Here is a 72089-nt window from a genome sequence, read left to right on the forward strand (position 1 = left end):
ATTACAATAACCTCAGCACAGGAAAGATAATTCGCACACGCTTGTTACAAGCCAAGATAGAAATATTTAAACATGGTTTAATACACTAACATAACAGTGTAATTGTCAGTCAAAGTATGGATTTACATTTGATTTAAGTAACTGTTCATGGTATACTCTTTATAGAGGCTGAAAGAAGGTAAGTAAGGATATAAAATTAAAGAAACAATAGTGGTTGTTGATATAAATGTCGCCTATCACAGTACTCTGCCTAGGGTCAGAAGGTACAACAAATGTGAACATTGAAGTTTCTAATTTACTGTCTTGCATTTTAATATATTAGACATCCTGCATATCCTAGGCCTTTAGTAAAATCAATGTGATAAAGAATTTAGCGGCTTATACAAATTTAATTTCACATGAGCCGCGTCAAACAAAAAGGGACATTATAGTATTTTGATGACATTTGTACATTATTGCATACATGATAAGTACATGAATGTCTTTACATAAAATAGAAATTTCAGATTTCAACTGAAATCATGTAGAACGAGATCTTAATGTAGCAGATTGCATCGATACTACGATAGATCGCGATATCTTAAGGTATATAGAATCTGGATGACGCTTTGATCGTTATTTGTTCCGTGACATAAACATGGAGAAGCAAGCATTTTGAAGGAGTGTTCAAAAGCTTTTGAAAAGATTAGAGAAGATATAGATTTAAAAAAACGTAGAACGAAGTTAACTTGTCTGAAATGAGGCATCACATTCGCTCAAATTTAAAAAGGCACATCGCCATGTTAAAACGTCCAAGTGACGTCATATAACTCTGACGTCATTTACACAAAACAACATCATTTACATTAGGGACCTTTCTAGCTTGACGCAGCTCATATAATTTAATTTTTGTATGTTAATTTAATACAGTAGATAAATTTTATTTGAGGTCAGTAATTGTACACTTAAATCATTGCAATCGGTCTTTAGGTAGTAGGGATTGTAATTGTGTTCAGGCAGTAATTTTGTCAGGAGTTATTAAGCCAGTTCTCTTAATTGATAAATATTAAGCATGAAACTTGGTTCTAATGTTTCTTTTGTAGATAGTTTAGAGCTACAGTGCATATAATATTATGACTGCCAAGTTGGATGGCACGGTTTTAAGAAGTAGCTGTCCAGATCAATTTTTATATTTATAAATAAAAGCAGGAACAAGCCGAAATATTTTGCACAGTTGAGTTTGAAAAGGCTTTCCTATTGTTTGTCATGTTACAAATTAGCTTAATATAACTGCAATTCATATAAACAGGATAACAGAGTATTAACAAATCTGCATGCTTACTAAGGAACTAAACTCTTCATGACCGCATATAAAACACTGAAAATGGATTGCACTTGATTGGATGGAAAAATGGGATAACATTAATTATGGTTGCATATATTTCAGCAGAAATACTTTTTTTTAAAGTTTCAAAAATATTTTCAATTTGTCTTTTATGCTATGAGTCCATAATTTTTTATTTTTAATATTTCTTTTTATCTTAGTAAGTAAGTGCTAGTTTTCATCAGAAATAAAAAGAGTTCTGTCCATTCTTTCCATATAGTATATTGGCAGTACCATAAACTTGCCTTAAGGAATACGTTTAATCTTGCTTGAAATGAAGTTTCAGATTATTCATCCAACGTACCATTTTCCAGGCAACAATTAGACATATTCTTAGACTAATGACACAGCAAAAAACAAACAAGAAAATAAAAGCGATGACAGTGAAAAACAGAAATATGTCCACATATAGGAAGTAAACGAATTACAAATTTCGTGCTGGTGATTTCATATGGTTAGCTCTAGCGTGGTGCATCTCGTCTTCACTCCAAAAGGCAGCCTTGTCGGCAGGTGTTTGAATATCGTCTCGAACAAGATTATCAAGTTCTTTAGCTTTGAGAGTGTATCTTGTCCAGCAATACTGACAAATCTCGTCAGACGGTCGGTCCAGTGATATATTTAGGATAAGTCCATACCCTTGACGTTCGGCACGTCTTGCATTAGCTAGTGAGTCAATACTAAAACAAGGAAGAATAAAAATTGAAACACAGTGATAGATCGCCTCTTGTGTGCTCAATATGCCCTTGTGAGATATGAAAAGTGCTGTCTTACGATGTCCCAAAATATCTTGTTGAAGGCATCAGATACACGTCTTGATATTTGATTGTTCAGGTTGGAAGGTAGATGTTTTTAACAGAAATCTGTATTTCAGCCAATCAAATGAGCGCATTTGAGAAGCGTATATAATATTTTATGTTTCATAGCACGTGTAAGATTACATTGATTGGTTTTACTTCTTTCCTTTAGAAATACATGCCACGTTAAATTGCTAACAGAATGATATAATTTTGTACAGACAGGTTACACCCATCTGTCAAATTTTTTATCGCTAAAATACTGAAGAAATTACAATTTTACATTTAAGGCCATACCAAATTGATTAATAAATCTTCGGAAAATTTTCAAAAAAAAATGGAGCGGGCGAGCGAAATTTTTATTTTTTTTTCTCAATTTTGATTTTTTCAGAGGCGGGTAGATTTTACATGGAGCGAGCGGGTTTTTTTTATTTTCTTTCCCAGCTTGGACCCTTGAGGAGGCGGTTATGATTATACATGAAGTTAACATTTCTTTAGAAATAACACAGAAATCAAACATTTACAGTGTGGGTAACACAGTATATAGCTTTTCTATTATGTTTTAAAGACTACATGAATGATTTTGCAAATAAATTCTTGCCAAACCTCACTGAATCACTTTCAAATTGTTTTTTTTTAGTTATAATTTCTAAGGGATGAGTGTCTTATTTTTAATTTTGATTTTTCTACATTAATCTGAAGGCCTGCCTATTTAACGGCACAGTATGAGGAATATTTAAGACAAAACAGGCACATGTGTGGAATAACATTTCTTCTGAAGCACAGTTAGATGGCTTCGGCACATGAACAACTTTGTGCCCCTAGTGGAACTCCAACCCATAGAGGTGAAGGGAAGTAACAAACCACTTGACCAGTGAGACCAAACAGAGTTGGTCATACAGATGCTTCGACATTGCTCGAATCCCTTTAGAATAATTTCTTAACAGATCAGGCTAGCTTATGCTTTTGTGGTGGAGATTCATTTCAGGCAAAAATGCTATGTTTCCTAGAAGGCGGTGGCTTAGGGCCAAGGGGTTGGGTAGAGTAAAAAACCCTTAACCCCCTTTTTGTTTTTTCTGCTTCAACTGGTATATGAACAAATTGAAAAATACCTCCAGTATACACTACAGTATCCCAACATGTTTTTGGCTGGATATCCGCTCTGTTTCATGTTCCCTTGTTGGACCCGGGGGGGTGGGGCTGCGAGTGACGAATTTGAAACTTTTTAATATGGAAACCAAAAAAAAAAAGCCGTCCGAAACAGATTCACGCAGGGAAGGGTGAGAATCCTCCCCGACCATACACTTCCAAAGGGCATTACCGCGATTTTCTTTTGAAGTCAACAGCGAAACATTAAAAATTTTCAAGCCCGCCATTTAAAATTAAAAAAAACCATGAAGGCTTTGCGGGTGTCCGAAATAGTCAAAAAACTGCGAACTGGTGACTCTGTTGAAGTTGAAAACCTCAAATTCCCGAAATTTACTTTCGTAACTTCTTTTTAAAACCCGGCCATGTAAGGCATTGCACACCGTATTTTTGAACACCTAAAGGGGGTCATTCGTTGCCCGCCCTTTGCGGGGGTTTTCGGAGAGGAGATTGTGAAAGGGCCCTTTTCAATCAACATTCATGCTCTAGCGTATAAAAATAAAGCGATTAGGAAAAGAAATTCACACAAATAAAAATTTTCTTACTTTGGCACTCCGTTTTTTCCCTTCATTCGAAAAAGTTGGATACCCTCACAAAAGTTACAAAATTTTTTCCCTAATCCTTTTCAATGCTTTATTGCTAAAAGTTTGGGCACAATAAAAAACGAAAAGGGCATTACATTTGCCCAAAATGGGGACAGGATGGCCATTCCATGACCACACATTTTGTATCGCCCATTGGTTTGTAATGAACGAGCCCATCACCAAGTCTCGTGATTGCAAGACATGGAAAATCAAAAAAGGGGGTTCTTCTGTCAAATTCACACGGGGCATTGGCCAAAAAAACAAATTTGCCAAGCCAAATTTACATTCCAAACTCGTACAAACTTTTTCATCATAACAAATTTTCTGTTCTAGAAAATAAAACACAGTGCATTGATGCCTTACTCAACAGTTTTCAGTAAATGCTCAAAAAAATCCAACTCAAACTTCGTACCAACTGAAAAGCCAAAAGTACCAGAAAAACCCTTGAGGCATCTAAATTCAAAGGCAGCTCAAAACCAACACGCCCCAGCTAACAAAAGTTCCTAAGTTTTCAGGTCCCTCGTCACGAAAAACTTTCTCAAACACTAACAACGTGGGGTGAGTCAAACCCCCAAAAAAAAAATTTGATTTGAGAATGAGGGGGTTTGGAAAGGATCAAATGACCCCATACAAACCCAAAACCCGGGTTCCCCATGATAAAACCCGGGTTAACAGGGAAAGGGGAGGGGAGACCGCCATTTCGCCCCGCCCGTTTAACCGCACAAAAAGGGAAAATAAAAATTTTTCCCCCCTGATCAATCAAACAATAATTTAATTTTCCATGGTTTAGTTTTTATTTCCCATTGTAAGGGAAAGAAAAATTATCCAGGGTTTTGCCGTGGACTTAAGAAAAATTATAAAAAAATTCTCTTCCTTATCAAAATTAATCCTTAAATTTATGTGCCTTAGTGAAACATTTTAAAGGAAACGGAAAAAAATAGCTTTCAAAAATTATTCAGTGTATAACTTCATAAACACTAACACGATAGGGCGTCTGTGGTCATCTTTTATTAAAAATAATGCACCGAAAACAAATTGTTCTAAATACAGTATCCAATCATTTTGCAAAAAACTTAACATTCATCGACCAAATACTATCTGTTCGATTTACTCCCTCCCAATTAAAACAAAATCTTGAAGAACTTGATGATTTTAAAAAACAATTACCAAAACCCGTTTTGTTTATGGGAGATTTTAATGGTCATCATAATTCTGGGCTGTTCTGACAGCAACACAAGGTCAAATTATTAAAACTTTTATTGAAAAATCCCCTCTGTTTTTAAAATGAAAATAAAAAAAGTATCTTCATCCTGCAACAGGAACTTTTCTTCGCTTAAATTGAAAATTTTTCAACCGAGCTCTTTCTTGTTTTTTAAATGGAAAGTACTGGATGATTTGCATGGTAGTGACCTTTTTCCCAATTATTTTTCAAAACTTCTAATCGCCATCAGCCCCCCTTCATATTTAAAATTTTAAAAAAGCTTTTGGGAAAAAAATTTAAAGCTATTAAAAAGATTTGATTTGGGAGATTTTACAAATTTTTTATACCCTATTATGGGTTTTCCCAGTTCTTTCCAAATTGCTGACAATCCTTTCCTAAAATTAAAGAAAGGGTAAACAAAAAAAATAACCTTGGTAAATATGTTTTAAAGATGCTGTTCGAAACGTGAGGGGCCTTTAAAAAGTTCAATATACGGCCGACGAAAGAAAACTTAAAAATCGTTAGGATTCTGAGAGAAAAAGCTCGCAGAACTATAAAAAAAGCAAAGAAAAAATCATGGCATCAACGTTTCAAAATTTAAATTCTAGCAGGGTTAAAAAAATCTGGAAATGATTCGCAAAAAAAGGGGAAAAAGGAAAATCTTAAAATTTTTCCCCATCTTCAAAACAGCCCCATCTATTGCTTGCAAGGAGGAATTTCCCAATCCCTTGGAAAAACTTTTTAAAAAAACTCTTCATCAAAAATTTAGATAAAAGGTTTCAAAACATAAAATCGATAAAGAAAGAAAACCCTTTTAAATTTTTGATTCAAATAATGAGAAGATTTTAAAAATTTTTTCACTCACAGAATTCTTGACCTTTAGATAAATTCACGATACCGCAGCGGGCCCGGGCCCAAATTCATTATCAACTTTTAAAAAATTTACCACAAAAATCATTAACCTCCTACTTGAAATTTATAATATTTCATGGAAAACGGCTTTTTTTTAGACCTGGAGAGAAGCTATAGTTATTCAAAACCAAAACCCGGGAAAAATAGCACAACCCCCTAAAATAGACCGTTTCCTTACCAGTTGTTTATTAAAACGCTAGAACGTATGATCAACTCTAAAAGTTTGGTATCTTGAATCCAAAACCCAATTACAAACTTTCAAAACGGTTTTCCAAGGGGGCGCAGCACAATGACATCTTTTCGACTGGAAAATTTTATTTGTGATGCATTTTAAAAAAAAGCATTTAGTGCTGATTTTTCGATTTAGAAAAAACCTATACACTACATGGAAATATGGGATTTTGAATATCTTTAACGACTTAGGTTTAAAAGGTCGTCTTCCAAAATTTTTTATCGCAATTTTTACAGATCGCAATTTTAAAGACGTGTTTGGGTTTTACCCTTTCTGACTCTTTTGACAAGAACGGGAGTTCCACAGGTTCTATTTTATCTGTCACACTTTTTAGCCAAAATTAATAATATTGTGAAATGTTTGTCACCAGGATAGATTGTTATTTATGTTGAGACTTTCTATATGTTATCGTTCAAAAAAATGCGTACGATTGAACGCCCAAATTTCGCATGTTTGAACAAAGTTCAAACTTGGGGATGGGGAAAAGGTTTTAAATTTTCCAATCAAAAACCAGTGTTCCCCTTTTGTCAATTTCGGAAAACAAAAAAAAGTACCCTGATTTCTAAATGGTACAAAAATACCCCTTGTTTTACGAAACAAAATTTCTTTGGGGTTATTTTTGTAAAAAAATTTTTTTTATACCCCACATAAAATCCTGAAAGCCCAAAGTTTAAATCGTTGAATCTTTTAAAGGGAATTTTAAATACTGATTGGGGCAGATCGCAAGGTTTTGTTAAGACGTATAGGCTTTGATTCGATCCAAGCAGATTCGGTTGTGTTGTTTAGGTTCACCCGAAATCGTATTTACAGATGCTGGATACTATTCATAATCAAGGTTTCGTATTGCTCTTGGGGCATTTAGAACATCGCCCGTTGAAACTTGTATGTTGAAGCAAACGAACCCTCCCTTTATACGAGAGTGAAAAACTGTCATTGCAATAGCTCTGGGGTAGCTGCCAACAAATCCAACCTGCTCAAAATCATATTTAAACCCCAAACCACGATCGTATTTACGAAAACCCAAAAAAAATTTTAAACCCTTTTTGGGTTTTGCATTGATTAATTCTTGAAAGGAAACAGATTTTGAATTCATGATGTAAAGATAAATTTTGTTCTGAAAACCCCCATGGGTTCTAATTCTCCCAAAAGTTCTCTTTGATATAAAAAAATGCTTGAAAAAAGGGTAAACAAACCCCCGAAATATTCAAGTCCAAATTAACGAAATCAAAACACTTACAAAATATTTTCCTATTTATACAGATGGTTCAAAAGATGATTCAAAGGTGGATGTGCCGCCGTTAGCATCTGCATCAATCAAAATTGTTTCCAAATAACGCACAATTTTTTTAGCGAACAAAAGCAATTGTTGGCCCTTTAATTTTTTTTCAGAATATAATGAAGAAAATTTTTTCATCTTTTCCCACTCCTTTCTGTATTTCAACAATAACAACCGTAATAAGAAAAACCCTCATTCAAAACATCTTCTCAGGGTTCATAATATCTTTTAAAAGTCCACAATTCTGTTTGGGTTCCCAGTCATGTTGGTAAATTTATGGAAATGAAATGCTGATCGCAGCAAAAAATCACTTTTTATAAAACAATCTAAATTTAAATTACCAAACTGTTTTAGGGCAAATATCAACAAAAACATTTTAACTAAAGGCGTCCTCGTGGGAAAAATGCTTCGTTTTAATAAACTTCGTGAAATTAAAACCCACTTTAGGGAATGGCACCAAAAATGATCGTTCGCGGGGGAAATTGTTCTTTCTCGTTGTGATGGTCATACCGGTTTCTCATTTGTATTGCTGAACAATGAAGATCAACCTGAATTATACATGCAAACACCCCTTACTATTTAAACAATTTTTAAACGACTGATGACTTCGATCCACAGCGCAACCCAAATACCATTTGAATCTCAAAAGGCTGTCGAGCAAATTTCAGCCGACAAAATTTTTGCATTTTTTAAAGAAAAAGGTATATATCATAAAATCTGACCTTATTTGATTATTAATCACCGCTTTTATACTTTTTTAAATTTTTTATTTTATTTTTTCACTATTTTGTATTTACGCTTTTCTTCAATGGTTTTATTTTTGCTTTTAATTAACGTAATCCCCTTTAACATTTTCTCGGGGATATATACCTTTTGGGCGGTTCGCCGAAAACCCAACTCTTCATTTATTCATTCAGGCAAAAATGATATCAAGATGAAAAGAAAGATCCCCAAATGGGCCCCCCTTAAAGTGTTTATGGGGCCCCCCTTTAAAGTGTTGTTTGTTTTGCTTTGACGAACAGAAAGTTTGAGTTGGGGAGGTTTGTTTTTTTTTCCGTTTTTTTTTTTTTGTTCTATCAAATTACCCCAAGTAATAGACAACAGGCAAAAATGGGGTTACAAAAAAAAGATTTATATCACATACTTATTTGAAAAACAAAAATTTTTTAAAATTGACTAAATGCTTTGATAGAATACTGATGCGTACAAAGAAGTTACGATCAAAAAGATTTTTTCCCAACAATGTGAAGGTCGGTCAGGATCTGTGAAAAAAAAAATTTTTTTAAAATAGTGTCGGCCCAGCTTTGGGCCTAGATAAAACATACTGAAAATAAACAAAGATAAAAAATGGGTTTTAAAAAAATATATCTGAACAATATTTTTTAAATATTTTTTTAAATGACCCCGTGCCGTTTACAAGTCGTGCTTTTTCCCCTTTTACTGTATTGAACAAAAGTAAATCCTACTTCATTACCTCCCACACATCAAAGGCCATGTGTGGCACTAGCACAGACACCCAGATTTCAAAAAAATGAGAACAACACATAAATTCGACTTTTTAGTTTGGGCATCAGTAACATGTATTTTGGGTGCATGAAAACCCCATCAATATCATTTGAGCATTAAAAAAGCGATTTAAAACCCGCTTTGGGGCCCTTATTATTCCGGCCGCGTAATCGGGAAAACAATTTTTTTTCGGAGATTTTTATGTACGTGCGGGCGGGTGATTTTTATTTTTTTTTTCTCGGAATGAAATTATTGATGCGGTAGTTCCGACGAACGACATATTAATTTGGTATGGCCTAAATGATAATTACATTTCATAGTATCAATATTCAGTGCGATAACGAACAGGTTCTTGAACAGGGCAAACATATCACTAAATGCACAAAGTGATTCCAAAAGGTTCGAGCCCTCAAAAAGCAACAAGTTCAGTAAGGTTTGTTATTTAGTTTAATATCGTTTGTTTGGTTACAAACAATAATGTCTGTTTTGTTGCACACATGTATTTTAGGTTGTTTGAATAAGACTGCTTGTAGACTTGTTTATACCTAGGTTTACCAGAGTTATCTATTTGATGTATATTTTTTTTATATTTTATATTTTTGGCTTTAGTTTTTACACTGCAGGCACTGTACCACCGCGGCCTTCACGATATGCACACGTATATTCATGGCACTGTAACAATTGTAACGAAGCGAGTGACAGTCAAATATGAAAAACAACTTTTTTAATGTTGCCATGGCGTTTAAGGTGCCTGAAGCCTAAAAGTCTACGCATTTATTGAGATATGTAAAGTTATAAGTTAACCGTTGGAGCAGTGCTGTTGACATCTATCTGTTACAGTAGACTAAATCAACGCAGCTACCTGCTTCTTACCTATCCTGCTAACAGCTATAAATGGTATTTATCCAGGAGTCAATAATATAAAGGTAAAGGTAAAGGTCTTGTTTATTATAGCGTCACCCCTATTGAAAGGGCCAGCCAATTTGGCTTATGAGACACCTTTTATTGTGCGTACTAATTACCTCCCAACTTCTACCACTATGCCAGGCGCCAGGCGGATAGAAGTCGGTAACCATTCATTTAACTAGCTCGCGGCTCACGAACCGGCCATTTCGGAATGAGTCCCATGACAAACATCCCCCGGACGAACGCTCCCCATGGGGCTCGAACCTTCGACCTCCCGATTCCGAGGATCAAGTGCGATTGTCGAGGAGTCAAGGTATATGTTACCATTTTACCTTCTGTAACAATATATCTACTGTATGTACTTTTAACATTACCCTGCATATTCAAGTAAGGCAACGAAACATTCTAATTGCTTTTACATAATTACGCTACGTGGATGCATTATATGTTGGAAGCAGAATTATTTGAATTGTATCACTTATCTCGACCAATGTGCTAATTGAATAATATTATAACCCTGGAAACACTAAGTGAACCAGAGATACAGACATCGAAAACATAAAGCTGTAACGGATGCTCCAAAACGAACACACTTTGCTTAATTAAGGACACTTTTTTGACATTCTGAGTTTTATACCTGTCTTATAATGATTTTGTGTTAAAGCTTACTTGAAAGGTTGACAAGAGACATGTCTAGGATTTTGCATTAATGGTTTTCGCATTGAGACGATACATTGTATGTGCTATACTTTTTCGGTGACGCCGTCTAAATTCGTTTTCGTTACCTATGTCACGTGACTTCAGTTTGCAAATCAAACTACTTGATAACGCATTATAGATAATTTATCAAAATGGAAGATTTATGCAACACTCTGCCTGATCGGATGAGAGTGTCAATTTCTTTTACTCTGTTGATTGTGCTACGCTGAGTGAAATGTAGACAAAGCGTTTATCCTAAACGACGCTGTTCACAGTTTTAAAGCTAACTTTGGCTCAGTATATTTAGCAAGAATATTGATATATCTCAAAATGATAAGTGAGTTTAATAAATATGATAAAACCTGTTTAAATCCCAACATATATCAAATTAAAGAAAGAGCTGAATACGGTCTGCGTATCACATGAATAAGGGTGTGATAAGGGTCTTTTATGTAGAGAAGTGCTTTTTAAAAGATTTTCCTTGTTACAATTGTCGTCTGTATATGAAAAGGTTTCTTGCTTTTGTGACTTATTCAGATTGCTTATTAAAATGAGTACTTGTTTGCTTTGATATATTTGTTATAAATTATTTAACTGATTTATTATATATGAATATTTTTCTTTAGTATGGTATGCAAATATTGAACTCAGTTGAAATCTGTTTTATTATATATATGCTATATAATGACTGAATCTCATTACACTGAATTGAAGGTACGCTGCATACAGTTTATCTATATGTGAAATGACTACGTTCAAACTTTGCTTATGAAACAGAAATATTTAAATAATTACAATTGTATGTTTTGCTTGACCTTCACTTTTTTATAGGTGTGACGTCATTGTCCAAAGATTCATGAATAGCGAATATGCTATTTGTTAAAGCGGGATCAGTTGGCCTATTTTAGAAATAAATAAAAATAATAAATAAAAAAATCCTTTGATATTTTCTCATGTATTCTAAGCAAACTTGATTTGTAGCATCTTTATTAGGCCCGCAGCCAACTTAGTTCAGCTGGGACATTTGACCCCTTTTAGAGGCTGCTAGAGATAAAACTAGAAATGCCTTATTCAGCGTCTCATGAACAGCTTGGTGGATCTTTGTCATACTTGGTCTGGAGCATCATTATAAGGTCCTCTTCCAAATTTATTCATATAGGAACTTGGGCCCTATTAGGGACCACTACAGCTAAAGTAGATATGCCTTTCTTCGCATTAACCACTAAAATGTAATGGATTTTTTTTCAAACTCGAGTGTAAAATATCGTAGGTTCTGCTATTTTGTTTTCAAATGGGGATTTGGGACCATTTTAGCTAAAATAAAACACGTTTAATGACCTCTTCCCCATGAACCCCTTCTTTAATCTTCATCAAACTGCTGCTGTATTTTTCGTCTAAGGATAAACGAAACAAAATTGCAACCTACGAAACCTTTTCGAAAAATTAAAAAAGAACCCTTTAAATTGTTAAAGTGCGGTGTTTAGTTTTGCAATTTGAAAAATGTTAGATGAAAGATGAATGTTAGATGAAAAATTCATAAACTTCTTTCCTTATTACAATTCGCCGACCATCATTTTTAAAGATATTTCTTGTTCATCATACTACAGTATCAGAGGTTTGACTGCAATTTCGATGCAGAAGCATGTGGTTATATATATGAAGGGCTCGGTGGAAAAGATAAGATGAGACGTTCAGGAAAAATGATCAGTCAGAAATCAGTTTTATTTTTCAAAGTGTTGATTTTGTTTTATTTTGATCTGCCTTGTGTAGTTAAAAAAGTATGAATGCAGTAAAATGAGGTTTCAAGTTTTCACGTCTCATGCTTTATTTACCAACGACCCTTGCTTGATCTAATTATATGTATCTCCGAGATGTGATAGACCACACTTGTCTACCAAGTACACTTAATAAACAAAGGCAAGACCAGCTTGAGTGAACTTGTTCACTCACACTGGTGAATGGCATTGTCTCTTCATATTTCATTAGGACAGCGTACTTAGCATACAAGCTTGCAAAGTATTAACTACGGACAGACAGAACGGGCTATAAGACTCATGATACAGACAAACCAACACTAAACCTTCATCTCGGAGACTGCCATTACTTTTTATATTGAAATACAACAAACACAACAAGCAATAGTGTGCCTCTTTTACGGGCAAATTTCATTATACACACAATACATGCAAATATGAAATACATCAGAGTCCATTATTTTGAATGGTAAAAATTCCATCGCTTGTTTCATCAAAAAGCACCCATCACTTTGAACTCTGTCATTTGCATCTGGTCTCTGCTGTAGCTGCCTGTAATAGAAATTAATATCTTTAATAGACTGAAATGCATTATGAAAGTAACTGGTTTAAGATCACAAAATGCAAGCTATAAGACTTTAGTGAAAACATTAAATTAACATTGTGTTATACTTGTTGAAATTTATTCTAGCTGTGTATATTGTTGAATGTGAATAGACCTACCTGGTTATCTTTCCATAACTCTGCTGTAAGAAATTTTGTCACACACCACTGCTGTAACATCTTTGACAAATCACCACTTCACAATAATGCTCTGAAATAAAAAATGAAATAGAACATCAGTCAATCAATGTTCAATGTGAAATGACACTGAAATGCTTCAGCCTTACAGAATTTATGACAAAAATGTTCATGTATCAAGCATCAAGCTGGAATGGCATTGTACTGAAATTTGAATCTATCTCAGTATCTGCTGAGTATTTGTGAAATGCATACCTTATTTTGTCTCCAAAATTTTGCTGTTGAAAATCTGTCACACACCACTTCAATATGCTTGTAAAACTTTTAACATCTTGGCCTGTACAAATCACATCACAGTGCTGACAAAATAAAGCAAAGCATTAGAAAATCAGTGCTTCTTGATAACTCATTCTGCAAAAGTGCCTATGCATTTTTACTCACAATGAATGATACAAAATTTGGTCTAGAAATGTTTCCATTATGTATACCTAAACATCTCAGGCTAGTTCACATATCTACAAACAGTGATGGCTGAAACATGCATTCATTGCCTCTAAAATGCTGAAATAATTCCTATTCAATCAGTCAAATGCTTATTTATTCTTCTAGACCACAAAACACTGAACATAGGGTCTAGAAATTCCACCTTGTGGCATGCCATAACGTACTTCTGACGCTATCAATTTATCCAGCTTGGCTTGCCGCCATTTTTAATTTTAGTACAACTTGAAGACAAACCGATCTGCATGCAGATTTCGGCTCCTATATATGCCATCCGAGTCAGTCCTTGGTAGTTTTCAATTGCAGACATTCTGCGACGTATTTTGTCATAAAGATTTTTCTGCTCCCTCCATCTGCAAACACAAGAAAACGATTTTATTCCACAGAAATACTTCGGCGCGCAGAAAGCCATTACTCTCGCTCCTTGCTGAACCTAGTTTGACGTGACCCAGGTCACCGCCCAGATTTTCGGAAAATACGGTCTAATTTTAGAATTGGGATTCCAGAAAAAATGAGACATGGTGAATGACAGGGCAATTTCAAATCAATGTTTTGAAGTTATTTCTGATCGCAGAAAGCTGAACTGGTCTTATTGAAAAACCAAGACATTTGTCTTAGTGGTGTCAAATTGTCAGTTTCACATCTTGCTTACTTTCTGTAAAATTATCGCCCAAACATGCACCTTTGTTGTAACGGAGCGGCTATTTTGTTGTTTACCGTGGTGTGTCATTTCTGAGCTAAAAATCATACATTTCCACACTTTTGTAAATTATGACAAATTAACACCAAAACAAGAAAGAGTTTAGCTGTCGAATGAGACCAAGAACACGAATTTACATTCAGGAATGAAAATGATATTTGCATTTCAAAATGGCCCATTTTTGTGCCTATTTTAACGAATTCCGTCACTTTTTTCAAAGTCAAAAATCTGCTAAACCAAATGTTTTGGAACAGAAGCTTTGCATGTATTTATAAGGCTGGGTAACTGGCTTTCTGATTCTAAAGCAGATATTTTTTCCATTCATGCTAAAGAAAACTACGAGGGTTGAAACTTGCAATTTTGCAAATGGCGCATTACTGTTATGTTGATAATACGGTCTGTCACTTCTGAGCAAAAATCATATATTTCCACATTTTTGTAAATTCTGACATTTTAACATTAAAACAAGAAAGGGTTTGTCTGTCGAATTAGACCAGAAACATGAATTTTCATTGAAGATTGAGTAAGATATTTACGTTTGAAAATCACTCATTTTCGCGAGCATTTCGCATGAATTTCAACAATTTTTCATGGTAAAAAATATGCTAAATCACATGTTCCAGAATGTAATTTTTGCATGCATTCATTAAGCTAGCAAACTGGCTTTCTTGTCCTAAAAGAGATATTTTTTACATCCATGCAATAGAAAACTACGAGGGTTGAAACTTGCAACTTTGCAAATGGCGCATTACTGTTATGTTGACAATATGGTCTGTCACTTCTGAGCAAAAAATCATATATTTCCACACTTTTGTAAATTCTGACAAATTGACATCGAAACAAGAAAGGGTTTAGCTGTCGAATGAGATCAAGAACATTAATTTACATTCAGGATTGAATAAGATTTTTGCATTTCAAAATCACACATTTTCGCAAGCATTTCACACCAATTTGAACCATTTTTCATAGTAAAAAATATACATATAACCAAGTGTTCCAGAATAAAATCTTTGTATGCATTCATTACGCTAGTGAACTGGCTTTCTTGTCCTAAAAAGAGATATTTTTTTCATCCATGCGTTAGCAAGATACGAGGTCTCAAAGTTTGACAGAAATTGCATCATTCTGCACAAAAGTCGTTGCGTGAAAAAAGTAAAAAAATAAACTGTTTATTTCTAAGACAAACGTACCAAACTTAAATTAATGGTATTCACTACCACAAAATACACTCACCTTTGCATATTGATAGTTCCAAATCCTTTAAATTATTCCATAATGCTCCAAAAACCGAGAGAACTTTTTACCTGTTTACTTTCATTTTGTTCAATGCAGTTATGACTGTGACGCACTGTTTTTATCAGTTGTTTATGCACACTGTAAAATGATTCTTAACGTCATAGTTGTTTGCAGACTTCTCTGTTTTACTGTTTTTATGGTGTTTATTGCCTTGCATACACTAAATCATCGAAACCTTGAGTATTTTACAGGAATTTGAACATGTACAGTGTTTCAAATAAGCTGATTTGCATCACAAATGTGCACAACGCTTTTAGATCATGATACAGCAGTGTTTGGCTGCAAAAATGCTTGTTTCGGAAAATAGTCTGTTTTATCGATTGTAAAGTGTTACAAGTACATTGTTTATGCCTTGTACATACCAAATCAAAGATATATCATGCAGTTGATAGGGCTTTGAAGCTGTACATTCATTGAACTGGGATAGTTTGGAGGCAAAAATGTGCACAGTGTGGAATATCTTTGTAGCTCTAGAATTTGCTTGTTGATCATATTAGAAGAAGCAGTTCTGGTATTACATTCTGTGTTACAAATACAGATCCAACATTTCTCTATCTGAATTAGATGTTCAAAACATAATGAGCCATTGAGGCAAAGGAAGATCCCCTGTTCATACATTGCACAGTTGTGCATCGAAACTGGCACCGCTGCCACTGTGTATGAGAACTTATAACCAGAAACAAACATTCAGTTTTCCTGGTTATTGCGCAGATCTAAATACCAAATACATGTCTTCTATCTTGTACGTTGTAATTGTTCATTGAAATAAAAAACAAAACAATGTTGAAAGTACAGTATGAGACTTTATTTACTGTACTGTGTTACATGTTTCATAGCTAAGTCATTTAGCAAACACATTTATTCTATCTCCAATTGCTTACAACGTGGTGGTCTAATAATAATGTTTAAATGTTTATGCAGACCTTGTCTGCTCCATCCATCATTTTTGGTTCCTTCCTGACGTTACACGTACAATACGAATTTGCTTCCAAACTGTGTTCACACCACTCGTGTTCTATATCAGAATGGTAAGTACTCATGTATTTTCGGAGCATGTACATCCATGTGGGGAAATTCATATCCAAGTCTGTCCTTATTTTTGTTAGGTCCTTGTATTGAACGTAGAGATAATTCTTTGCTGTCAGAAAATCACGCAATGCACACTCCACATCAATCAAATATACACTGTCTGGTATGTTCCCTTTGTTGTTACTATAAATAGCTTATATTGTAACTTTTTCATTACTGGTCATAGGGAAAAATCAAGACCACTTTTCTGTAGTACAACATGCATGTTACATCCAATTTGGACCTATGTCTACTGGTAGGAATTTTTGTGTGGACTTATTTTTTTAACGTTTACTTCCCTTTGTTTTACTACAAATAACTTATAATGTAACTTTTTGCAATCTTTCTTTTATTTGGCATAAATTTGCCTCAATGAGACAGAGTGTCGTGTGCAACTCCCAGTCATTTTCACAACTGACGGGCTCGACATGTTGCCCGTGGGCATCTAGTTTTTTTCATACTTTCACTGTCTCAATTTTAGCCTCATTTCTACAAATAACATATATTGTAACTTTTGCAATCTTTCTTTTATTTGGCATAAATTTGCCTCAATGAGACAGAGTGTCGTGTGCAACTCCCAGTCATTTTGGCAGCTGACGGGCTCGACATGTTGCCCATGGGCATCTAGTTTTTTTCATACTTTCACTGTCTCAATTTTAGCCTCATCACGCTCTCATGAGATAGCATAATCACAAGCTTACCTCCTTGTACCATGTTCTTGTTGTTGTCATGTGAATCAATATCAGTGACAAATGAGCCCCCATTTTAAGGGGTTAGGGGGGTCTTTTTCCAGTTATTTTCTCCTCTTTTCCCGCACATTTTGGTTCATGTATTGTTTTTTTTTATTTTCGAAGTTTTTGTCTAAACATGACATCAAACTTCTCACGCATTTACACTATGCCGTGTTAAGCATCGATTCAAAACACCTTTTATTGCTTTCATATTGTTTAAAGTGTGACATGACTGAAGATCAGCTTCAGTATCAATTGCGTTTATGTACATTAAAATGTTAGCATAGTCGTACAGTTAGAATATATATTTCTGCATCAGACTGTGCATCATATAGACTACGATCAAAGGTATAAATTTGTATTAAAAGGTATGTATATTGATATTCTTTCATATTTAAACTACTTAAATACGAACGTTGTTTGATTCTATTTTCTGTTTACAAAGGATTGATAACGATACTAGACTAAGTATTTTTGAACCGGAAAACGGCATTTGGTCCTGCAATGATTCTGCAGCAATTACTGTTAAAACTTATCATATTTGCCAAAGATACAGCAGATCGACAAATTAAGTGACGACGTGAGGAATCTGACTGAGGTATTTTGTACTACATTTGCTTCGAGAAGCCGCTCAAAGGATTTCGAAATCCTATCATTAATGTAAAAACGGTCATTATTGTTCTCCTTTCAAAGTTAGTTTATTCTTAGAAAGTAGTTGCACTAAGCAATTTATTCAGTCGAAATATATACAGGGGAATATTGATGAATTAACCCTTACAATGCTAAATTGCTATCATACACTTGTCATCTTTCAATTTAGACAATAACATTAACTGTAAAAAGAGGTGCTTACCAAAAAGATGCCGTCTGAATAGCGAACAGAGCAGATCATGACCTACACTGGTCGCAAAGGCAGATCCATTCGTGTCCAGCATGGAAATGGTTAAAGGCCCCCATTTTGTCAACGGACCAAGGAATTTCTGACTTTACAGTATGGTTCAAATATACAAGTCAATAAATTAATAGGGCGGTAAACTGGTATGGAATTGCATCTTTGACGAACCTTTTATATATGTGATACCTTACCACACTAAGGAAGCACTGTTTTATTTGAAGTAGTTCTGCAGTTTTAAAACATGTATTGTTCTAAAAGATAGAACTTTATTAAGTCATATTCTGTTCTGTATACAAAGAAATGTTAGCCAAAACAATGATAGGTGGATGTGTTAGATGTTTTGTTAGACCAATTTGGTCTTTTTATTAATTTTCACAATGGATTTTTAAGGGAGAAGCGCACTTAATGTTGGTGACATTTTTCAGTATGTTAAAAGTTCCACAAAGAAAATTTAAATGGAATTACTCACAGTTATAGATTTTCCCACTTTTAAATATATTTCCTTATAAAATGTACAAGTCATCATCCTTACACATTTGGTCAAATATCAATTTAAATCCTTCCATTGCAATTCAATTAATGTTATTATTTTATTTTTTTACCATCAAAACCTATCTATTGTAAAAATTAGTCTTAGGAAAGATAGTTTTACACTTAATACACGGGATATGATTGATTCCCAGCTACAGTTGTACTAAGCGTGTAACGGCTACCTGACATTATTTTAAGACGTTACACAGTCATTTCCATATTATTTCATATTATTAGTCAAACGTGCAAAATTACATTACATACCGGTACGCTACAAGAATCCAAAGAATAAAGATGACAAGGTTTTTTAACCTTCTATTATATTGTATCAATATAAAATGTATGTGCAATTTATGAAGCCTAACATAATTTATTGCAGAATAATGTTAAGAGCAGGGGAAAAATCTGCACCACACGTAAGAAAACTGTAAATGAAAGGTATCTGAAAATATACATTTATAATTATATAGCATTTCTCGAATAAAATCTTTTCACCTCAACGACATATTTACAACTGACAATTTAATTTAATCTATTTACAATTTAAATTCAATAAACAGTACTTACTTGTATATAATTAAGGGTAAGTCTCATTTGATTTGGTTGTTGAGAATGTATCTTATCATCATACCGGTATGTAATATGTGCAAAAATAGTTGTCGAAACTTAAATGCATTAAATGCATGCATTGCATTTTATGACGCTCTATATCGGTGGTTAATGATTTTTTTTTCTGATAAGGGATTTGCTGAACAAATCATCATTTACATCAACTAGCGTTAATTGATTGCTCTATATAATTATGTAAGAATTTCATAATTTCATTTGAAGCACTTCAAAATTTGGTTTTCCTGTCCTGGTTACCCAACCAAAATATTTTTAGCATATATATATATATATATATATATATATATATATATATATATATATATATATATATATAAATGCAATAAACAAACGTCTAAGAAATCGTGAATTTAAGAATTATTGTATTATATTTCTCAAGTATTTACACAGACAAATATTTATTTAGCCGAAATATATTAGAAATGCAAGTGTGTAAGTATAGTATTATCTCCCTTTATCTATCATAGTTGCGCAACCAGGATAGACTTGAAATATACTAATTCTGTTTTCATGGCTCATCTGAAGACGGCAAAGACCAGTCCTTTTGAGCATTTTTTTGTATTTCCGTTTAACAGTCTTCAGTACTTTGTCCCTAAAAACTTTCCACTTGTCTACGGTCACCCTTTCACAGCTACTGTCTGTTGTCAACGCCTCGCTGTGACTCATAAATGTATATCTAGCTCTGATCTGATCTGAGTTGTGATACATTTTAAAACTTTTCTTGTGTTTCTTTGCTCCTCGGTTAACATTTGAGGCATCCACAGAGCGCAGACCCTTCTTTAACCAAGAGCTTGATGAAATAATTATAAGTTCTCTCCGTTTACGTGCCAAGGAAAATAGTGTACCTGGCGTCTGCATCAATCAGACGTCTTTCAGCAGCAATGTTTATTGACGTCACTACTGTTTTGTGCCTCTTAGGACTGGCCCTGTCTTTAAGGACTGTCTAGCAATTTTAGAATTCATTTACCCACCTGTTACTAGTACAGTTTTCTCTGATACTTCAGACTTCCCATATGAAGTATGCAGTTCACTGAGTATCTTTCTTGTTACTTATATTATATCATTAGAGATAGTAATCAGACAATGTTGGTCTCAGGCTGCTTTTATGAAATGCTGAATTACTTGTCAGTATTTCATAACGTGGACAAACTGAATGAAATGAAAACGGCAAGGAATGAATGAAACATTCATCCATAAATAGTACAAGTGCTATTTTTCACCAATCTACAGATAACACGTTCCGTTTACAGTTGACAGTTTCCATACTGTCAAGTTGTGGCATAAACTAGCCCAATTGGGAATCAAATACGTTTTGTCATGAAATTTTGAATTAGTATTTTCTTTACCTGTGACATCATTCTGAGGATATATCAATTTCTCACCAGTCTGTTACAATGGGAATGAAGTATTGCGAGTTTGTTCATGAAAAGGGGACTGGTGCTATTCCATAATTATACAAAACGAATCTTGCAGGTCAACAAGTTCTGTGTCAGCTAGCGAAATTTCTTTAAGCATATCGGACATTTTGGTGTATCGAGTTTGAGATAAGATTATGAAAATAAAATAGTGGAACCTTTGGAATGAAATTGTTATAGCGGAATTCCGCTAAGGCGTAGACTTCTGCTTATACATCACTTGACTTGGAAGCAGACGAAACAGTTTATTTGACTCGATAGCGTAATTCCGCTAACGAGCATTTAACATAGATTATATGAGTTAACGGAATTTTCTAAGACAATGCTAAGCTGGTCAAACATTATAAAAATAGAAGTTAAGGTTTACTGTTTCAATGTAAATACTACTCTTTCACTCGTTTATACTACATAATTTTATTACACGTATTTGTATTGTAGACAGATAACGTAGCGATAGCATACTGAAAAACATTACGAATACCTGTATCTACCCCGCATTACGCTCAGGTGTGGAGCAAATCAAACTTAATGAAACGTTACGAATCAATTAAATGAACTGGATATTATTTTCGGCTATCTAAAAAGTAGACATTTGAAATTTTGATAAGCTGACATTTTTATGAAAACGTTCAGTACCAGGAACTATTATGTTCTTTTCTTTAGATTAACATGTGTAACTATAAAAAGTCAGGATAATAAATGCAAAAATACTTCTAAATAAATTGCTATCAACAAAGAATCTACAATGTCTTTTATTTCTAGTAACTGTTGTGATTTAAAAAAAATCGGATGAGAAATCAAAAAAGTAAAGTTATAGATGACATAGAAGAAACATTTGAATACCAGAACATCATAACTACCCTTATGTCGGCGAAAATGTCATAAATTTGGCTCACCTCATTTGTGACTTTGGCTTTAGAATTGCATGCATTTTTTCCGAAATTGACTCCTTTTACCGAATATTGTGTAATGACATGCCTGTGCTTATTTTACTGGGTTTAACGTCGCACCGACACAATTATAGATAATGTGGCGACTTTCCAGCTTTGATGGTAGATGAAGACACAAGGTGCCCCTTCGTGCATTATTTCTTTACGAGCGGGCACCTAGGTAGAAACACTGACCTTCCGTAAGCCAGCTGTATGGCTTCCTCACATGAAGAATTCAACGCCCCGAGTGAGGCTCGAACCCACATCGATGAGGAGCAAATAATTTTGAAGTCAGCGACCTTAACCACTCGGTCGTTCGGCACTGTCGGTATAGTTAGATTTTATCAATATGTATTATGATTCATTATTTCAATTAGTTTTATTGTATTTACGTTCTATATAAAAAGAGTTTTGATAATGTGTTCAGTCCTACACAGTATCAAAGGTAAAGATGAGTAGATTTATTTATTCTTTTCATTGAATTTAAGAACATAAATTTATAAACTCAAATTAACTCCGTATCCGTGTTTGAACTGTTCATAGATATTGATATCATATTACATCAAAATTCTGATATACTCTAAAATGTTCATATATGACGTTAAGAAAGCATGAAATACCTAGAAGATATTTGTTTGTTTTGAGTGAATATATCTCACTGAGAAAGTTTATAAGACATACAATATAAAGGCTTTTTTGCCCTTTGACATCAAAGTGCAACACTGAATTTTGACCCAAGTACCTGTGCTGTGTGTGATTTGTTTTGGGTTTAACAATTCTTTGTCGTATTGTGATGGAGTATGTTCTTCTGATAATATGTAAGTCAGTTTGATCATTTGACTGAAATGGCATATTTCTAAGTATACTGATAAAAAAGCTAACTAGAAATCCTGATTCATACATCAATACCGCCAAAAGATAAAGTATTTTGGGATTAATTTGTCTAAACATTTTTACTTTTTTCGCCAAGGTAAAATCTTATTGAGAAATACTATTTTGGGTAATAGTTTTTGTTTTCCACCAAAAACCTAGTACGTTAGAAATTAATTTTTAAAGTATTATAATTTCAATAATAACAACAAAATATTTAGATAGTTAACATGATTAAACAAATTCTCAATTTTATAACTTCTGTGACAAATGCTGGACCTTCATATTATTTTGCCGTCCTCGGTTTGTGCTGCCAACGAAAACAGATATTCTTAATGCGGATGAAAGGCAACTTTTCTTAAATAACATTGACTTAGCAATATTCAGTGACACGGTTTGATCAAAATAATAATTATATTTCAAATAAAATCAATTTGATACACAAAATTAATACTTGATAGTAGATATTGATTAGAGTAATAATCAATTTAAAATTCGAAGTTGTGTAGGTTCTTTTTTAGGTAAATCAAATTATTTGTTTTCAGGCCATGACGACATTTCCGAGCATGGCAGCGGACAAGAATCCTATTCCGCCTGTGTAGGATGTGGTCCTAATGGAGGCAAGCAAAAACGTCCCTGTTTCGACATACTTCTTGAACTCTATGCCGTGAAATTGTAAATCATTTAGAATATAAATTTTGCATCCATCAAATACAACTGTAGTCAATCTAAAGAAGTTAAAACATGAATTTAAGGTCAAGACAGCTTTTCTGTTTTTGATGATGTAGACTGACTTATTTTATTTTCAAAATGTATCTCAAATATCTTGACAATTTTAAAAAAGTACAAGCTGAATATATCATTAAATCACACCTTCTAATCGTTTACCTGCACAACGCAAATAAGAGACCTACACATTTACAGGTTATTTCAAGACATTAAAAGGAAATCCTTTCTGGAAAAGGACATATTGTTCGACGCAGAAAAGAATGAAAACATGTCAGAACAGAAAAGAACTTTATTTTCTTTGCTTGCATTTTCACTGGTCAACGTTAAGATAATAAAATTTGAATAAATCATCAAATATTTGTTTCCTTTTGATAGTATGAAGTCAAATTGCATAAATAACGTTTCCTTTTCAATCCATTCAGTGTAACAATACCAGTTCGCATAAATTAAGTACTAGGGGATTACACGAGAACTATGGATTGTTTCATCAATAAGAAAAGAATGTTTATTTTTAGATTAATTAGTTCTTGTATTTGTCACACACTTTCTGAGGGACAAATTTGTCTCCGGTAGGTATATGAGCAGGATCTTTCTTTGGGCCGTCACCGTATTGATAGGGATTATGTTTGTCGATTGATGCTACTGCATTTTCTGGTGTGCCTTCATATTTAGGTGAAAATACATATTTGTCGGCCACACCACGGTCCAAAGCCTCTTGGCCTGACATAGTATTTGGTAGAAAGTGTCCCTGCGAATCTCGGTAAGGACAGTCTGCCATTATCTGTTTTTCCTCTTGTATTAACTGTCGAAGAAAAACAACATGCTGTTAGCTTTGCGTGTTTATCCTCGCAAAGGTACATGTAATACATTTTACAATTAAATGTTCCTTCAGATCTTAAACACAAATCTGTGTTTTACTTGTTTGGATAATTATCCCGTTGCACTCAGCCCTCATACTCAGGTGTTTTGTGCTATCGGGATTGTTCAAAATCAATCTATCGACAAGAAAAGCATTGATGTAAATATCAACGGGCGTCATGTAATTAAAAGAGAACAAGTTAAGTTTCATCTTTTCATAACTACAGTAAGAAATTCACAAATTATGTATTAAATAAACGCAATCAATACAGAAAAACAAAGAAGAAAAAGAAATTTAATATGCAGCTTTAAAGAATTATGAAAATTTCAAAATTTGTTTACTGTGACTAAGACAAATGTTTAGCGTTATGCAAGAGAATTGAAGGTGAAAGTGAGTAAAAAGTGTAACCTTTAACGTTACATTCATTCAAGGACCTTCAATAGAGAAGTAAATATAATAATACATGTTAAAAATCTCTCTTTTAAATTATTGAATTTTCGGCCACCTGGCCTTTAACAAAACATGAAAAATCATTGATACAGCTATGTAACATCCATTTTATAATACCTTTGTCTCAATGACGTGACGTCATTTCCCAAACGACGTAACGCCACTTCCCGTATTATTTCACATTTGTCTGTCACTCAATTTATGTGTTATATTTAACATTGCAACCATGATGAAATTTCGTTGCAAGCTTTTTCATCCATTTCTTCTCTATTATCTGCCTGTAAAGGCGGCCTTCATGGTATAACTTTTGCAGTACTACCACCTGCAAGTCCTTTCAGTATGACCTACAAAATGACGATTGATAGGCTTGTCAACCCGAAGTCTGATATCACCCAAATGTCCAATTATACTTTCTTTCAGACTCCACTCAGTTTCTCCAACAAATACTGTTTTATTGCATGGTTTGCACAGTAATCCATACACTAGATTGGTATCACTACAACTGGTATGTGTTACTCTCTGGTATGCGTGTCTGTGTGTGGTGTCAGCTACCTTCCATTTAAATATCAGTAGGCAAATGTGGCAGGAACATATATTAGGAGAAGATCTGAAAGCTCTGTTTGTTTTGCCATGTGCCAATACATCCCAAATGTTATTATCTCTTCTGAAGGCTAACAATGATGGTTCCTGGAAGACATGTCTCATACGTTCTGAATTATAGAGTACTTTTGGGTGTTTTCGCAGGATGTTTCGTATATCTGGTAACATTCTGGAATAGGTCAGCACCAATAGGACCCTCTTTTCTTCTGGTTCAGTCTTCTATTTGTTTTTCATAATACCTGTCTGTCTAATTTACCGGCCCGTTGCAGCTTTTGTTCAAGTTCTCTACTACTATATCCTCTTTTTCTTAGCTGTTGTTTCAGTTCTCCTCTGTGTTTGATATAGTCACGTTCTTTTTCACAAGTGCTTTTAATTCTTATACCTAGGCCATAGGCCAATGCCTTCTTGGTATGTGCTGGATGACATGAAGCTTTCTGTATATAGAGCTGTTATTCTGATGTTTGATGAAGAAAATCTAACTGGATCCAGTAACCATATAATATAGAATCAGTGATACAAATCGCATGAATATGACTATTCCGTATGACAGATCGATCACTACAACTCGTACTGAAAAATGACCATTTTAAAATTATTTTGGCAGCTGATAGGAATCTGATAAGAAGGTTAATAACACAGTTACAGAACAGGCTTATACCACACGTTACAAAAAGGATTGGTCTGATTATGAAAATATAAGCAACAATTTAAATGATGATGTCACAAATTTAAGTGATTGTTTTTCTTCCGACAATTCGATAAATTTTGTTATTACATCGTGTGAAAGTGTATGTGACGAAGATCAGCTGAATATTCTTCAAGAACAAGATGAGCAATCATATGAATCCAAAATTTTAAATGTAAAAGAAAAGACACAAAAGAGGAATATACGTGGACTAGGAGACCAGAAAGACCAGAAATAAAATCCAATGAATTTTACATGGAAGCCGAAGAAGATCTTATTCAAAACTCTCTTGAAATAGTTAAGCAGCTAGTTAACAAAATGTATAGGGAAGGAGCTATATTAAAAAAAATGCAGGCATACCTTATTCCACGATATCCATAGACATGAAGATTAAATGGCAACCCAAAATTACACTAAACTGGTGCACCATTAAGAACTAATGGAATAAACACACCAAATGAAAAATTAGCAGAGGTAGCTGAATATGAATTGAATGAATTCGTCCCGCAGTCACCAAGTTACTTACGAGACACAACAGATTTTATAGACAAGATTACACAGATTAAATAGTCCATTTCAAGTGAAACCATACTTTTTTGTTTTGATGTTTGCAAACTGTATCCATCAGTACCAAGATTTGAAGGCCTGCAGGCATGTGCAGAGGGGTTGACAAAGAGATCTAAATCAATAATCCCAACTAGATATGTTCTACGAATTATATAAACTGTACTGGACAACAACAATTTTATTTAGGCCAATAACACTATGTACAAACTGACGGAGTAGCAATAGGTTCACGACTACGAAACATTTTTGCATGCAGCTACATGCGAAAGTGGGAAGAAGGTGCAGCCATGGTTCTAAAAAAAGACTTATTGATGATGGATTGGGGCTATGGACAGGTGGCATTGAAAAGCTGAAGCAATTTAGTTAATTTTTTAATGATATTCACCAGAATATAAAAGCTGAACTGTGATGGAGTCATCAAATATTTTTAGAATTTTTAGACACGCTAGTTAGGTTAGAGAATGGTAACATATATACTAAATTGTACGAAAAACCACCAGACAAACAGCTCTGTATACAGAAAGCTTCATGTCATCCGGTACATACCAAAAATTAGCTATGTCTTATGGCCTAGGTATAAAAATTAAAAGAATTTGTGAAAAAGAACGTGACTATATCAAACACAGAGGAGAACTGAAACAACAGCTAAGAAAAAGAGGATATAGTAGTAGAGAACTTGAACAAAAGCTGCAACGGGTCGATAAATTAGACAGACAGGAATTATTAAAAACAAAAAAGAAGACTGAACCAGAAGAAAAGAGGGTCCTATTGGTGCTGACCTATTCTAAAATGTTACCCGATATACGAAACATCCTGCGAAAACATAAAAAGTACTATATAATTCAGAACGTATGGGAACTGTCTTTCAGAAACCATCATTGTTAGCCTTCAGAAGAGATAAAAACATTGATGATGTATTGGCACATGGCCAAACTAACAAAACTTTCAGATCTCCTGATGTATGTTCCTGCCACATTTGCCTACTGACACTTAAAGGGGAGGTAGCTGACACCACAATCAGACACACATACTAGACAGTAACACATACCAGTTGTAGTGATACCAATCTAGAGTATGGATTACTATGCAAACCATGCAATAAAACAGTATAATTATGTTGAGGAAACTGTGAGGAGTCAGAAAGAAAGAATAAGTGAACATTTGCTTGATATCGAACAGCAGGTTGCAAATCCTATCAATCGTCATATTGTAGGTCATACTGAAATGGACTTGCAGGTGTAGTACTGAAACGTTATACTATGAAGTTCGCCTTCACACACAGATAATGGGGGAGAAATGGATGAAGGAACTTGCAATGAAATTACCACATGGTTGCAATGTTAAATATAACACATAAATTGAGCGACAGACACGTGAAATAATACGGGAAGTGACGTTATGTCGTTTGACGCCGTGTTTACAGGAAATGACATTGAGACAAAACAAGTATTACAAAATGGATGTTACATAGCTGTATCAATGACTTTTCATGTTTTGATAAAGGCCAAGTGGCCGAAAATTCAATAAAGAGTGATTTTTTACATGAATTATTTTAACGTTACAGTCACAAAATATACACACTTAATATATATATAATTGAATATTTATTTGGAAAGACTTAATAAATTAATCAAATGTACAGTATATGCCTTAAAACATAATCATGTATCAATTCAAAATAAGAGAGAGAGAGAGAGAGAGAGAGACTCCCACAACATGCTGTACAAACACGTTACACAATCTTTTCTGAAAAGCAATACGTTGCCTGATAAATACCATGCGCTAAAACAGATCAGTGAATGTTTGCAGTTTTTTTCAGCGATAGATTAGTCCATTTTACAAGAAAACAGGTAATACTTTGTTTTTAACGCAATACCGAACAGTTCAACCGTTTTACTTCTATTTTGCGAAGTTATGACAAACTATTATCTGATGGTACATTGTAATCGTTCAATATGGTGGAAATGAAAATATTTAGTCTTTTTCAAACGTTCATCCAAGTTACTACCTTCTCCTAAGATACAGACCGTGCCTTCTGAAAGGACAATTCGTTTATTGTTTCTAAATATAGATATATTTTAGCTTCTAGAATAAATACGTACATGATCATTTCTTAAAGAGCCTTTCGAATGTGCTTTTATTAGTACATACTAACGAAATAGGTTTGACAAACAGGCATATGTAAAATGACCGCTCCAAAGCAATTCCGAACTCCATTAGAGATATCGGCCTCAAGGCCGGCGCCAATAAACATTCACTTTAACTTATGATGTTGTCTGCCTAAAATAAATTCTTGGGAAAAAAAGTTAGTTTATCAGGAAAGATGGTTTATAATGTATATGCAGTACAGTAATGTTTAAATCATTATAATAATTAAACACATCCTTCAATATGTAAACTCGATGTATCTAGAAATTTGCATCTGTCATATTATCATCTAATAAAGTTTAAATGAAAGACACTTGTTAAGAATCTTTAACTCACTGTTGCCTTGTGCAGTGCAGGATTTGTTGCTTGATCTTGAATAATCTAGAAAGACAGGAGCAGGGGCGTAGCGTGATCAGTTTAGATGTTACTCAAGGGAAGAGTGTGGGGTAGAGGAATCCCCTCCTCCGGCTGGATCTGGGGAGCCTCCCCCGTGGAAACTTATGAGCAAACCTAGAGAAAGCAGGATGGCTTCTGGTGACTTTCCTCACCAAAACTATGCTTCCTCAGTTTTGAACAAAATATTCACAAACGGCTCGGAATGTAAAGAAAGGTCTATATAAGTTGATGAACGATACAAATCGGGGTCGGTGAGAGGGGTGGGGCTGGCATTTTGGAAGGACTTGAACTAGGCTGTTTATTTATTCAGGACGAAATTTGTTATTCACAAATTAAGCAACATGAGCTCTTTCTCCAAACTTATTTGTTGTATACAAAATTTGCATTCACTATACATTTTACTATGGAAAGACAAAAGCGTTAAACATTGCAGTAATAGTATCAATGACGGTCCTTTCCGCGAGATTGCACGCGTAATCTGACGTCCTTCACCAAAAACATGAACAAAATGGCCTCGTTCCAAACATTCTTTCAAAATTGGACGCCAAAATATTCAAAAAGAACATTTAATTATAGCTTTAACTAATTTTTCTGACGTCAAAGATCACAACTGAATGATATGACTGGAGTTTTAAATAAAAACCAGGAACTGTATTTTTATCAGAAGGCGAATTATAGTTGAACGTGGGCGGGTCTTTTTTACTGTGACTAAAAGATCGATATCTTGACATTTATTTTGATTTTCTGATACTCCTGGAAAGCAAATCAGTTATATTTGTAGCAAGCTGTCGTAAAATTGAATGGTATTTTTGTGCGTTTATATGGGCATGAACCACACTGGAAGGCTTCTTGCCAGTCAATCAAAAGATTCACTAGCGCGATTCATGAATTTGCATGAAGTCCCAGAAAATAGCATTCAATTCTTAAATAAAGTACACATGTGTGCATACGTGTTACAATGGAATATATGCAAATCACCTTGCAATAAATACTATAAACTGCCTAGGAACTGATTAGACTGCTGAGGACAAACTTTGACTTATGCACAATTTCAAAACAGAAATAAAATGATGAAGCTATTTTAATAGATTCCTATTTCATTCTTCAAGTTCAAATATTTAATTACTGATGTCGTCTACACATTTCCTTTATTATCGTTTCGTGAACTTAGATTTTATATTTCAGCCTAAACATCTGTCACAAGACTTTTGTCTCTGTATCATTATTTACTTGATTTCCAAGGATGTAGAGATACATGTTTTTGAAAATCAATGTTCATGGCAAGGACGATTGTTATATTAAAATGCAACATGCAACTTGTAAACATTGTAAACATGCAACAGATGGCTAAAATAACCTTGGTCTAGAAATCAATATAATGCTTACAACATTATTCTTTAACTGCAATATTTAAAAGAGAATTTACCGTAAATGCTGGTTATGAGCATTTATTACATATGTGTATCCTAGGTTTAAAGAAATCGAGGTATTACCGTATTTCAAAGGTATTGAGGTGTAGGATGTATAATTATTTCATGCGTTAAATAATTTTGATTGATGTATTTTACTGGCAATACATTTTGGGAAATGGGTGTCAGGGTATAAGAAGGTGACTGATGTTGAAACTTTATTTCTCTATAGTCCCCTTTCCCACGACTGGGTGAAGTAGGGATGAGTCTCTTAGCATAATGACCCAGAACGTATAAGGTAAAAATTAATGAATTGATAGTTTATATGACTGATGTTGAGTGTTATACTATGGCAATGCGGATAACAAAGCCTAAATGCTAATTTATGAATTTGTTCTTTTTGCTCCCGTTCATTCTCTTTGATTATGGGATAGATAATTTAGTTTTGTTTAAGCGTAGCGAAATAGGAAATAATTAACAAATAATCAAGGCCTTCGAGTGGTTTATCGTCTAATTTCCCACGGTTCAGAGTTCAGATGCGTAGGAATTGAACCACGAAGGCGTTAGCCCGAGTGGTTAAATACTGAAGCATCTTAACCGTGGTAAATTAAACAATAAATCACAACATTTCCGTCTTTGTTTAACTGGAAATCAAATCGAGCCATGTTAGAATACTTGGGAATTCATAGATGTTACAGAAACAGTTGTTATTTTACTAGTGATGGACAATTGCCATTAAGAAGATTGTTCTTATGGTCAATAGTAGCTACAGTATATATGCATCTGAAATCATATGTGTATTTAGAATTTTAAATACATTTAGATTTAAATAAGTATTTACAATAACAAGTGCAAGTGGAGCAAGAAAAAAAACAAAATTTAGAAATTTTGATAGAAATTTTGATAAAAGAGCAACAACAGTCTGCCGTCACAAAAAATTATAACAAAGTCAAGGTCCAAGACAACAGCATACTCATATGCTATGACATTGTCCATACCTCCATACCTCCATACCAACTCCTGATCAGTTTTTTATTGCTTCTATGGAGTTTTTAACCTTTTTAGTTTTTATTTTTGGATCTTAAATGATACTCAGCTGAGTAACCGAGTATGCCACGCTACGCGCATGAGGAGGATTTCAAAGAAAGATTTTGATGTCCTTTTGGTGTCATTAAACTGTAAGAGGAAATAAACAACACATTTGATTAAAGATTTGTTGACCTCAACATACTTCGTAGGTCCAGGAAGGTCGTCATTGACAAATGTTAAATGCGGGATAATATTCAATGTTACCTTTGAAACGTTTTAATTTCAAATATTGATTGTCAAAAAAAAATCGTACATTAATGTAAGTGTTAATATCAAACTGAAAACGGCGGAAAGATACGTGTCAAATGGTTTTTGCGATGTGCTTATTCAATACAGATCTGATTACATCTGGGTATAGATGTTTCATTTAAACGTTTTGTTCACGTGTCTTGTAGCACATAATATACTACTTCAAATCTGATACATTTTAGAATATGTGTATTGTTTACATCTGTTTTAACAGGTACAGTTCCTTTGCTACAAATATTCAAGAATTGAATATTACGCATGTGTCATTTGCCAATACTAACTGAAATACATATTTGATATGTTGCATTTAGTATTTGACATATAACTTTTCGTATGTAACATTTCAAATGAAATACAGTCAAACCTGTGTTAAAGACCACCTCTGTACAGAGACCACCTGGCTCTAAAGACCACATATTTTGTTTCCAATTTTAACATGTACAGTGTATTTTCACCTGTGAATAAAGACCACCTCCCAATAAAGGCCGCATTTTGGCTCTCCCAAGGGTGGTCTTTATAGACAGGTTTGACTGTAGTGTGCAATTGGCATGGAACTTAGTATTTGGCATTTAGAATTCGAATGAATAAAAAAGTCTAACTTTTAAATATAAACAATCATATTGGAATTTGAATATGCAATGCTGTGCATTGAAAACAGATTTTGGAAGTATCTATATGTCTTTATTTGATAACAAATCTACAGTTGTTTTAAGTGTTATTTTAAGTATACAACAGTTATCACCATTTGATATAATATAGATTTGTTTCAATATTATGCATTTAACATTTCTTTCAAGCACACAGGAGAAATAATGCTAAAACGAATTGTTAAAACAAAAACGTAATAAGATGAAGAGCCTAGTAGGTATTACCCTTGGAAAAGTGTTAATTTTGTATTCCAGAAAGGAAGAACTCTTGGTTAAAAATTAAATTTGAACAAACGCGCAGATCTTACCCCCCTATATCTATCAGAGGCTTTTACAATTTGTACATGTTTTCTAAAATCACAACCTTATGATCCAGTGCGATCGCTAAGTTTTTGTTTTGTTCTACTGACGTACAAGCAATGCTATTACTTTTTCCACTGGCAACAAACCAGAATAAAAAAAGTAAAACAACACTGTACATGTTATACCCTACCCCTAGGTGTACTATAAGAACCATGATCCTGAATTTGAAAGTGACTTACCCATTTCAAACTTGTATGTTTCACATAAAACGCGCATTTCAGTAAATGGAAACTATGACTTGTTGCAGAAATCAAACATAGTTTCATTCGACGGCTACATGTAAAATTTACAAAGTTTTCATAGAAATTACGACTTGAAAGAGTGTTTGGTGTTTCATAAGTAAGGCATGCGATTCACGGCAAAATTATTCAAGGATCGGTTCCTCCTGGACATTAAACATGCAACTAGGAAAGTACTATCTGGACTCTCCTGCTGAGCCCCTAGTTTTATCCAATGCGCTGGACGAAATCCGTTTAATGCTGGTAAAATATTTTGGAGTAAAGACAGTGTTCATTTGTGAACAGTTTACACGGATTCGCATGAAGCTGTGACTCACAAGAAAATATTCCAGCCACACTTTTTGCTCAATTAGGTGTTGAGTTTTCTCCCTCAATTTGTGGTAATGAAATATAGTTATACGATAAAACTCGAAATGATGAATGAAAATCATCTAAGAAATGATTTTGAATTCGCAATCATACAGTAGTTTACATTTTATTGTTTATTTTTCATTTAAATTAAATCCACTTTGTACATTTATGTTGCATGAACACATTTAGCGTACGTGTGTAGTTAAACGACGATTGACATACATTTCCATATCATCCAGTGAGAATTATTTTTTTATGCAGAGGTACATACAATATGCGGGTTGTCTCTGTGATATGAAATATTGAGACAATGTGACTGTGTGACTGGAGCACGACAGAATATAAATTACCACTTATAGAGTATGCATAGTACCCATTACATGTAACCACACTCAGTCTGTTTTAGGTGTGAAATGCGCGATTGAAATGGGTTATATTAAGTACGTTTACCCTTTCATGACCATTGTTCTTATATAATACCTAGGGGTAGGGTATAACATGTACAGTGTTATTTTCTTTCTGGTCTGGCGCCAGTTACTTTTTCCAGCGTTGTTGACTGTTAGGTAAATATATCCAGCTAAGAAATTTAATATACTGTTTTGTGATCCAAAGGTCATGAAATGCAGTTTAAAGACTGGTAAAGTTTATTAAATAAATTCAACTGGCTAGACTGTGACTATTGAAAGCAACCTCAGAATATAAATTCATTTTAACTGTATAGAACATATTAATCTTTTATGCCAAGGACCTAGTACGTACACATTAATCTTGGTTTATTCAGAACTAATTGCAAATACATACTTTTCTATTTAAATTTCTGCATTGAATTTCTTGTGCACTAAAGCAAAGAAAAAATCAATAAAATGACCTTTATGTCTCTTACTTTTTTAAAACTGACAGGTTTTTCTGATTAAAAATAATGTTATTGAATTTGTACACTTGTAAACACGACGAATAATAAACACAAAAAGTAAAAAATCACACGATAGCTGACATCATTTAAAAATTGTGCAGTCTGGGTAAATAATCAAGTTATTTTTTTTCATCGATGTTTGTTAATGAACGTTTAAGTACAGCATTTTAAATAACCATATTTATTCACACAGCGTTTGTACCGCTTATATTTTGATATTTCAATAACCTGAAATAACCTTACAAAGTACAAACTAAATCAAGGTACATAACTATTGATTTTTTTAAGTGACAAGACGGTATAAATATTGGTTTGTTCACAGTTATATTAATAATGAAGTATTGTAAAAGCTTAATGGATGATATCATGCAAAATTATTAAAATCTAGAAGGTATTTTAGTCACAAAAACAATTGTTTTTACCCTGTGTATACCTTTAGCTCTGTTGACCATATTGTGCAGCGAAACAGAACGTTTCGGCGATATGCACAACTAGCCTTTACACTGATCACTTCTAAATCTATCAAGTTTTGTCGAAATCTGTCCAGCAGTTTGACATGTTAAAGCCGGACAAGATTTTCTATTTTTAGCTCTCGCTACCACTTAGTGCAGCGAGGTAGAACGTGCCAGCGATGTGCCAATTAGGGTTGGTACTTATCACTCCTATGAAGTTTCGTCAAAATCCAGCCAGCAGTCTGACATGTGGAAGTCCTACAAGATTTTTCTATTTTTAGCTCATGTGGCCATTTTGTGCAGCGAAACAGAACGTGCCGGTGACATGAACAACTCGGGTTGGTACTGATTACTCCTGCGAAGTTTCGTTGAAATCCAGCCAGCAGTTTGACATGTGAAAGTCGGACACTTTCTTTTCTATTTTTAGCTTTTTCGGCCATTTTGTGCAGCGAAACGGAACGTGCCGGCGATATTCACAACTAGGCTGGTATTGATCATCCCTGTGATGTTTCGTCGAAATCCAGCCAGAGGTTTGACCTGTGAAAGCCGGACAAGACTTTCCAAATTTTAGCTCTGGTGGCCATTTTATACAGCGAAGTGGAATTTGCCGGCGATATGCACAACTTAAACTGGTAATGATCACTCCTGTAAAGTTTGACCGAAATCCTGCTCTGGTGGCCATTTTGTGAAGCAAAGCAGAACGTGCTGGCGATATGCACAACTAGGGTTGGTACTGATCACTCCTGTGAAGTTTCGTTCAAATCCGGTCAGCAGTTTGTCCTTCGATCGCCGGACAAGCTTCATGCGGACGGACGAACGGTCGAACGGACGGCGGAGGCAAAAACAATGTATGGGAGAGACATAAATAGGAAAGGAGGAGCAATTATTTTACACAAAAACATTAAAACATTGTACTCGAAAATTCCATCCCCCCACCCAACCCCCACAAACACACACCTCAGCACGAAGAAGTTTCTTTTTGCTACAGATATACTGAACGTCTTAGAATGAACGCTTATTTCACCATGTTCACATTCTATAAAGGAAACTGTTAAGAAAAGCTTCTTGTTCAACCTGGTTGAGTGTTATGTTATGCAATTTTCATGATTTACTTCAAAATTGCATTGACCTTCTCTAAAAATTACACACATGAATTGCAAATTGGTCAAAGGAGGTGATGGCAAATGAATAAATTCATAATTGTTTATTTCTGCAATTGCTTCATCTTTTTTTTTTTCATTTTTCTGATATCTTATGTTTTCGCAAGATGGAAAGTCGAATATTACATACATAATTTAACGTTTGTATATTTCAAATAGCATGTAGTCTGTTTTTTTTTGCAGGGGAGGGCCCCCGATATTGTTGTTATAACTGTTATGTATGTTCGATGTATGTACAAATGTATGTGAACTTAGACTTTGAACCCGTACATAAACAAAGTATTGTTTCTGGTTCTGGTGGTACTTAAATTAATTTTGATTATCATCTATTAGATAGTTTGAACATAAGAAGTAGTAAAGGCTGATGATCTCGTACCGGTACCGGATCACTTCCAATACGGTACCAGATCATCATGTTATGCCATAGGCCCCATTGTGAGTAAGGACATTTCTGGTACCCTATTGGAATTTAACATAGGGTACCAGATCACCATTTAGGGTACCAGATCATCATTTAGGGTACTATAAAAATTTACCAGTAGACAATACGAGAAAAGGTACTTTCTTTCTTAAAAGAAATGGAGCGGCCCTGAAAAGGGCCATTTTGTTTTTTTGAGTAGCATCTCTACTCAGTGGTGCTATCAGCCGGGGCCCTTTGGACATAGGGGTGAACCCTAACAACCCTGACGTAGCGATGACCCATGTATCTCTCCTCCATTATTTGCCTTTCTGCCCGTCTCCACTGTTCTCTTTCTCTTAAGGATCGGATGATCCTTAACGCCTCATTCATTCTTCGTTGGGTGTCCCTCCACCTCTCGTCTTCCCTCCTAAGTGTATTGAGGATACTGTTCTGAAGAACAGCAGCTCTGGCTTCAAGTTGTTGTAGCTCCTCAATTTGCTCGGCAATGGACTCCACTGTGAACGAATGATGAACTGTAGGCCAATGTACTTGCTTATATATGGATCGCGCGGACCGGATAGAGAATCAATATATTAGCCAATGAGATTTGATCTTACATGGAGGACCAACATCTACATGGCTAAATTGAAAAAAGACCAGGACTACTGGTCTTTTTGAGGGATGGGGTTATTGCACCTTACTACTACCCCTAGATAGGGTAAAAAAAAAGAAAACAAGAATATTTTGTTTACACATTTTTTATTGAACAAGTAACTGTATTAACAAAGAACACTAAGGGTACAAATAATCATGGTCTAACACATACAATTTAAACAAAGCTAAAGCAAGTTTTTCAGATTGATCTACTGTACAACACAGACAATGTTCAGGTTTAGCTAGTGATCTAGCTTTTGCATACAAGTGTCCATAGAATTGTTTAAACAAAGTTCCTACATCTTTGTCATTGAGATGCCAATATCTTGGCTCTAAACGAAATTTGATTGTCAATATAGTCTCAAAATCATATCCTCTGGCTAAAGCGTCCAAAGCAAATATGCAGTAAACACCACACATGGCACTGCTTCCACTTTGAAGTCGTATGTTGTTCCTAGTCCAGCTTCGGGTATTGTTGTCCAAGAAGGGTCGAATAGCTTCCTCTAAGGGTGGTAATCCATTTGGGTCAAAGTAGATGGCTGTATTTTCTCTGAAGTAAATAGCCACCCAATGTTCTCCAGGTTTATCTGAGTCATGTGTGTTCACTATGTAAGCTTTCACATGACAGGCTTTCTGCTTCGGTAGATGATCCTTAGGACACACTTCTCCATTGAGTGTTCTCAATATAAACGATTTATCCAAGATGTATTGAAGTTCATGGGTATTCATGATTCCAGGCGTCTTTCACTCGATCTGCCCATATACCCATCCAGCTTTCCCGTGGATCTGATTGATGACGGGCTAACTTGTCCCTTATATCTACCCACATATGCAGGGCTTGTACTTTCTCACTGCCATGCATATCCATGAGCTCTAGTTTTGGATACCATTTTTCCATGACATTGTAGACCTTTTAAAAGATTTTGGCAGCACTCTGCCACGCAGTTGATTAGATCTTTAGGGGCTTCCTTAATTAGTTTTTTTCTAAACTGAGGTTGTGCCTTGCCTAAAGCTAACATCATTGCCCCATGTTTCTTGATCAACGGTGTTTTACGTTTTGCCATCTTTATGGCTGTCCCAACAACAAATGGTATTGTTTCTGTGAATGCTCGGGCTTAAATAGGCGACAGGGCATCAAAGTCTGTTTTTGTTGCATCACTGATCGAACCTGATCTAAGCGTAGATACTTGTTGATTCAGTGGTGAAAATTGGGCCAACATTCCACTCGGATACCCTGTAAATGAGGAAGAAGGTAGGTTTGCCCAAGATGGAGTTCGAGACAAAGTACTGGACAAAAACGATATTGGGGTTGAGTTTCGGGACGGAGGCGAGAACGAAGTTTCTCCCGGTGTTGATTTGCTTACAGTCCATTTACCGTTTGGAGTCAAATAGGTTAAGCCATCATGTTGATTCACCACCACTTTATCAAATCTTGACTTAGGAGTATTAAGAACAGAGGTTGGGTTAGTACTCTTGGATCTCGATTTCATGTGTCTTGGAGTTTGAAATCCAGACATGATACTGATGGTTGAGAGAGCAGATCTGACTGGTGTTGTCTGATCAATCACATCAGAGACACGACTGACTGGTCTCAAAGGCGAGTGTTGTCTTAGTGAAGATCTTCGTCTTACAGTCACAAACCGACCATCGAGTTTTCTCATGGGTGCTGGAAGTGTTCTCTCTGTGGTCTTGCCCGAGTTCTTGACTTGTATTTTGACTTTCAACGGTGATTTGCTTTTCTTTGCTGGTGATTTGACAAGTCTCTTTTTGCGTTTCTTGGCTGCTTGCGTTTTGACAGATCTTTTCTTGACATCTTTGTCAAATTTTCTCAAAGTCTTTTGACCGTCCCAACGAAGTAGACTTCGAATCAAATCACCTCCAAGAAATCCACTGCCTCCTGGTTTCAGTATCAATTTACGTTTGGTTTCGGCATCCACATTGATCTTGGCTGCTAACGTAAACCATTTGATCATTTCATGCAGACCCGTTTGTAATAACTGATGTCTTTTATGAAGATTTTTCTCCTGGCTGAGCGATTCCAAGGCTCTGATGACAGATTGTGGTGTATAATCCATGACGAATTGTCTTGACGTGAATACCTTCTTCCTATGATTTCTTCTTTTATACTTGTCCCGTGTATACAACAGGACCTAGATTTCCTCCAGTCACCCAGCGATGAAAGATATCTGTTCTCAGTCTGTAGGACTCGGGAGTTCTTGGATGAAAATCAATCACTAAATATCCGTGAGGGACTGAAATGGCATCTCGGTAGGCTTGGAGTAAATGTGGCAATTGAATTTGACTTGCCAATACTTTGATTTGTCCTTTATCTCTAGTATTTTGAAACAGAATCATGTATTGCGCATTCAGACTCATTGTTCTGCTTGCTTTGGATTGTTGAAACATGGTCTGGGTGATATAAATCACACTGGCATTACGATGATGTCCTCTTCTTGTAAACCAAAGTTTGATTTTTTCTTCATCTTTATCGCTGAGCATGTCGTCAAACACCACCAAATGAGGAATACTGGTATTGCTGACAATCTCCTCGTCGTCGTCTGGGATGCCATTGACAAACTTGATAGCCTTCTCTCTTTCTTGCAACATAGCGTAGGTAGACTGCCATTCTTTGTAACACCACACCACTTGTTGTGGTACAGTTTGAAACACATCCGTTTTAAACTCAATCAATTGTTTGACAAATTGTGTTTTACCAGACCCACTTGGTCCAAAAATGAAAATATTGCAAGGATGTTGAAAAAGTAAACTACTTTCTTCCATGATGGTTTCAATAATAATAATGACAGCATATTCTGTTTTACATGTTTATTTATACTGACACAAACAATATTGACAAAAACAATGTTCACAACAAAACAATGTTTACAACAAAAACAATAACAATGTTCAGTTCTCATCACTCACGTTTAATGTTAGGATGATATTTACTCATATATTTTCGGAGCATGTACATCCTTATAGAGAGATTTATATTCAAGTCTGTCTTTGTTTTTCTTATGTCTTTGTACTTGACGTAGAGACACTTCTTTGCTTGCAGAAAATTGCACAATGCACATTCTATATCTACCAACAAATTCTCTGGCAAATTGATCCACATGTCCATTTTATCATCGCCAGTGTGGAAGATGGAGAAATCTATGCTTAAGTCCGTCCTGTTCTTGAATTAGGTTGTGAATAATTCTATTCGAGTGTCTGACGAAAACCCTATGTGTACATGTTGTACTTTACTGTAATGCGGTTTTCTTATCGATATATTGTGATGTACTTTACATATATCTTTTATATCACTTTAAAAATTTACCATTGTCAGGAATACTGCCTAGCTATTTTCCACCTTCATCGTTAAAATGCTAAGTTAGAATGTTTTAGTCTGTCGAAGCCTATTCCTTATATCCATTAGGATGGATCCAAATCTATTTCCTCCATTCCACCTCTTAAGATGCATTGCATTTGAATTTCACATGTTCATTCTAATTTTCCAAATATGATCTCGGGGGTTGACCTCTTCAAGGATTTTTGACCCCGTGGCTAAAACAAGATGTATTAGATTTTCATTCTATGTGAATTTAAGCCAATTTGCTTAGTAAAGCACTTCTGTAGATTGTTGATCCCATTGTTTCACATTAAAATTGTTTGATTTTATATTTCCCAAACGTTTCATCTCATGAATAAAGAGTCGTTGAATTCATGATGCACCAAGCATGATCTCTTTCTTAACATTGCATCATTTTTGTAAATTGAAAATATTGCTCACTGCAACATAAACTGCACTGTTGTCAGTAAAACTTGATTTGTACATGTTGCTGAAAGGGCTTTCTCTTCCGTTAAAGAATATCATGTCCTCTGTAACCCTAATGTTTTCATTATATCCGTTTGTCTTAAGTAATAACATAACTTTTTTCTGTTGTTAAATAAATACCAATTTCATTCAACACTTACGAATGATTTGTTGCTTAAAATGTTGAAGTCAGAATGATCAAGTCGGTCTAAGTCTTTTCCTTATATTCTTGTGTGTGATAACGGATTGTCATAAAATGACTGGCATCCACGCATGTTAGCAAGTCATATTTTAAACTGCTTCAATTAAGTAAACACTAAGCTTTATCAATACAACTTTCTGGTTCATTTAAAAATGTCCAACGTTTCTTTCATGTGAAAAAGTACCACCCCTTCTCCAATCGTCTATATGTAAATACTCTCTTTCACGAAAACTTATACATATAAAAAGGCACGCGCCATTTTCTGTTTGATAAGGTTGTAACAGGACACTACTGCACATTCAAATTCTGTTTACACCCTTCCTAACATGTAAGCATTTCTCGCAAGTGCTGTCAGATCGGTCAAAATTCCAAGCCTCTTATGTTGTCGATGCATTGACGACCACAAATCTTCATAAAACTTAAGGTATGACCCACCTAATGGCGAATATTTCAAATGTTCTAAACAATGTTACAACAATATACTATATCCAGTGAGAGACTTGTATGCAAAATTTAAACAACTTTTATCGTTAAATTTTGTATAGATCTAATCAAATTTCAAAAAGATGACCACCGTCCAAAACGTTACTTAATTTTGGTAAAAGAAACATCAAACTATTGGTACACAATTATAAAAAAAAGAAAAAACAAAAAAAACTGTGAATATCATTTTTAGGGTACCTCAAGTAAAAGATTTTAATGAGACAGAATTATAATTCCAACATTAAAAAAAATAAGACCGAGTCTTCTGGACTGTTTTACATTTTGTCCACTTCGTTCAAAATATCCTTGGGGGCAGAAGTAAACCCTACCTATATTCTTTCACAATATGCAATCTAAAGAGCAAAGGCAATATAGAGAACATTTTCCGCAGGTAACTCAGTATTTTTAAAGATGTCAAACCTTGCCCCTTCTGTATCAGAGGTAAAACTCATTTTGAACAGCAATACATTACTTATCAAATGATTTTATTTTCACTTTTGTACGATAAATCAATAATATATATTTCGAAAAAGAAATATAAGGGGGAAAATGACCCCAATTAGGCTTGAACCTATGCCCCTGAAAAAAAATTAAGTCATAGGAATTGAATACTCAAAGGAGGTTACTATTACTCGGGTCATACATTAAGCTGTCTGAAAAAAATGCTTATAAATCTTGCTAAGATTTCGAGTTACCATCACCTAAGCTTAGCTTCCAATAAGAGACAAAGTACATAAATGGAACACGGCTGAAAACGGATAGAAAATGAGCAAATATTTTAGGCAAATTGTTTATTGATTTAGTACAAGAATTTCTTGTTCTATGTTACATTGAAGTTTTGAGACCTTGTTTTTTTGTGACTTTTCAGTTTATATGTGTAAAAAAGTGATTCTAATTATCTTAATCAACACACAGGGATCACAACCGCGATTTTGTTAAACGTTCGTACTAAGTGATATCAACTACTTATAGCTACATTTTTACAGAAAAAAAATATTTAAATTTTTACGCTACTAGAAAATCCAGCGCTATCTTTAGCTATCATTTTCCGAAAACCGCACGTCAAGAACTAGGACGCTAGATTTTCTGAAAATTTCCCTACACGAAGGTCAGCACTCCATTTTTCTTTTACAGAAGAAAGTACTTTCTCTTATTGTCTATTGGCAAAAAATAATCATAGTACCCTAAATGGTGATCTGGCACCCTATGTTAAATTTCCATAGGGTACCAGAAATTTTCTGACTCACAATGGGGCCTATGGCATAACATGGTGATCTGGTACCGTATTGGAAGTGATCCGGTACAAGTACCAGATCATTCCTGACTCACAATGGGGGCTATGGCGTGGCATGATGATCTGGTACCGTATTGGAAGTGATCCGGTACCGGTACCAGATCATTAGCCTTTACTACTATCAGAGCAGTTAAACCCTTTTGCATAGACCTTCAGTTTTAATCAGAATTAATTTTAACCAACACAGCAACGGATATGCCGTATTGTTTTTTTAACAAACACAGCAAAATACCTTAACATTACTCGTGAAATGGACGATATATTACATGTACCGTCTTGCTAAATATGTATTAGTACCTTATCAATGACAATTTTACTTCAAACCAATCTCTTTTATGCTTAGATAATGGAGTCCTTAGATACAGCTGAGATATAGCCTTTATCTATTTTGCCTCCATATAGAGTTACAAACATTGCGTCTATAAAGTTATATTTTTCAATTATATGTTTCAATATTGAAAGATAAATCATTCGACTCTACTAGTTTTTATATATGTCTCGTTAAATATCACCCGTAAAACGTGTTGCATTACATCCATGAAAGTTAATTTTTCAGTGCAGGATAAATTATAGACAAATTTCAGTTTGCTATTAACAATTACATTAATGTACGATCAATTACAGGCATTTAACACACAACAGACAAAAGATCACTCCATAACAGACGCGTGAAATGATACCTGTTACTATATTTTACCTTTGGTAATTGTGCAAGGATCCGAGACTATCATACATTTGTCTAATTAAAATAAATGCTGTATATCAATGACTTTAAAGCGGCATACCTCAAGATTGTTCGATAACAACAAAAAATATATTTTAGATATCTTGAAATAAATGCTTAATCTTAAGAATGCTATTAAAACTTAGTTACTGACAAACTTCATGTTACAGAAACACATGAGAATTTCCTGTTTTTACGATGAAAATTGAAAAGCGTTTGTCACGCTTTAAATCCAGATAAACTGTCTCGATTATAAATATCTATATTTTGAAGTATATTATATTGGTTACGACGACGAGAAAATGCCGCGGCGGTCCGGGATTCGATTTTCGGCATGGTCATCTTTTTTTCTTGATTTGGAATTTTTGAAATATTTTAGAAACATAAAATTCATATTCTAATGTTCATAATATTACCAAACTTCAATTTGAAAGAAAGTGCTTTTAGCCAGTTCATGAGTCAGCTCCTTTAATGATTAAATAATTTCAATAGAACAAACACACGCAATGCATCGCATAAATTTGTTGTATTTATTTACAAATGCATACAAAAAGAAATTTCTGATACCTACCGTTACTGTTCTGTACTGTAACAGTAAAACCAAACGACCGAATTGAAATAATTAAATATTAATTGTCAGTTATACTAAAACACTCAAAAGATAAAAGACGTTTTCTACATGAATAGTGGCAAAACGCAACATGTATACCTTGCATAATATTAACATAATTTCACGCCTCTCAAACCTGAAACTTTACCGGGAACATATACAGATATTACAGTTTCTAAATATAAACAATGCTTTAACAAATATATATAACAAAATAATTATTGAGAAAAATATTTGTACCTGAGCTGTATAACGAAATCACTAATTCCGCTTCAAGTGTTCTCACGAGTAAGTTTAAGCGAGGAAAGACATGTCGTTTGTATTTCGAGACATGTTATAGCGCGCGTGTATGCGTGCGCACATTAATCAATACTGTATATCTTCCTTCTTCTGTCTTGGTTGTGCAACCAGATTAGATATGAAATCAGTTAATTAAGAAGTACATACTAGTTTAAAACGTATCTTTTGAATTAGATCATTGAAATGTCTCAATATCTATCAAACGAAATGTAAAACTAGAAATTCTATCGAAATCATATTAAATAATCCGTTGTTTAAATACATATTGTATCATAGCTCGGTGTTTTTTCTTGACAAATTGGTGCAGGTAAATCGTATACACTGAATGCAGGGTGCGGTAATGAAAAGTGTGCAGGTATTAAATATCCGCACGCTTGTTACCGCACTGTTGGTATAGGTTATAGATTATTTATTGATCTTCTTATGCAATTAAGTTTGCCGAAACGGAGCATAGCGTAGTGAAGGCAAAACTTAATACGTAAGAAGTTCAATAAGTGTATCTATAACCTATTTATAGTTTAAACACCCCATTTTATTTAACTGACAGGTTAAAGAAACAAAAAGCTCTCTGAAGTAAACTAAACCTCGCCTTCTTCAGTCTCTTGGATTTCATTGGCTAGTCTTATCTTCACTTACTACAACTTTATACAAGGTCATTTTAGAGCCAACCTTTAGCAAAACAGTTGATCCAGTACTGGAAGATTTTAATTTAGTTATCATAAATACATAGTAGACGACTAAGTCTTATCGAGTAGTTTGTGCAGCACAATTTCATATTCTTATTCAATGGAAATATGATATGCAGGTTTAACTCGTAAAGATCTAACAGTACAATTTAAGCAACTACATGTATAAATAAAACAAGACAAAGTAGAATCTAAGTGCATCCTGGTTTTTTTAGACCAGTAGATGTAGTGAAAGGTGCAGAAAGGTCAAACTTGAACTATGAAAGTACAGCTTGCATTAAATATGAAGCTAAAAATTAAGTTGATATTTGAGCCGCGCCATGAGAAAACCAACATAGTTGGTTTGCGACCAGCATGGATCCAGACGTCTGGCCAGGATCCATGCTGTTCGCTTTCAAAGCCTATTGGAATTAGAGAAACTGTTAGCGAACAGCATGGATCCTGACCAGACTGCGCGGATGCGTAGGCTGGTCTTGATCCACACTGGTCGCAAACCCACTTTCTTGGTTTTCTCATGGCATGGCTCATTTATCTACTTGGTATGTTTATTACACAGACACATTATTTCTTGTATGCAGTCCCTGCTTTGGTAATTGCTCCGCCTCCTAGAATGTGGGAAATCCATAGTAGGCGGAACAATGAATACTCATTAATTTTGAACTACTTCATGATTAAGTGGGTCAGATTCTTCAGATATGAAACAATATGAAAATAAGTTGGTTACGTTTTTGAAAATCCCTCGCTTGTCATTGGATAAAAACGATGTTTGAACTATAAGATAGGAAAGTATGCCAGCGTGTATGGGCGTGTCTCTAACAGCAGACAGCGACGTATATTTTATTGATTTTCTGCGCTCGCATTGGTTTATTTTACCTGAGCAGGGATTTTAAGTACTCACTGAACTGCTGTATATGGCAATGTGGAACGCCTACTGAACTACCATATATGGATGGCTATGATACAAAACAGAAAGAACACTAAAACTCTACGCTCCCTCGTACAAATCGTTTACCCTCGAGTTTCAATGCTCTTTCTATTACTTAAAGGGGAGAAAATAAAACAAGATAAAACATACATTTCTAAAAGAGATATATGTAATGGGTCTTTTCGATGATAGTGTCCAGCGCTGCTACAATACCCCTGCATATATTTACCTTGTCCGTTACCATATGAGTACAATGTTTGTTTTGTTGACAAATGACCCGCGTTATTTTCTGATTGTCCTTTCTGTACACACCACGTTAAGCGAAGGTACCTCAAACATTCATTGTTGTTTTTTCCCGGATGGACGGACGGACGAGATGCAATACAAAAGTCCCTTCTGTTTACACTAGATCTCCAGTTAGGAATTCAAAAGAATGAAAAATAACTGTTTATACAAGTTTGTGTAATTATGTAAAATTTTGTTTGAGGATGTTGGATACGTTTCAGGCCAATTTTTTCTACAATTAAGAATTTTTTCATACTTTGCATGTTTGAAGATCTTTAGTATCTATTGCATATAAAAGCAAAAAAAGGGTAGGTCACCGAACTCCTTGTCATTATATCAACCATTTTCTACACACACTTTCAAGACAAAAGTGAAAATTTGAAAAACCTGGAAAAATTTGGGGTACATTTCAAAACACATACTATCTTCATCAGTTGTTAACTAATTGTATTTCCAACAATTCAGTTTGAATATGCTATGAAGTCAGTATGAAATATTAATGATTTTCATGTAATACTGTGATTCATTTTCACAAGGCAATATAATTAGACCACCCACTTTTTTCCCATGAGACCAGTACTTGTATCAGTCTAAAGATGCATTATCAGACTAGTAAGTACAGAATTATCTGTCCCTGTTATATAAAAAATTGCAATATTTGACATTTTTAATGCTCTAGCTTGAACATTTTCATAACAATTTTGATCAAATTTAATGGCAATGTATATGAGCACAAGCTTTTGGAATAACTCGATTTGTGGTGTGATCAGACCAGTTTGTCTGGAATTATGTGCTCCTGATGTTTCGCAAAAGCTGTCTGTTAACAGCACACTTCACTATTTGAAGAACAGATGTAAATATTTGGTCAACACAAACGAGGATAGTGATGGTCGACAGGTATACAATGTTTCAAAGGCATACGTGAAACAGTTAAAACAAAATGAAATGGTATAAAAAGCTTAACAAATACAAGTGTTCAAATTTTTAAAGCCATATATCAAACAGTTAAACAGACAAAACATTGACTGGTACCAGAAATTTTACTAATATTCATGTCAAAAGGGACAAACTGAGCAAATATTTTGCGCTAGTTATGTAGTCTTGGATATATAATTATGGAGACTATGATAGTAAACTAGTGTAAGAAGTTTCAAAGCTGTATGTCAAACAGTTTTCACACAAACTAGTGTGAAAAGTGTAACCCATTTCTTCGTCCAAAAACGGGCCAAAATATTCGGCCAAACTCGTTGACTGAGTTACATACGCTAAATTACAGATTTGGGTTCATGCTGATGAACATGTTACTGTGAAATCATTTAAATTCGCTGGCATGAAATTTCGCGCAAACGTGAAAAGGGACTGTTTCGCGCGGGTTTTAATTCGCGCATTTTCAATTTTAGAAATAAAAAATAGAATAAAATAATAATAATAGCGCGGTCTTAAATTCGCGCATCAGTCCTAGCGCGAAATACGCGAAAATTCGTCCTACGCGAATAAAAATGATTTCAAAGTATAACAGTTTCAAAGATGCATTAAGTAATTGCACAAGGAACAGAAATTATTTGCTCAGTGTAAACAAAGGTTCTACTGTTCTGGTTCAATGTGATCTTGACCTTTGACCTATTGACCTCAGAATCAACAAATGTCATCAGCTGGCCAACATGATCCTAGGCCCCAAGGTTCTCAAGGTATCGTCAGAAAAGGGTTCAGCTGTTCCGCATCATGAGACCTTGACCTTCATATGGAAACGGATTGGTCTACATTCCGACCGACCGACAGACAGACCAACCGACCGACATCTGAAAAACAATATACCCCTCCATCTTTGAAGGGGGCATAATAAGAGATAAAAGTTCCAAAGCCATATGTCAAACAGTTTCAACAAAATTTGAACTGGTCCGAAAGTAAATTACAAGGGGTCATAATTCAGACAAACGTTTAAACAGGCTGAGTTATGTACTCTTACTTGAACGTCTTACATGCAGATACTGATCTTTAAAGAAGGGTCATTGGTCAAGAATATGGTATTCTAACAATGGACATTTTTATGTTAAATTTCTTTGAAATCCTGCCATGGCTACAAATAATAAAGTTTGGCGACTCAAAAATTATGAAAAGTCCCTTTGCGACATTGACCTTTATGGAACGGATCATGGGGTATGAACACAATTTTCATTGTTTGTGTGTTGGAAAAAAGTTATTTTTGAAATCCTGCCAAGTATTACAAAGTTGTAGTCATGAATATGAGTCAAAGTCTGATTTGATTTTAGCCTTGATTTTCATTGAATGTTCATAGATCATGATCTTGACCTGTGGTGTCACATGGTTCCTACAGAACTTTCAAAACAAAATTCAAGTACTTTTCGATGAGTTTTTCCTTATTTTCATTGACTACAAAATCGCATTTGTTGCATTTATATCTTTTACTCATGAAGAATTATGTCGATTTTCTACAAAACAAGGCAGTCTGAAAGACAGGTAAATCCCTCGCCATTGTTATGGATAGTGAAAGGGTAAACCTTTGACCTTGAGCTGTGACCTTGACCATGATCTGACCCATAAATTCTGCACATTATCTTGATGAGGTGATCATTTGACCCAAGTTTCATGTAAATCCTTCAAGTGTTTAGGAGATACAGAGTAGACACAAAATGAAAGGCTCAAGCCTTTGACCCTCAGTTGTGACCTTGACCTTGAGCGGGATGGCTGACTCATGAGTTCTAAACATTGTCTTGGATAGGTGATCATTTGACCAAGGTTTCATAATATGAAATATTATGAATCTTTCAAGGGGATTAGGAGATACAGAGCGGACACAAAATGGAAGGCTCAAACCTTTGATCCGGAGTTGTGACCTTGAGCCAACATGGCTGACTCATAAGTTCTGCATATCGTCTTGATGAGGTGATCATTTGAACAAAGTTTGATGAAAATCCTTCAAGGGGGCTAGGAGATACAGAGCGGACACAAAATGGAAGGCTCAAATATTTGACCTTGAGTTGTGACCTTGACCTTGAACCGACATGGCTGACTCATGGGTTCTGCACATGGTCTTGATGAGGTGATCGTTTGACCCAAGTTTCATGCAAATCCTTCAGGGGTTTAGAAGATACAGAGCGGACACAAAATGTTACGAAAGGACAGAAGATGGACGGAAGGATGGACGGAGACCATTCCTATAACCCCCCACCACTTGTGGCGGGGAATTAATAAACACTACAACAATAACCCGGAAATGACCTTCAATTCAGCACCTATAAAATTTCATGTTGTGATAATTGTGTTTAGAGTACTAAAACAAGTCCCAGTACCGTTCCGTACTCGTTGGAAAGCCCTGCCAAAGATAGGTCTGTCATTTGTCATTTTTTCCATATTTTGGTTTGATCTGTTATTTTTTCTGATTTTCTATTCGCAGAACATCAATTCAAGAACAATTTATCAAAATTTACTGTCTTTTTTTTTCAAAATTCAAGTACTTTTCAAGGAGTTTTTCGCAGCTTCAAAGTACTTTTCAAGTACTAGGCATCAAATTCAAGTACTTTTCAAAACCTGTCCGAACCATGGGTGTATATGTCTGCCAAATTATTTTGAAATTGTGCCATGAACAACAAAGTTATAGTCCAGATACAAGTGTTGACTGACAATTGGAAGGATGTTCAACGACTGACATCATCCCTATGTGTGCGCCACATCTCGTAATAGCAATGTTTGATGTTTTTTTTTTTCTACATTTTTGATTGAACACTTTTTCAAAATTTAATTTTCTAATATATGGCAACCACTACCTTAAACTTCTTTTAGATGTTGAACACCTTCAGTATTTTTAACAGATGGTTAATCACCTTAAATATTTCTAATAGATAGTGAACCATCTCAAGTAATCTTAAATATTTCTAATTGTCACCCAAAAATATTCTGGTATGTAGGACTCTCAATGAAAGTTATCTTATATGATAATAAATCAACTTAATGTCCAGAAGTTGTGTTGAGCTACCTTAAATATTTCTTCCTATACTAAGATACTGAAGTAATCAACAGGCTACTTCTAATCAGGCCACACAAATATATAGTAGACCAAGTACCTATCAAAGTATCTTCAGAGCTGACTAGTACTGAAGTAAATAATTTCTTTTTAATTCACTACACAATATATTATATTTGAAAATGTCTATTAATTGACTATTTGAGAAAAGTACCATGGACCTTTCACCAATGAAATTTACCAAAATTCTCTAATACAAAGAAAACCGGTAATTTGTTCAGGATATAATTAAACAGTAATGTTTAAATCAAACAAGAGCTGTCAGTTGACAGCGTGCTCGACTATTCTCAGTGCTTGATAGTATAATATAAGCTATGAGTAAAACTTTAACATTACAATAAGCATATTTTAAATCAAAAAGGTGCCATAATTTAACCAAAATGCTTGATAGAGTTGCCTCTCTTTTTTACAGACAGGGGTCATGATGTTAATCAAGTATGCAAAATATGAAAGCAATATCTCAATGGACTTTGAAAATATCTGGGGTGGTACGCAAACTATAACATTACAATAAGCATATTCTAAGTCGAAAAGGGGCCATAATTCAGTCAAAATGCTTGATAGAGTTGCCTCCTCCTTTTTGCAGACTGGGGTCATGATATTAAACAAGTATGCAAAATATTAAAGCAATATCCCAATGGACTTCAAAATATTTGGGGTGGTACATAAACTTTAACATTACAATAAGCATTTTCTAAGTCGAAAAGGGGCCATAATTAAGTCAAAATGATTTATAGAGTTGCTTCCTCCTTTTTACAGACTGGGTCATGATGGTAAACAAGTATGCAAAATATGAAAGCAATATCGCAATGGACTCTGAAAATATTTGGGGTGGACTACACAAACTTTAACATTTGTGTGACGCTCACGCTCATGCAGACGCGAGAGTAGGATAGCTCCCCTATTCTTCAAATAGTCGAGCTAATAAAAGTACATGAATATAAAGTATAAACTTTGAACTTTGTATACTGGGTATCCCACTTTAATGTAAACACAAACATTGTATAATACACAAACAGATTTTCTGAAAATCTATTAATAGACCAATTTTACTGTATGCTAAAATTAGTTAACCACTGGACCAGTGAAAAATCAGTACTTCCTTGTAATGAGGATGTGGAAAATTGCTTTAATCCCAAAATGTGTACTGTAACTAATAAATGGGGATCCAGAAACTGAATCAAAAATTGGACAAGTCTAAGACTAAGAATATTATCAAAGTACTTGGGTCAAGGCTTGTTGAATATATCTTTTAATTTGTTAAATATATTAATTTAAAAAGAAATATTTATTTTGATGGCAATTTCAATAGTTTTAAGAGATAAAATTTGGTTTGAAAGGAGATAGACTATTAGATAGAAGATACATCCAAAGAAATATAAAATACATTATAGCTATTTGATACAACATGCAGAATCCTTCACCAGTTTGTTTAATGCTGTTAAAATCCCTTTTACCACGTTAATGTGGCTTGTGAATTTTCTTTCTTTCGATCTTTTACAATAGCACATCATCTTGGCTGATAGTGATTCTTTTTATTTTTCATTTGTACTTTATTCAAATCACTCAAAAATCCTAACTGATTACTGAAATACTAAACAGTTGTAAAGTTTCAACATCCAATTTTGAAATATTTTTATTGACTTAAATACACATTAATATTACATTTCACTATAAACCTGTATGATATAATGAACACAATTCTATCAGACCACTAGCTGTTTACTGAAGGAATCATTGTGTAAAAGTCAAATCAAGTGTAGACCAGTCTGTAAATACTGTCTCTTCTGTCACTGGTAAACCTGAAGTATAAACTGTTTCGAAACGTTTGTATACACTAAAAGTTTTCATTTTACTAGTATAATCTTTCTATGTATGTTGTTTCGTCAGATTCACCGGATTTTTTCTGTATCCTAAACTCAGTGTTGTCGACCTCTGTACTTGACTTTGTACTTCTGTTCTGTCACCCACTAAAATTATTCCTAAAATTTCTTCACTTGACAAATTAATCACCACATATGTATAAACACCAACATATGTGTGAAGTCTTGAGTACATTTGACATTGTACTTATAATATAAAATTCTGGTTCATGTATTTTTAAGAGTATCCTGCACAAAGCTCAGCAAAAATTTCTTTCAGAACTGTTTATAAATTAATGTTACTTGTCAATCTGACTGCACATCATTTAACGACCACACATTTCCAGTTGACACCTCATCATGAACTGTCACTTGGGCTGCACTTGCTCTTACTTGGAACTTTACCAATTATAAGAAGGAGAAATGTTGTCTGTTCTGTTCTTTATTATTTCCTTAGTATCTGTTCTACCAAGACATTTCTCAAACTGTACTCTACTTATATCTGGTTCTGAAAATAGACATACTCATATCTGGTTCTAAAAATTTACAATCAATACAATTCGCATTGTTACAGAATACTAACTTGATTACTTATTAAATATTTTAAAAATTATGTATACTTTATTAATTTATTCATAAATCATCATGATAAAACATATTTAAGCACAGTGGTCCATTACTCCAGAAAAGATAAAAGAACCTTAAGGCCTAAACAGACGGTAGGTTCTAACTTTAGTTGTACAACACTAATTATCTAATCTTGTACAATTTTAAAATTGTACATCTTTCACATTCAGACAGTATTCCATTCCCATATAAATAACAGAGATTTACCTAGTAAACATAGTGCATCTGGTACTGAAAAGAATGTAACCATTATTAAAAAAAATAATATCCCATGAATTTGATTACGCATGACACAAATGAGCCACGCCATGAGAAAACCAGCATAGTGGCTTTGCGACCAGCATAGATCAAGACCAGCCTGTGCATCTACGCAGTCTGGTCAGGATCAATGATGTTTGCTTCAAAGCTTATTGCCATCAGAGAAACAAATAGCGAACAGCATGGACAAGACTGCGCAGATGCTGGTCGGAAAGGCAGTATGTTGGTTTTCTCATGACGCGGCTCAAATCATTTAACTTTTCAGTGTCGTCCGTTTCCCATTATGCATTGGAAGCCATTTTATATTCAGATTTGTGTTTATTTTTTGAGAATTTGTTTCTGGAATTTCATTCACTTTCCTCTTATAAAATTAACTAATTATACCAGTTTGTTGCTTGTCAACGTGGGTGGTACGTAAGGCAAAACTTACGAAATAGAACATATCCTAATATGTTAGTCAAGAAAGATTTACTAAATCAAGGAATAGCATCGTACACACGTACAACAAAAAGCTACCGTCTGTTGAGGGCTTTAGAATGAACTAAAATAATGAATAGGCAGTGGCTACGATTACGGTACCGTAATCCTAGCTTCCGGTTCTAGGATTACGGAAGTTTTGTATTCCTAGACAACCCTGTGAGGATAGGGTAGAATTACGGAAGTATTTAAGAGGCATCAAATATATTTTAGGACATGCATAAATGACGTTGTAAACTTACTTATTTCACTACTATATCGTGATACAGATCTTTTGTTTTGGGTTAGTATAATCTAAAATGGCGGCGCGCTAAAATTTTATAGAATTATCTATGTTTCGTATATACCTGAAATTTTAGCTCACCTGAGCAGGTAGTGCTAAAGGTGAGCGTTTGTGAACGCCCTGTGTCCGTCGTCCGTCGTCGTCCGCCCGTCAGTCGTCCGTCGTCCGTCCCTCGTCAACAATTTGACTGTTAATACTCTAGAGGTCACAATTTTGGCATAATCTTAATGAAACTTGAACAGAATGTTACCCTTAATACAATCTTGGACGAGTTCGATATTTGGTCATCTGGGGTCAAAAACATGTCACCAGGTCAAATCAGAGGTAAAGCTAGTTAACACTCTAGAAGTCACAATTTTAACCTAATCTTAATGAAACTAAGTCAGAATGTTACCCTCAATAAAATCTTGGATGAGTTCGATATTAGGTCATCTTGGGTCAAAAACTAGGTCACCAGGTCAAATCAAAGGAAAAAATTGTTAACACTCAAGAGGTCAAAATATTGGTCCAATCTTAATGAAACTAAGTCAGAATGTTACACTCAGTAAAATCTTGAATGAATTCGATATTAGGTTATCTGGGGTCAAAAATTAGGTCACCTGGTTAAATCAAAGGAAAAGTTTGTTAACACTCTAGAGGTCATAATTTTTGCCTAATCTTAATGAAACTTGGTCAAAATATTACCCTTAATAAAATCTTGGATGAATTCGATGCTGGGTCAGGTTATGTTAAGTCAAAAACTAGGTCACAGGGTCAAATCAAAGGAAAGCTAGTTAACACTGTAGAGGCAACATTTATGACCATATCTTAATGAAACTTTGTCAGAATGTTAATCTTGATGATCTACAGGTCAAGTTCAAATCTGGATCAGGTGGGGTAAAATGTATGTCACTAGGTCAAATCAAAGGAAAAGCTAGTTAACACTTTAGAGGCCACATTTATGACCATATCTTAATGAAACTTGGTCAGAATGTTTATTTTGATGATCTTTAGGTCAGTAGGTCAGGTGAGCGATGCAGGGCCTTCATGGCTCTCTTGTTTCATCAAATCAACACAAATGGTCTTTAATAACATACAATATGGTATACATAAAAAAAAATCAAAGTATAGAGTATTTTTTTAATCTAAGTTTGACCCTCATACTTCTATAATATTTCCGCGACCGCCATTAATTATATAGCGTTTAAGATTATACTAACCCAAAATGGCGATAGATAATACGAAATAATAAGGCAGGCATGAAAAATCACTATTTTAATTAAGTGAAATAAGAAGTTTACAACATCATTTACGCATGTCCTAACATATATTTGATGCCTCTCATAGGGTTGTCTAAGAATACGGAACTTCCGTAATCCTAGAACCGGAGGCCAGGATTACGGTACCGAAATAGTAGCCACTGCCTAATGAATAAGCAGTTACAGTAACAAATGACAATACATTACAATTTACATGACTCACCAGACTTTTGGAAACTAGTGTTGAACGCACCAAGATATACTAGAATTATCTAGAAAGAATAACAGACTCACTAAATAGATGGATGGCTACTGTAATGTATGAATAATTACGGCTTTTTGTGTCACAGAACAGTCTTCCAATATGGCTGACGCTCGTAACGAAGATGGCGATCCCACAATCCTCTTGGGCCAATCTAATAGCCGGAACCCGTTATCCGGAACATTCGGTCACTACACTCCTCCCCACTCTGAAAAGGAGAACCTTGTAGGTGAAGAATTGCTGGGATCCACATCAGTACTGGTTGTTTTCCCAGCAAGGCGAGTGGTTGCTATGCACTTCTCAGCGGGTTTGGCCAAGAAGAATGTTACCCAGGTTGGCTAGGTGAGTGGTGGTCATGCACTTCTCAGCGGGTTTGGCCGAGAAGACTGTTTCCCAGGTTGGCTGTGCTTGCCAACCCCATACTTTGGACCGCCCTTTTGGTCCGTTACATCTAAGAAGGTTGGCCCTGGACATATAACCGGTATGCATTCTCTGAGCATATAAGGAGTAGGTCCTTCCATGGCTCATCACGAATTCTACCGACTTCTAATGCAGCATATCCCAGTAGTGCAGGGGTGTTACGTCGAGCTCCTCCGTTGCCGAAGTATGGGGCATCTGTCTCTAACAACATCCTCCCGGGCTCCATGCGTCGGATGCTTTCCAGTTTCTCAGCGTCATCTTTTTCTGAGAACTTCCTTACCAGGTTGGTATATCCGAAGTATGTGTTCGGAAACTCCTCCAGCCACCTGGGAGTCAAGGCTTGCGTCCCTGTGAAGCAATGACAGTGGACGAGACGGTCCCTACCTACTTTGGGGTGGTTCCTATGCATTTGTAGAATAGTGAACCAGCTTTCATCAGGCGTTTGGGTGTCTTTCGAGCTGCGACTGTGGAGCACTAAGACAGGTTTTGGTCCTAGTGTCGACAGGGTCTTCTCCATATTGAGCATCTGTGTAAACCAAGTGTCTGGCTGTTCGGTCCTATCAAGCCCAATCTCCCCCAGAGCAGTAACCTCAGGGGAAGATATCAGAGTGGTGAAACGCTGCCAGTCCTCTTCAGTGCCTGATGTCAGTGGATGCCAGCCAACAGCTATGACGGCGCCGTGTGCGATCCATGAGTCCATCTGTTCCCTTGAAGGATATGTGTCTGGATCTCAGAAAACAGCCACAACTCTCTGAGTCTCCACCTCGTACTCCGGGTTGCAGACGACAGCCTGGTATATGGTCTCCAAGAATAGTTGCTCAATCCCCAATTTTTCCATGGTTCGGTCAAGGTGGCAGTGTGCATCAAAACCCTGGATTGGAATTAATAACTGGGCCGATTTCTCTGGTGATGGCTGGAACAGTTCCCTGAAATCTTGCTGCTCCTCCTTCCTCAACAACGAGACTAAAGCAAGACGTTTACTCCAGTGCAGAAGCATGGTCTCGGAGTTCCCCCTTGTCTGATGCACCATTTTTCAGGTACTGGTATACCGGCCTCAGCGCAGAACTCAGACATTCCCTCAATCAGCTCAGGAGACATGTTATGCTCTCCTGGAGTCTGATCAGTATTGTCCGCCAAGCGGATTAGATTCGAGAGCGTCTTATGTGCTCCCACCAGCACCCTCTGCAGAAAAAACCAGAGCAGTCCTTCGTCTAACCGAAATATCTTTTCCCCTTAGGTTAGGGTGGAACAAGAGCGGCAGGTGTCTGTTGAAGGTATGTTTCATAGAAAAGCCTTCCTCGCAGCCAGTTATTGGACACCGAGTGCCAGACCAGCCCCGCCTAACCTTCCGTTTGTCTGATTTTGAGCCAGATTGGCGTGGTTTATCGTGGTCTCTGTGGTCGGATTTGGACCCAGACTGACGTTGTCTATCATGATCTCACCTTCCAGTATTCGATTCCGCTACCCTCGGCCTCTTTGCCTGCTCACCCGATTCACTCCTGTCCCGTCTTTCTCGACTTCTATGAGAGTGTTCATACTGCTGCTCTCTTCTGCCAGATGGGTTATCTCGCCTTCTATCTCGAGGGGCATGTTGTTCCTTCAGGCGGGAGTAGCTCCCTTTTGAAGACTGGGCCTCCTGCTCAGGTTCTTGAGCAAGACCCCTACCATGGTGCCTCCTATGCTCAGGTTTTGGAGCAGAGGGATCCCTGATATGCTCTGTCGAGGAAGCGACAGGGGTAGATTCCACTTCGACCTGCCCAGGATTTGGGACAGGAGAGGCACTGGCTTCTTCAATGACCCTTTGCATCCGTGGCTTCACCGGGCTCACAGGCTTTGTAGGACTTGTGTCGGTGAGGAAAGCATCGTCTGCGGCAGTCACCTCCATATCTTCCTCTCCTGAACTAGATTTCAAAAGATCCTCCTCGGTCTTATCCTCAGTCCGGCTACCACCCTCCATCTGGTTACGCTTACAATGGATGGTTGTGTACCTATCCGGATATCCCTGTTTGGTCCCTGTGGATCACGACTAACTGCTCATATTTTGGGCTTGGGAAGATGATGAACCATCTCCAAAATCCAGTGGTGGCTATGGAACTGGATGGCGTTTAGCCACGCAGCCAGAGCTTTCAGCATCGGTTTGTTTGAAAGCCTCCGTGCTAGCTTAACTTGACCCAACAGAGCGTCCTCCCGCGAACTTACTCAGGTCCCCAGTGCAATATGGAATGACCTGTAGAATCTTTTCCGTGGTCATAACCAGGCCGTTGGCGGTTTCAGCCTCGAACCCCTCAAGTTCGGCTACAAGATTTCTTTTTGCCATATCTGAAAAAGAAAAACAGACCATGAAAATAGTCCTTCAGAAGTCCTACCTTATTTTTACAGTCAGTCCATTTATAGCTATCAATGTGTAGAGCATCAGTTGGTGTTACGTCTACACACGCACCATGGTACCACTCTTCACAAGTGTCACACTGGATCATGAATCGCCCCTGCCAGGGTTTCCGACAAAAGCAATAGACCCTATCGTCACCCCGAGCTGTTTTCACTTCCACTGGGTTTTCTTTCCAGTGTACTATCCAATGTGGTATATATCTATCCCGACAAGGTTTCAGACGGTCATGGTTAGCTACAAAAACCGAGTTTCTGAATTTCACCCTGAAAAGAAAGGCAGATAACTTGGTTACGATTATATCAGGGCCTTTCCTAGACGGGCACAGCTTCTTGCACTTACCTTTCAGAACTGCTGTGTCTAGAATGTACACCGGGTCACCTACCTCATACAACCACTCCAAAAGCCTTAGGTCTTAATCCCGTTTCATCCTTACCGTTGAAGTTTTTAACTTACCCCTGGCCGTGTCATGGCCCTCTGCTAGAGCAACCTTTAGCTTACCTGCATAAGAATCCAGATCTAATGGTTATTTACCTTTCAATGGAAACATCAGGTGTTCAGGCATATAAACTTCGCGTCCCTGCATTAATTTGTTTTCCGTGTAACCAGTCATGCGATTTACAGACGACCGTAAAGCTTCCGCGATCTGCCGTATTTGGTGGTCCCAGCGGTTATGAAACTTACCTATGAAACACCTACTTGCGTCCATAAGCGTTCTGTTGTAACGCTCCACCTGGCCATTTGCAGATGCCCGTTAAGGGCATTCTAATAACCTGCAGACTTCTGAAAACAGACTGAATTCGAAGTTTCTACCTTGATCTGTGAAGATTTCAAACTGTACCACAAACCTTGAGAAGAAGTTGTCAACAGCGGCTCTGGCTGTTTCCAACGCAGTATGGATAGGTAAGGGTATGCACTCTACCAATTCTGTGAATTGATCTACCATCATTAACACATATTCATTACCCCGGGATGTTTTAGGCAGTGGACCAATAAAGTCAAGATGGACCCTCTCCATCCCAGCATGGAATTCTGTTAGGGGACACCGACCATATTGCTGTTGCAAAGAGAACACCCTAGAATGTAGGTAGTGACATCATGTTTCATGCCATGCCAGGTAAACTTTTCCCTTAGCCGTTCCAGGGTTTTTGCTACCCCCTGGTGGCCTGCAGACGGTAGGTCATGATGAAGTTTCATAGCCTCCCCCATAAAGGACTTGGGCAACACTAACAAGGGTTCGTCAGTGTGTACATTCGTTTGGTAGAGTACCCCATCAAACATTTTGAAAAACTCTCTGTTCAACCCGGACGACTTTAACTCTGGACTCGCACGGAACAACATAGCTTGGTCAGGATCACATACATCTTTTAACCATTCTAGGATTATAATAAGATTCACATCGTCTTCCTGAGCTTTAATAAGATCAGAACTGGAGAACCCCCAGCTACTAGGTTGATTCCCCGTGGTCCAACCCTTGCCATCTGCTTGAGGTATTGCCTGTTGTGGTGGAACGGAGCCCTGTTCTGAGTTTGGAACAGGTTTATCCTGTTTTACCGGATGACTAGGTATCTGAGGTTTTGCAGCTGCCTGGCCCGCCTGTTTTCTCGGTTTTGGGACAGGCTTCTTTTGATTAACCTGACGGCTAAGTAATTCAGGTTTTGGAGCTACCTGGCCCGTCTGGCTAAGCGATTGATCCCTGGAGTCAGGAGATCCGCCTGTCGAAGGCTGAACTGGAACTTGACCCTTTTCCCTGGCGCCCCGCCTTGTTTTGACCAAATTCACACTGGCTGCCTCTGCTGATAATCCCCTTTCGGCATTCCATGGGATAAGGTCCACTGCCGCTTTCCAGCTCCTGACATCAGATATGTCTATTGTGTACCCTAGGTCATGATTAGGTAATTCACCCACTTCACACCCTCTACACCTCCGACCTCCAAGGATTTCCTGTTCCGCACCGACTTCTCACAGAGACAGCCCTCTGAGGATTCAAATTCATTCCCATGGACGAAGCGCCCATGTGCGCGGGGCCCCAAACCCTGAAGGGCACTAGGTTGGCCGCACCTTTCCATGCCTTCACCCATCAGCTTGGCCCCCAAACGGCATAACATCGTCTATATCGATGAGGAACGAGACCCAGCTCTCACTGGCCTTCTTACAATACCGACAACCGCCACAAGGTAAGTCCTACGATCGTACACCGACCCTTGGTGCCCACACTGCCCACCTCTAGCCGGCATTCTGGACAGGGCATCTGCATTAGTGTGGTGGCGACCTGCCCGGTGCTCCAGCACCATATTATATTGAGACATTTCCTCCAACTATCTCGCCAACTGCCCTTGCGGCTCATGAAACCTCATCAACCATCTCAAGCTCGAATGGTCGGTATGGACTTTGACAGGTTTGCCTAAAAGGTAATGTCTGAATTGCCTAGTAAATCGCACCACACCCAGGAGTTCCTTCCTGGTGGTACAATACCGACTCTGCTCTTTTGTTAGAGCATAACTGCCATAGGCTATCACCTTTTCCACCCCCTGTTGCACCTGAAGAAGTTCCGCACCAATCGCCCATTTAGATGCATCGGTATCTAATATAAATTCGTCATTTACATTAGGCAATGACAACACTGGAGGTGAAGTTAAAGCATCCGTTAGTGCTTTAAACGCTGTTGGCTGCTCAGCAGTCCACTTGGAGGCTTTCGTACCAGTTACAGTGGTTCGGCTAGCTTAGAGAAGTTTTTAATAAATCCTCTATGATAGTTCGCAAGCCCCATAAATCTTTCAACTTCCTTTGTATTTCGTTGGACAAGCCACTCTTGCACCGCCCGAATGTCGGCTTCGGTCATTCGTAAGGTGTCGCCAGTCACCTTTCGCCCAAGGAATTCCACTTCATGGCGGAAGAAGACACACTTTTTAGCTTTGAGTTTCAAACCATAAGAACGGAACCTTGCAAGCACTTCACACAGATTATTCAATGGTCTTGAAAATCGGAGTCAAGCCCCAAAATATCGTCTAGGAAAGCTAGTACGGTCTTCCATGACAGACCCCGCAGCATTATGTTCATAACTCTAGCATAGGTTGCTGGCGCTCCACATAACCCAAACCCCATCTTACAATGTTCAAACAAGCCATACCTTGTTATGAAGGCTGTTTTCTTCCTATCTTCATCCCGAATATTTACCTGCCAGTATGCAGAATTAGCATCTAATTTTGAAAACCAGGTACTACTGGAAAGTGTATCCAAGCAATCGTCTATCAAGGGCAATGGGAATACATCTTTCGCCGTGATAAGGTTAACGGCCCTATAGTCAATATACCACATGACAGATCCGTCCTTTTCCCGGACCAACACAGGTGCTGAAGCCCAATCAGATGTTGATTCTTGTATTACTTCGGCCTTGAGCATTTTCTCAAGGTGAGCTTCCTCCTCCCCAGCAAAACAAACAGGTGTCCGTCTCATCCTTTGCTTAATTGGACGTGCGTCATCCAGTCTCAATCCTGTGCTCAATTGCATTAAAAGTTTCCAGATCGAACTCGTCCTTAGCAAACACATCCTGGTATTCGACAAGGACTTGCGCTAGCTGCAAGCACTGCTCAGAGTCAGGTTTTTCACATTACTCACCAAACATCTGCTGTAGATGTAGAAGCACACAGGGTTTGGTGTCCCCTACAGCGGATCCGGCCTCAGCTTTTAGACCGACTCTAAGTCAGTTGATACTGACAGAGTCTTCCTGTTCCGGGTTGTACACAGTGGCATTATCTATTTGATATGCCTTTCCTATTTGTTTACCTTCTTTATTACCCTAAGGCAAACACTGGGGTTAACCAAGCACATGGTTGGTTGAGAGCCCCCATCCCTGAATGTTCTTGGGGCTAGGAATTTCTTATTATCCACCGGCTAAACCAAATAATCAGACAAATCACTGTCCATGGTACAACAGACCCTAGCTACTGAGTGGGGTGGTATGACAACACGTTTAGCCACAGACACCCTAGCTACCCTGGGCTGGTTCGAATCCGTGACCCCATCGAGAACGATGTTCATACCATCAAAATGCAAAATGCTCCGCCCCAAATCGAGTATTGATTGACCCTTATTGATAAGCAAATCAGCCCCAAACAACATAGTTTGATCGACTGGAGCCAGGTACTAGTTCTCACTGTACCAACGGTCACCCATCTTTACCCTAAAAGGACCTGCAACAAACCCTACCATAGACATATCCCTTCCCGCGGCTAGCAATTTAACTGTTCTTAACTTTGGTAGCTTAACCTTTAAAGCTTGATACACCTTATCGGACAGTATAGTAACCTGGGCTGCTGTGTCTATAACAGCCCTCACCATATGGTTGCTAACTTGGATATTCATGGAAAATTCAGTGACTGGTTGCATGTGTCGCACAGTCACCTCTTCCATGACATCCTCCAGTGGTTGGGCTATTCCGTCTAAGCCTGTGTCCCTGGTTTTGGGGTCAACAGGGTCGACACCGGAAGTGCTGGTAACCCGGATTTGGGGTCATCAGCTTTGATCGCAATCCCTTGAGTTTCAGTATAAGTCTGACCTTGCGGCTGGTCATGGGCCAAGGCTTGGCCAGTTAGCGTGACCCCTGCTTGTTTAAAGACTCCTTAGGTGGCTGGGTACATTGACTTTTTATATGCCCCAATTTACAACAATTGTAACAGGAGAGCTTGGCATACCAATCTTTGGAGGCCTTTTGTTGCCTGTCCTTGGCTGGAAATTTGCCCAATTTCTAGTCAATCTTTTTCTCTTACCGGCTCTCCAATTCTTTAAGGGCCTCCCGGAAATCATCCCCTCGCCGGCTGGGTGCTTCAGCCGACACTTGATTAACCGCTTGCAGTTGACCAAGCTTCTTTTCTAAACGAGACTCAATTTGCTTAAGAGCCTCCTGAAAATCTGCCACGGGTGGGTCAGATTTAAATACGTGATGTACAGCACGGGGATGTCCATCCATATCATCACCCGTCCTTCGCCGTTCAGGCTTGCCCTTGCCATACATCGCCAGGTGGACCTGCTGAAATTTACGGACCAACTGGATTGTGTTTAGTGCTGTGCATTGGTTTTGCATGCACACATGATGGCCCGCCTCCCAATCCAGCAATCCTTGCAAAAAGCGGTTAACTGATTGCTCAGTACTATACTCAGGCGGTTACTGCTTGAAGGCCCGAGCTGCTAAAGTAAGCACACTATCTGCCCAGTCATCCAAGTTTTCACCTACCTGCTGTGTGGCCTGTTGAAACCTAGCTTGAGCAATAGCTGGAATTTCTTGTTCTCCAAATCTGGCATCAAACTTTTTCAACAACATCTCATATGAAAGTATCTGGTCCACGTCAGATTCAATTTCTTCTAGGGCCTTACCCCTCAGATTCCACACCAGACAATCAAGTGCTTCTTGATTTTACCACCCGAAAGTCCTTACATACGCTGTAGCTGTAGCTTTAAGGCGTTCCAGTTTCCCCTCCCATCAAAGGTTATGTTTTTGTGTAGGGAAGCTATAAACTCCTTAACCCTGGTGTGAGCACCACGGGTGAGCCAGGGGGCTGGTGTTGGCATCTGGGTAATGTCAGTAAGATTTAATGACTGCATACCTGAAATTGGAACACTCGTCATGATAATACCTGTAACTGCTGGCTGCACTGGGGCGGAGACCAGGTTGTGGGTCCCCCCACAGCAGGAGTACTAGTGTAGTATGGCTCGCTGTTGGTATCTCCTGCTGGTTTTAGCGGCGTCACCACAGGTTCCTGAAAAGATAACTTTTGCCTTACCTGTGCTTGTTCCAGCATGCTTGTTTTTTTCCGCTGCAGCCGATACTGCCTTTTTCCATGCAGAAGTGGGCGGTTTTGGCCCACCTTCCGAAGCCTCGTCACCTAAACCCTCCGAACTCTCCAGCTTTACATTAGGGGGAAAGTCAATCTGAAGAAGTTCATCGTCAGAAAACTCCCGTCTGGACAGAACAGCAAGAGTTTCGGGAGTAACATTACCACTACTCAGCCTAAAACTATAATGGCCTTGGCCAACCTCTTACCAATATCAGGTATCTGCCGAAGTTAGCCTCACCAGCAAAGTTTATCTGGACAGCTTGCACCTTTGTAAAGTCAGATCAACCAGTTGCCATGACAGGTTTTGTGTCAAAATGGCAGTGCAATAAGGAAAGAACCAGGTTTTGATTCTTTACTTACAGGTACACTCGATTCTAGTCAAGTGTAACTATAATTTGGTTACATTCTCCTCAAGAAACTCTAAAATATCGAATTTTACCCCAACATAGGCTTCACGGAAATGGTTTGTTTCCAGAATGGCCGACAGACGTGCGCAGTGATGCGTTATGAGTTAAACGCGTTTTTGTCACTCACTAAACAAGTAGCAATCCAAGAATCAACGTAGATTCCTTTTTTCCCCTCCCCTAAAATTAATTAGAGTGGCAAACGCAGTCCTATCTTGGTGAATTAAAAGATAGACCTTTTTCCCACGGTCAGGTAGCGATTTATTATCAGCGGTTTTATTGATTCGAATAAGGCGCTGCCACCAGTGTTGAACCCATCAAGATATACTAGAATTATCTAGAAAGAATAACAGACTCACCAAATAGATGGATGGCTACTGTAATGTATGAATAATTACGGCTTTTTGTGTCGCTTAGAACAGTCTTCCAATATGGCTGACGCTCGTAACGAAGATGGCGATCCCACAATCCTCTTGGGCCAATCTAATAGCCGGAACCCGTTATCCGGAACATTCTCTCACTACACTGTCAAACAATAAATGAACAGGCACAATGCCACACCACTCTGGTCAACTTCCGCACTCATTCTGGTGCTCTGCTGTGATATTTTGTGTCGATGTTGTATGTATTTCCATGTTTTTTGTCCAGTATTTACTTTGGAAATTTTATGGACAATGTACACAAGATGTCTTAGACTAACAAATTATGTAGACAAACTTACTTTCGCTGAGTGACTGCTTTTAAATTTCTGACTTTTGCAGCCACAGTTTGACCATCACATTATAAAATAAACTGGATCGTTTACGTCGGATTATGCACCAAGACCAAATGTCGTTTTATTTATTGCAATGTTTAAGCTGCCTTGACAAATTGCTCAATTCAATAAGTCCTTCCTTCCTGCCATTCTGGAAACTGGACAAAGTCCTCATGGATCACTAGTGTAGGAATGCCAGACAAACATCCTTTTTTACGAACCATATTAGATTCCATAGAAATACTTCACAGTCTATTCAGGTACTCTCAAGAAACAGATGCTGCCTAAAACGGGTCTCACTTTTGTCCATCCGTGCAAGTCGTAAAATTAGCTGTCCGCGGTAGCAAACTACTAAATCTAGGATGTCTTACAGTGTACATTGGCTGTAGTATACACTGACTGGCTACCAGGGCACCTTTGATATTCACTTGATGTATACAAAATTAATTATAAATCAATTGTAATGTGGCAATCACATGTACATGTGTGAATAATTTACTGTAACAAAGTTGTTCAAAAGTATTCTTCTATTTCAGTTGCAACAATAAAAAAGAACTAGAAAAGAAATACAGCCCAACCTTTGTGAACAAGAGCTCCCCAGAGGATAAACTGCTCTAAAAATCACACATTTTCTTTCTTGTTGCATAAGAACAACACCTCTATAAGAAACTTATTTTTTATTTTTTTTTTGTACTTCGAGGCTGTTTCTCACTTTCATCATTTTAAGTTATATTAAGTGAATGTATGTCAGAAAGTTGTGCCTTCTTGAACTTAGACTATTCTGTTACAGAGATGCCTGGGCAGAGAGGTTGTTGTTGTTGCTATAATTACGAGATATAAGGACCAATTTTCATCCAACTTCACACAGTTATTGTCTATAACACAAACGTGTGTCATGCACAGCACCTGTGTGGCTACCTGTTAGGTCATTGTCACTCACACGGATAAAAATCTATTAAATAGGATTTTTAGCTCACCTGTCACAAAGCGACAAGGTGAGCTTTTGTGATCGCGCGGCGTCCATCGTCTGTTGTCCGTGCGTGCGTGCGTAAACTTTTGCTTGTGACCACTCTAGAGGTCAAATTTTTCATGGGATCTTTATGAAAGTTGGTCAGAATGTTCATCTTGATTATTTCTAGGTCAAATTTGAAACTGGGTCAAGTGCCTTCAAAAACTAGGTCATTAGGTCAAATAATAGAAAGACCTTGTGACCTCTCTAGAGGCCATATTTTTCAATGAATCTTCATGAAAATTGGTCAGAATATTCATCTTGATGATATCTAGGTCAAGTTCAAAACTGGGTTACATGAGCTTATAAACTAGGTCACTATGTCAAAAAATAGAAAAAACGGCGTCATACTCAGTTCAAAACTGGGTCATGTGGGGACAGGTGAGCGATTCAGGACCATCATGGCCCTCTTGTTTGTCTATGGCATAACTGTATTATAGGTTGAGATATTTTTAATAATGTTACACAAATATTTTCCACATCAGGTCCATGGGCCTCATGGGAGACCCAGCTCCTTAGCTTGAAAATCAATGTCTGAAACTACAAGGCCTATGCCTCTGATATTAGGTATGTATCATTACCTACAGATCCTCTTCCAAGACTGTTCAAATTATGCCCCTTGGATGAAAAGAGGCCCCGCCCAGGGTTCACTTGCTTTACAAAGAGCAAGATGCCCAAATTGTAATTTGGCAATGCTTGGGTCTAGGACTCTCGAACTAATAGGGAGGTTGGACTTGAAAAGTAGTGGCCCTTGAAGTCAAAGAGCAAGGTAACTGTGACCTTTATGATGAAAAAAGCTTATGATTCTGAAATACTTATGGCTACGACCCTTAAACTTAGTAAAGATGTCATGACCACTGGTTGATTCTTAGGGCAAAGGTCATTGTAAAAGTCTCCATGACCTTAAGCACCAAAAAGCTAGATAACTCAACAGAGCCAGGGGCTAGGACCCTAAAAAGTTAGTAGAGAGGTTGGTCCTGACAAGTAGTTGACTCTGAGGTCAAGGTCACCAAAAACCTTATACCATGCAAACAAAATCTTTTGTTAACTTTAGTTAAGTGTACTTGTGCCATTGTCCTTGCCATGTAGGGCCATGATACTCAGGTGAGCGATATAGGGCCATGATGGCCCTCTTGATTTTGTTAGTTTTATACAAATGTATAAAGTTCAATATCTATTTTACTATCAAATGTATTGACTTGAAACTTAAATAGTTCCTAACTACTAAAGTCTGCACCAGCAGTAACACTCCTCATAACTGTTTTGATTTTTGACAGATTTTTGCCCCTTTTCAACTTAGAGATTTTTACTGACAAAAGTTTTGTTTTATGGGCAAATACTGAGAAAAGTCGAGCGCACTGTCCTACTGACAGCTCTTGTTTTTGTGTTATTATCCTTTGCTTAAAAATACCGTTGCAATATTGCTTCAGGGAGCAACCATCGCTTCCACCAGTCACCTACTATATATGTGTGTGTGCAATATAGTACTGCAAATTTCAGTTTAGTGTGCTTCGACATTTGAGGTCCTTCAACGTTTGAGGTGCATCAGTTTCAAACGTTTGAAAAAAAAAATGCCTCTATGTAAAAATCTTCTTAACCCTGGTAGGTGAAATGTCACACATCAGCTTGACATGTTTGCAGCAATTCAGACATGACAAACTACTTGTAACACAATGACCAAGTGTGGTTAGACGTCTTTTCCGAAATCGGTTGAAAATACCTCAATTGAATGACGTCAGTACAATGTACTGTAATACAAAACTACAAGACTGCCATAGAAATAACCACCTGCAGGTTTTTCACTATTCTTACGGGAGTGCCGTAAAAATAGCCTGCGAGGCTATTCCTACGGGACCGTAAGAATAGCCACTTCCCTTTACGAAACCGGTCAATGTCGTTAAAAATCTCGCGATAAACTAAGATTTAAAGCCTCAACAAATAGTTTCCTTCTTGCTTTTCCATTAAGACGCCGATTATTGAAGATTCTCTTGAAAAGCAAGCAAGAAATAAGTAAAATGCAACACACTTCACAACTAGGTATGGTTAACAAAGCTTCTGATATGCCGCTCCAGTTCTGTGGAACTCGCTCCCAGAAAATTTTAGGAAAACATCTAGTTTTAATCAATCTAAAAGCTTAATTTCACACTGGAATGGTCAAGGCTGCGAATGTTCAATGTGCAAACATACTTAGCAGCTTCTTCTGGAGGACCGGAGGCATCTTTTCATCACACCCAACCAGTTTAATTCTATGCTTGTACTATCATTTTGGTCTTTTGCTTTTTAATTTTGATATTTCTTTTTAGATTCGCTTGATAGTTTTTGCTTTGTTTAGCTGAATTTGATGTATACCTTGTTCCTCATAGTTTGCTACAATTAGTAAGTGTATCTTGCTTTCCTTGTGTAGATGACATAGTTTTATGCCTTTTCTCCATGTTTAGCTGCTTTAGTTATTTACTGTGCTTTTTGCATTTGTGCTGTCAATACTTGACTTTAGCTACTTTTTGTATACCTTGTTTCCCTGTGTAGTCGACATAGATCTATGCCTTGTTCTACATGTTTAGCTGCTTTAGCTAGTTTCTTTGTTTAGTTTCTTTATTTGCACACTTTTCTTTCTGTTATTTATTATGTAATAATTTGCATGCTTTTTATGTGCTATTGTCATTATAACATCTTATTTTCATGCTATGTTTTATGTGCTACTGTGAAGGAGCTGCTGCTCAGTTCATTTCAGATCTGATCTGAGGTGATATTCTCGTTTAGCAATATTTTATTCAGCTTTTTGCGCCAGTTTTGCCTTTCAGTTTTATTATTTCATGTTTATCTTAAGTAGTTCTCAAGCTTTTGGTCAAGAGCAGCAGATCTTTTACAGGTTTAACTTCATGTTTTACTGCTATATGTAATTTTGTATAACCCTATCCCTTATTTTACAGCTTGCTTACTATATGTTTTAACTGTTTATCTTTGTTATATATAGTCGGTTAAAAAGCGTTTTCCGCTTATGTTGTATTGTTTCTCTGTCTTGCCGACTTAAAATAAAATTTATCTTATCTTATCTTATCTTACACTTAAATTTTGCGACTTTACGTAAACCGAAATCATTCGCGCATGCGCACAAAATGTACCGAACCATTCTAAACATAGAGCGTGACGTCACATATTCCGTCAGTACGACAGTATAAAAGCGCTACCGTAGTGTACACAATGTGTACCGAAATCCCTTTATAGGTTAAATGTCAGTAATTTAAATCCTTCTTTGTTTCATATAAAAAACGACAACTTCATGTCGTCTTTACGTATCTTTAGAGAACACTACTTTTTCCTACAACTATTAAGGGACAAACTGTTTCAAAGGGTCAGGTTGCACAGTGGCCAAAATAAGTATTGCCGGTAATTTAAAACCATTAAGCACCTCATCCAACAAAAAATTAGGTTATCTTACGAAACATACATCGAAAACATTATTGACATCCAACATACAGACAACACGCACTCTTCCAAATTCAACACTAAGAAACTTTACTTACTCATAAAAAATGCCAGACAGGACAACCAAGGTATTGCCCCACTAAAAGATCAGACAACTGGTAAAATTAACTAAGAAAAAATTGGAAAAGCAAACATTCTGAATAAACAGTTTCAGTCTGCTTTTTCCGGGAGTTTCTGCACTCTCACTGACCCAACTATGCAAGAATGCCCTTGGTAAAACCAGATACCCGATTATGAATGATATCGTCATTGGCCCCAGAGGTGTCCTGAAAGGTCGATAAGGCTGCTGGCCCAGATCTAATAAAGCCCATTGTTCTTAAAGAGCTCCGATATAAGATCCTTCACATAGTATCACTGATATTCCAAAGATCCCTAAATACTGGTCAACTCCCATCTGAATGGACGAAGGCAAATGTAGCCCTCAGTTCAAAAAAAGATGATACTAGTGACCCAGCAAATTATAGGCCCATATCCCAAACATGTGTTCTATGCAAACTCCTAGAACATATTATTGCTTCAAGCCTATCCACACACTTCTCCAAACACAACATTCTATATGAGCTGCAACACGGGTTCCGAGAAAAATGGTCCTGTGAGACCCAGCTAATAGAACTTGTTGATGAAATATCAAGGAATCTTTCCTCAGGTAAACAAACCGACCTTATCCTGGTAGACTTCAGTAAAGCCTTTGATAAGGTTGATGAAAGATCAAGGAATCTTTCCTCCGGTAAACAAACCGACCTTATCCTGGTAGACTTCAGTAAAGCCTTTGATAAGGTCAACCACATTAAATTGCTATTCAAACTCCAAGAACATGGTGTCTCCAAACAAATCGTGTCTTGGATCAGGTCCTTTCTAATAGGTAGATCCCAGTCTGTCGTGGTCTACGGTCATATGTCTGATCAAGTTCCTGTCACATCCGGGGTCCCCTAGGGCTGGCTCTGTCCTGGGGCCCCTGCTCTTCCTATTGTACATAAACGATCTCCCTGATACAATTATCTCCCAGGTACGGCTATTTGCAGACGAAACAGCCGGGTACCTTGCAGTTACCTCCCTCACAGATTGCCAAAGGTTACAAAGCGATCTCCTAAACTTAGAAACTTGGGGAAAAATGTGAGATATGGAATTCAACCCCAGCAAGTGCCAGGTCCTCCATATCACACGTAGCAGAAAGCCCATCCAGTTTCCTTATAAGCTACATTGTCAAACATTATCCCTAGTTAAGGATGCAAAATACCTTGGTGTCGATATCAGCAACGACCTCAACTGAAACACACATATCAACAGAATAACAACAAATGCAAACAGAACACTAGGTTTCCTCAAACGCAACATCAAAACAAAACACGAAAAGGTCAAAGCACTTTCATACAAAACACTGGTCAGACCACAGTTAGAATATGCATCATCTGTATGGTCCCCCCACACACAGGTTAGCATACTAAAGCTGGAAATGGTCCAGCGACGTTCAGTTAGATGGGTCAAAAATGATTATTCACGATACACAAGCGTAACGGACCTACAGAACACCTTAGGCTAGAGCACACTTGTGAAGAGACGTCTAGACTCCAAACTGGTCATGTTTTACAAGATTTATCACCATCTTGTAGCCATCCCCCTCCCAACTTACTTAGAAGTCCCAACCAGGTTAACCAGACAGATGCACCCCCTCAGTCTCCGCAAAATTCACGTCAACTCGGACTTCTTTAAATTCTCCTTTATCCCCCACACCACAGCCCTGTGGAACAGGTTACCCCGACATATTGCGACTCTGTCTGATCTTGAATCCTTCAAGCAGGCAGTGACCCTGTTCCAGTATTAAATATAGCAGTTGTTTTTAACATTCTTTTATTCTACTGGTTTTAACATTTTAACCATGCTATGTCCTATATTCTTACTACGCCTGGAAGTCCTCTTCCAGTTTTACTTTTATCTTCACTAACACCCGGCGTGCACCCTGCCGATAATACTCGCAAGAGGCGTGAAGCAGTAATCATAGATAGATAGATAGATAGATTTTTCATTAAAGGTCTATCACAAATTAACGAAAAAATGAAAAGAAAATAGGGGGTTGAATAGTTCCTAGTGAAATGCCAGTCAGTTGTGGTCTACTACCCTGAAAATGGCGCATATTTGTTCTCCTCCGCGCAATAAACACCTACTTCCGGTTTCGATCTGCAAAACTTGCCATGTGGGTTGTATGAACACGAAAACCATCTCATTTCATGCAGAATGTATTCTAGTAGCGAAAAAGTGTGATTAAAGCACTCGTTCTACACGAATTTGCGCAGAAAATAGGAAAAGTAGGATCTATTTATTATGGACTTCTTTCGATACACCACGGAAGCACATTTTCGACCGAATTACTGACCTTATTCCTATAAGAAATGTTTCTTATCAGA

The 72089-nt window shown here is 36.7% G+C and overlaps 1 protein-coding gene and 2 long non-coding RNA genes across 3 annotated transcripts; all 3 read right to left on the reverse strand.

Moving 5' to 3' along the window:
- Window positions 1-12755: 12755 nt before the first annotated feature.
- On the reverse strand, window positions 12756-14046 carry LOC123527165 (uncharacterized). The gene is made up of 4 exons (XR_008367004.1): window positions 13853-14046; window positions 13370-13473; window positions 13097-13187; window positions 12756-12925 (listed from the first exon to the last, which is right to left on the reverse strand). It is a non-coding gene; the product is annotated as an uncharacterized LOC123527165 (long non-coding RNA).
- Window positions 14047-23677: 9631 nt separating this feature from the next.
- Window positions 23678-44834, reverse strand: LOC128548387 (uncharacterized). The gene is made up of 2 exons (XR_008367001.1): window positions 44390-44834; window positions 23678-24208 (listed from the first exon to the last, which is right to left on the reverse strand). It is a non-coding gene; the product is annotated as an uncharacterized LOC128548387 (long non-coding RNA).
- Window positions 44835-55845: 11011 nt separating this feature from the next.
- On the reverse strand, window positions 55846-56514 carry LOC123526673 (putative deoxyribonuclease TATDN2). Its single transcript, XM_045305920.2, has one exon. The coding sequence runs from the start codon at window positions 56512-56514 to the stop codon at window positions 55846-55848; it is 669 nt and encodes a 222-aa protein (XP_045161855.2).
- Window positions 56515-72089: the final 15575 nt, after the last annotated feature.

This window comes from Mercenaria mercenaria, chromosome 14 (assembly GCF_021730395.1).
Source record: "Mercenaria mercenaria strain notata chromosome 14, MADL_Memer_1, whole genome shotgun sequence".
NCBI lineage: Eukaryota > Metazoa > Mollusca > Bivalvia > Venerida > Veneridae > Mercenaria > Mercenaria mercenaria.

Bases quoted from the DNA above. Each gene is read 5' to 3' on its own strand.
- LOC123526673 (XM_045305920.2), bottom strand. From the start codon at position 56,514: ATGGACTCATGGATCGCACACGGCGCCGTCATAGCTGTTGGCTGGCAT.